This window comes from Ranitomeya variabilis, chromosome 5 (genome assembly GCF_051348905.1).
Source record: "Ranitomeya variabilis isolate aRanVar5 chromosome 5, aRanVar5.hap1, whole genome shotgun sequence".
Classification (NCBI taxonomy): Eukaryota; Metazoa; Chordata; class Amphibia; order Anura; family Dendrobatidae; genus Ranitomeya; species Ranitomeya variabilis.
In genome coordinates, this window is record NC_135236.1 from 489071233 (window position 1) to 489121853 (window position 50621).

At 45.2% G+C, this 50621-nt stretch overlaps 1 protein-coding gene across 1 annotated transcript; it reads right to left on the bottom strand.

Annotated features, from left to right (window-relative positions):
* Positions 1–7091: 7091 nt before the first annotated feature.
* Positions 7092–50202, bottom strand: TCP11L2 (t-complex 11 like 2). The gene is made up of 10 exons (XM_077265581.1): positions 50067–50202; positions 27812–27979; positions 25821–25953; positions 15824–15944; positions 14248–14468; positions 10674–10810; positions 9810–9991; positions 9544–9716; positions 9241–9413; positions 7092–8284 (listed from the first exon to the last, which is right to left on the bottom strand). The coding sequence occupies exons 2-10, from the start codon at positions 27969–27971 to the stop codon at positions 8052–8054; spliced, it is 1533 nt and encodes a 510-aa protein (XP_077121696.1). The 5' UTR covers positions 27972–27979; positions 50067–50202; the 3' UTR covers positions 7092–8051.
* Between the last annotated feature and the right edge of the window lie 419 nt (positions 50203–50621).

Sequence of the window (50621 nt, forward strand, 5' to 3'; positions counted from 1 at the left end):
TCTGATTTGTCCAAATTGGGAACTAAATTGTAAGCATACATGAGGTTTAGTGTTATAGTTTTTTTTCCCTAATTTTTTGGTTTCATTCGATATTAATAACTCATCTGTACATTTTTTGTCTACAATTTTTGTGGCTCTATTTAATGACCAATCAGGATATTTGCGGGCACTTAGTTTTTTTCTTATTTCCCCAAATTCTTTTATTCTTTCCTCCTCTTTACTACAATTTCGTTTTGATCTGATGAATTCGCCTACCGGTATTGATTTTATTGTATGAGCCGGGTGATTACTAGTGGCATGTAGGATAGTATTTCCACTGACCGGGTTAACATGCGTTTTACTGGCGATATATTCATTGTCAGTGCCATATAAATTCAAATCCAGAAATGATATGCTATGAGGATTATGAACATGAGTAAACTTAATGCCAAAGCTATTATCATTGATATATTCCACAAATCCTGGTATGGCAGACACACTACCCCCCCAAATAATGAGGGTGTCATCAATGTATCTGCCATACCAGGAGATGTCACTTTTTCCCACGCTCGACGTCATATGAGGACATCCAGCAGAGGGCGCATCACCACGACTGAAGGTAACTATAGGTCATTGACCTACATTACCTTCATTCCCCGGGGTTTACAGGCAGGAGCACAGCTGCATTATAGCAGAGCTCCTGCCTGTAAAATACTTTAACCCCTTCAGATGGATTTACATCGTGGGACGTTACAGATCTACGGAAGGTGTGTGTATTGTTGGTTTATTATTTTTAATTTGTTACAGAACGAGGGTCTTCAGGTGGATTGAGAGAGCAATAAAATATTACAACAACTTGTGTGTTTATTTCATTAAAATACTTTGCAATATTGTGTGTGTGTGTTTTTTTTTTAACCATTTCATACAATTGGATTAATAATGGATAGGTGTCATAATTGACGCCTCTCCATTATTAATCTGGCTTAATGTCACCTTACAATAGCAAGGTGACTGAACCCTTCATTACCCCATATCCCACCGCTACACGGGAGTGGGAAGAGAGTGGCCAAGTGCCAGAATAGGCTCATCTTACAGATGTGCATTTTCTGGGGTGGCTGGGGGCAGATGTTTTTAGCCGGGGGGACCAATAACCGTGGACCCTCTCTAGGCTATTAATATCTGCCCTCAGTCACTGGCTTTACCACTCTGGCGGAGAAAATTGCGCGGGAGCCCACGCAAATTTTTTCCGCAATTTAACCCTTAAATTTAATAGCTACAGCGCTGAAATTTTGCACCTACACACTACTAACATTAGTAGTGTGGAATATGCAAAAAAAAGGGGGGATATGACATGGTTTACTGTATGTAAACCATGTCTCATATCATGTCGGGTTTAGGCAGGAGAAATGAAAAGCCGGCAATCGGCTCTTCTGCTATATCGTGCTGAAGTATATATATATATATATATATATAACGCTGGGAGCGTCACTCTGTCCGAAGCCTTTATAGACTGCGCAAGCGCCGGCGCAGTCTGGACCCCACAGAGTAGTGACGCTCCCAGGAGATCGCGTTATGCGTAAGCACTGAACGCACACCGCGATCTCCAACGGAGAAGCAGGGACGAGCCAGGAGGGCGAGTATGCAATATTTACCTGTCCCCCCGATCCACCGATGCGCGCTGCTCTATCCTCCACATCCTCTGCCTGTGACGTTCAGTTCAGAGGGCACGATGACGCGCTTAATGCGCGCCACCCTCTGACTGAACAGTCACAGCCAGAGGATGGAGCAGCGCGCATCGATGGAACGGAGGACAGGTAAATATAGCAAGTGCCAGGGGCCTAAGCAAGCGGAGACTCCGGCACCTGACCACCACAGCGCGCTGGTGTCCCCGCCTGCTCAGGCCCCCAGCACCCAGCACAGCCGCCCGCACTCAGTACAGCCGCCCGCACTCAGGCAGTAGAGCCGGAGAGAGAAAGATGGGAGCAACATATGGCAGAATGGAAAAAGGAACAGGCAGAATGGGGGCGCGGGATGGGAGCAGCACATGACAGAATGATTGTGCACGATGGGAGCAGCACATGACAGAATGGGGGCGCACACATGACAGGATGGGGGTGCAGGATAGGAGCACATGACAGGATGGGGGCGCAGGATGGGAGCACATGACAGGATGGGGGCGCAGGATGGGAGCACATGACAGGATGGGGATGCAGGATGGAGCAGCACATGACAGGATGGGGATGCAGGATGGAGCAGCACATGACAGGATGGGGATGCAGGATGGAGCAGCACATGATAGAATAGGGGCACGGGATGGGAGCAGCACATGACAGAATGATTGCGCACGATGAGAGCAGCACATGACAGAATGGGGGCGCACACATGACAGGATGGGGGTTCAGGATGGGAGCACATGACAGGATGGGAGCAGCAAGATGGGAGCAGCACATACCAGGATGGAGACCATATACCAATATAAATGCTCGCCACCCGGGCGTAGAACGGGTTCAATAGCTAGTATATATATATATATATATATATATATATATATATATATATATATATATATATATATATATATATATATATATATATAAAACGAAACCCGACTTTGCCAAAAGTCAGCGACTTTTGAAATTGGCCGATCTGTTTCGCTCAACCCTAATTTTGATGATTGGCAGCTGTCACACACTTCTCAGCATGCGTTTCAAAAACGCAAACGCAGGAAAAAACGCATGTAAATGCGTCAAAACGCCGCGTTTTTTTTACCGCATGAGAAAACGCATGTGTCTAAAAAACGCAGCGTTTGCACGCGTTTACATGCGTTTTTTCACCACCTGCGTTTGCGTTTTAAACGCTGCGTTTTTAAACGCAAATGTGAAACTAGCCTTAGTTTTTCAAATCTTCTCCCAATTCTACAAATTTTATACTCTGTTATGCTAGAACTGCTCTGAAAATGAAAATGGTCCTCAGATGTTGGGATTTGAGTTTGGGGAATTGACACTGAGATAATTCGATAGTATAAAACCTTAAAACAAAGTAAGTAATTTATGTTATTTGAAAGATGGAAAATTTGTATTTTGAGTTTTTCAATAAAAATGATTTGATTTAAAAAAAAAAAATCATAAGGAAAAAAAAAAAATTAAAATTACGGTACATGTAACATAAAAGCTTGATCTAAACAATAGGTCATTTTTAGTGATAAGCGAGTATACTTGTTACTTGGGTTTTCCCGAGCACGCTCAGATGGTCTCCGAGTATTTGTAACTGCTCGGAGATTTCGTTTTCGTCGCGGCAGCTGCATGATTTACGTCTGCTAGCCAGCCTGAATACATGTGGGGGTTGCCTGTTTGTTAGGGAATCCCCACATGTACTCAGCCTGTTTAGCAGCCGCAAATCATGCAACTGCGGCAAGGAAAACTAAATCACTGAGCACTCACAAATACTCGGAGACCATCCAAGCGTGCTCGGGAAAACCCAAGTAACGAGTATACTCGCTCATCACTAATCATTTTCTGATTAAACATTCCTTTTGTGACGCTGTGTGAGACTGCTATTCTCAATTGAGGTCAGGGATTTAGAAGGATTGGAACAGTGCTGAAGAATTGGAGAAGACTGCAATCAGCAAGTATGGACACGTCTACACAACTCTATACACACACAAAATAGATTTTTTCCGCTGGAAGTGCTTCTCTAAGTGCCTCATTACTTTATTGCTCCACTGTCCACCTCCCACAACTTCAGCAATGATGTCTGCGTGTTGCACACGTGACGTGGCATCTAACATTACTGCTTGTATGCAAGAAGTATAGGCTGCTATACCAAAATTGTTTCTTTTTTGCATAGTTTTTTTTTTATTGGACATTCAGGAGGCACTGGGGCAGCCGCCGATTAATGTGGGTTTGAGGGTGTTTTTTTTTTTCAGAACTTTTCCCTTTGGCTAGTTGCATTTTTTTTTTTTTAAACTCTCAGACAACCCATTTAACCAACACACCTAGTTAGTGAGAAATACTGGACTAAAATTTTAAAATGATAGAATCACAAGGAGATTTAAAGCACCTCTAAAAGGCTCATTCACAAGACCATATTGTTGGTTTGTAGAAAAAAAAAAAAAAAAAATGGTTTACTCTAGGACCAATGTTATTCAATGGGGCAGTGCAGACTGGCGATTTGTTTTTCATCTACTAAATCAGTGTGAAAAAGGGGGGAGAGGGGGAAAAAGCCATATGTATAGCATTTTTATTTTATTTTATTTTTTTTTAGGGGTACATTGCAATTCTTTAACATAGGAAACTGTAAATGGTTTTTGTAAATTATTAAATCACTGCAACTATAAAAAAAACAAACAAACAAACCACATACTAAAGAGTAAGGCTACTTTCACACATCAGGTTTTCAGTGTCAGGCTAAATCCGGCGAATGGTGGAAAAACTGGATCCGGCGCAGATTGTGAAAAACTGATGCGACGGATCCGGTTTTTTGACGGATCCGGCTATCCTATCTAGATTTTTGGATAAAAAAAAAATTTGGAGCATGCTCAGTTTAAAAAAAAACCGGATCAGGCTGCTGGATCCACCTTTTTCCGGATCCGGCACCTTCCGGCTCCCATAGGCTTCCATTCTAGGAAGCGCCGGATCCGGCGCTTCAGGATTTTCGCCGGAGACAAAAAAACGTTGCAGTAGACTTTTTTCCAGACGCCGGAATCGGAATTTTAGCCGGATCCGGAAAAAAACCCAGGAACAAACGATGGGCCATGCAGCACTAATACAAGTCAATGGGGGAAAAACCGGTTCCGGTTTTTATTTTTTCCGGTTACGGTTTCTCTAAAGAGCTGGATTTAGCCTGAAACAAAAAAACCTGATGTGTGAAAGTAGCCTAAGGGTAAGTTCACACTAGGTGTTTTTTTTTTTTCCTGCAGCAAAACCTGATCTCTTGGCATGAAAGAAGCTGCAAAAAAAAGTGCTTGGTTTTTCGCTGCATTTTTGGCATGCTAGATTTGTGTCTTGCACGTGCTGATAAAGTTTAGTGCAAAAAAAAGTCCTATTCTACAGAATCAGGTATTGGCACAAAAAACAAACGGATACCTGTGCTTTATTTTCACCACATATTCATATCAATGTGTAAAAAAGCGCTGAAAAAAAAAACAAAAACAAAAAAAAAAAAAACATGAAAGTAGTGACACGCTCTATTGTGCAAAAAACCATGCAGAGCACAAAATCCTGATGACAAAACAAAAACAAGCTGTGTGCATGAGATTTCGGATATCCGGGACAGCTGGTACTGTGAAACGCAGCTGAAAATTTGCATTAAAAAAAAAACGCCTAGTGTGAACTTACCCTAAGAGTTTTCTGGATTATTATGTGTTTTTTTTCATACTCTCGTGTGAATCTGGCCAAATCCTGAGAAGAGCTCGCAGCTCCATGTCCTACTCTTGGCCTTGTCAGTAGTCCACACGTCACCCGGTGTATGGTCTGTTTTATACAACACAATAGAGGGCTGGGGGAGGGGGACCTAAAATCATGAGACACTGTTTATGATTACATATAGACAATTAATATGAACCTAAAAATGGTATTTGGTTATTTGTGCAAGATTACATTACTAAATTCTTGTTAGTGAGCAGTTAAGGGAATTTCACATAAACGGTTATAAGTTCTTAAAAATATCACACAAATGTTCCCGCAATAAAAATAGAAAATACTGCAAAAATTGGGCCAAATGATAAGGACACATGCATAAAATACATTTGTGCACAAGCGTTCATGCAGGCTACTCTAAGCTTTAATAGAACGAAGCAATATATAGTTGTGTAAATGCTGGAGGGTCTCTCCAAGATACCCGAGAAAAAGGAGCTGTAGGAGGGAGAACGTAGACGTGAATGCCTGCAGAACCACCACAAGACACTGCGGGCACAGCCAACATTACGTATCCTCTACACAACGAAAATAATGCGTGGTAGCTACACCAGCGAGGGTACAATGTATTGCACGAATGTAGTAATGCCGGTAGACCAAGCATAGCGGCAGTGCTCTACTTCTAGGGAACAGATCGGGACATATCTACTACAGGTCATCGTGAGATGTAATGGGCTGTCCACTACTCCGATAACACCTTCTCAATGCCTATAGTTCCCCATTGTAAGAGAAGAACACCTATACTCACCTCCGGTGCCATTCCAGCGGTAGACACTGGCTCTCCCGGGGATCGCGTGACATTGGTTGCAGGGATTGCCTGTCATAATCAGCGCTGACTTCACTCTCCTCTCCCACATACATCCGGAGAAGTAAGAGCTGCTGATTGGTCTGTAGGAGAGCAGAGTGAAGGCAAGGCTGCTTTGCCGCAAGGGTTAACGTAACATTATTTAAGTCACACGCTCCCGTAAACACTACTGGAATGGTGGCGGAGGAGGGTATAGATATTATTTTACAAGGGATTGAGAAGCGATGGTCTCAGCAGTGGACAACCCCCTTTAGTGAAATACACCATGAAGAAGAAAGTAAGACAAGTTCGGTATTCTTTGCATGAGTATAGTCAGATCCAAGCTAGATTGGAATCACACCGGTTGCTAGTCTGTGTGGACGGCCACCACTGCCATGAGGAGGTAACAGCATTAGATGGCTCCCACCGGTAATATATCTACTTTCCTGCATGCTAATGTATAAGCCTAAAGTGTCATTTATAGACCTCCACTGGGGTGAAGAAACACTACTATATAATTCAAATAAAAGCAAAGGGTCAAGAAGTGACAGTGACGAAGAGCGTGAACTCCGGCATTAATAATACGAACCTGAAGAAGGCGCCTGTAACGCATAGCAATGGTCCTAATAAACAGCATGCACGCAAATGTGAGCAGATATAGTTCATCCGCATGACTTCTTGACCAGGGTTTTATTCTTATTCAGCCATAGTGGCCCTGGTTGGCTTTTATTGGCCCATACATGCCTAGAACAGCATTGTGCCTGTCCCGTCATAGCCAGTCAGGATGAGCACTTCTCCTTATGGATGGAGGACACTTCCTGAACCAAGCCCACGAGTTGCTGGACTATGGAGCACCATTTTTACTTCTACTAGCTTGTCCTCAGAGGAACAGAGAAACCAGTCTCATGTAGTGTATGAAGCTGGAATCTAATGCTTGCAGGCAACTGGATATAAAAAGTCATGAACTACTCCTCTGTAAAGCTGCTCAGATTTCAGCTCGCGGCATATAAAATCCCAATTAGGACATTACTAGCCTATCAAGAAACAAACTAAAGACATAGCTCAAACACTATCATAGGACACATGCAAAACGCCCAAGTACAAGTGTGGGCAACGTTACAATGGCACCTATAGATTGACAAATGTTACAGTCATTAGAGCCTCGGTAATATACAGAAGTCTGTAAGAGATCGATCCTGGCAGTTATCCAGGTCTAAGTCTATAAAACCAGACTGGAGGGCTTTAGGATAACCGTTTCCTGCCCTTTGTCACCCATTATGTAACTCCCAGACACAAACTAGGGCCTTTTTATTCCCTTAAACGGTCTTCAACCAATAGCCTTTTACTTGCCTAAAAAAATACTGGCATCGCCTTCCTTAAAAACATAAAACTTTAAATATTCAGTAGTTTCTACTGAATAATGCATGTTAAAATTCTTTACAAAAGTATCCTTCATCTTCCATTAAGAAGCCACTATGTACATGAGGGGAGGCCTCTTATTTAAAGGGGTTGTCCGGTCAAAATTTAGTTTAAGTCTGCGACTTATGAATCCCCCAAGTGCACGCACTGAGTATTTCCCGGTGTGAGCCAGGACTGGAGGGCATGTATGCGTTATGCATACTCCTGGGCAGAACCAGTCTAGCAGGTGCAGCCTCGCACCATACACTTGTATGGAGTGAGGCCACGTCCACTAGACAGGCTCTGCCCGGGAGTATGTATAACTCATACATGCCCTCTGGTCCCAGCTCAGATCATCAAATCCTTGCATAATACACTGCGTGCGCTGGGGGGGATTCACAAGTCTGCAGTCACACAGTGTGACCGCAGACTTATCAATTCACACCGAACAACCCCTTTAATGGCCATCTTATCCACTACTGTGCCACTGCTTTGTCTCCTTGTGGTTGACTGAAAAGCAGCTTCCGGAAGATGTTGGCATAGAAAGGTCCATACACTTGCTTGTTGAAATTGACAATGTTTGCATACTGAAATCCGATGAACTCCATTTCTTTATGGACTGGTGTAAGACCTCCGGGAAGTACAGGAACTTGTTTGTATGGCTGAGGAAGGCAGAGGAATGTGGTCAAGTACTCTTGGATCCGTTTTTCTGAAAAAGAATTTTAAATAAGTTATAAGAGTGGACTGAACAAATCTTAAACCCCTTCTTATTGCTTTTAGGGGTACTTGACTATTGGTCAGTATTAGTCTTATCCGACCATGCTCGAGTGTTATCCGAGCATCTGGGCATGCTCATTTATTATGTTCGAGTCCCTGCGGCTGCATGATTTGCAGCTGTTAGGGAATCCCCACGTGTTGAGGCAGTCTAACAGCCGCAAATCAAGTAGCCGCAGGGACTCAAACATAATATACAACAAGCATGCCCAGATAGCGCCAGAGCGTGGTCGGGTAAGACGTTATCCGAGCACGTTCGCTCAACACTGGTCAGTATCAGTTGTTTAAGATTAGTGAAAATATGACTGCACTCTCCAAACACAGTGCCACATCTGCTAGCAGGTTGTGTGTGGTACTGCAGTTCAGCTACATCTACTTCAACAGAGCCAAGCAGCTATATAACACAGCTTGTTTAACTACTTTTCGAACTAGCAGTTTCCGTACAAAAGTTTACCAAATTTAATGGTTAAAACCTGCTCTTCCAACTTCTGATGTGTCACATTATTTGATAAGAAAAGGTAGAGATAGATACTATATCAATAGGGATAATGATGTGCCAAGAGATACCCCAAGTCTAAGGGATCGAGGAAAACTAAAGATGACAGGCAGAAGACTTCATTCTATACATACATAGCTCGGGCAGCGCAAATCATCTGCAATAAGCTCAGAATCGCCCTCTTAGGAGGGAGAATTACAAAAACTAACAATATATTAAAGGGGGTTTTCTGCTCCTTTTATTCAGACCAATTTATCTTCCACGAAACCTTAACTTTAGCAACACCACCGTTGAGCCCTGTAAAGGAGAGTTAGATACACAATGAAACAACGCAAGAACATTCAGCTGAAGAGTGCTGCCTTCCTGCCTGCCTGTAGGCATTGTGTTATACCTACCAATTAGGTTGTAGATCGGGTGATTTTTCTCCATCAGGCTGCAGATCTGTCCTTCCAGGATACTGTTCGCCTCAATGCCAAGTGCAGGTAACCCTCTGTCTGTCAGCGATTTGTTCATCTCGTACGATATTTTGGTACTCAGTGCAGTAAGAGCCTCCTTTAAGTTAAAATTTCTAAAAAACATTGAGAAGGTTGGGGGGGATGAAGGATGGAATTTTTTATTTTTAACACAATTTTACATTAATGAAATGGATAAAAAAAGATTACCATTAGTATGATGGAAGGTTATAATATGACACTTACTTGTTCAGACCTTGAAGGAGAATGGCTGCGATTTCTTTGACTTGTTCAATAAATCCAGTAGTGCTTACAGGACCCAGGGCATTCTGGCTAATAAGACACACACAAGCTACAAGCTTCACTTCATGCAGCTTGTTCTTTAGGTCCACAATACGCAGGTCATCTGTAATGACGGTCTGGAAAGGAGGAGAAAGCCAATATGCTGACCCCAGTCTGTAGACTTGTAGAAATGGTAGGCCTTAATAGTGGACTCCGTAATTACCACCTACCTCTGGCACAACACTGTCGTAGTCCATATGCAGAAGTTTAACAAAACCACTGTTTAGCACCAAGGTTGGGCTCAGGTTGTCCACAGATGCGCCATTTCCACCAGATGTGCTCTCCTTAGCTTTTGCCTCTACTGCATCTTTAAGAGCCTGCTCTATCCATTTGGTGGTCTGATTCAGTGAATCTACAATTAAGATATATTCAGATTAAGTTCTATGGTCCCTATACCGTAGCACCCAACTATATAGCTGCTCTCTACCAAGTAGTAGTACCTCCAGCAGCAAACTGATCTAGGATGCAATACAGAACTGCTACTGCACAATCTGACATTGAAGACAAAAGGAAATGTCATAATACAATATTCTGCAGTAAACTGACTAATAAATATTGATTTTCATATTCATTCATTTTTATGGACCTCTAATAGATTAAGTGAGTCCACAAGTCTAAAAAAGTGGCTTTTAAAAGCAGATGACTCTTAAAAAGGGGTTGGCCACGTGATCTTTATTTTTACAAATGTGCTGCGGACAGCGTTTTGTGGCATTTTGTAATATATGAAGATTGCAGGCTCTCCTCATACTTCGAAATGCAGCCTCTCACGGAGTTCTTCTTTTCTATAAAATGGCTGCTGGTGGAGGAGCAGGTGACGAGATCTTGCCAGCAGTCCCTCCAATGGAAAAATAGGTTCCCCATGCATGGCGTTTTTAACGGGAGGAGGCTGATGGACTGATCTGGTCATGGTCACACGCTCCTCCACCAGCAGCCAAGTGGCCCAAAATCATGGCCCCAACACATCTGTTCAATAAAGTGGCTAACACCTTTTCGGATCAATAATACAAGCAAACCAGCATTAGGCTCATACAAACCAGGTGATTTTTCAAGTATTTCCTGGAACTTTACTCGCTCGTATTCTGCCAACTGCCGTTGAAGCTGTGGTCTAATGTTGTGGATAGTATAATTCACCATATCCATTTTCATGAGGTCCAGTACATGGAAGACATCCCTGGAAAAGTGAAAGAAGGGAAGAAATAAAATGGGCAAATGGAACAGGACAAATACAATCTTCTGACACCAAGAACGAGTCCTGGTCTTGATTGCGCCGGATTTGATGACTCTTGGAAAGCCAGGTACACTGCTCTGGCACCAGCTCATCTCCTGGAGAATAGAAGGGTAGGACATTAGAAATCCACCTGGTCAGATCCTCCTTGTCCCTCACTACATCTGTCACCTCCCATACACACTAGACTGCCGGCTGATCACCGCAGATATCTACAGGTGGGGACAACTTTAGTCTAATGTGTATGGGAGCCCGAATCCTTTAGAGAGGCCTATGTAAATTAGCCTTTCTCCAAGAATAAGAAAGCTGGCTGTTTAAAGCTACCTAAAGGAGTTAGCCACCCTAAGGCTGCAGTCAGATGGGCATGAATTCCCTCTCGTAAGAGAAAATCGGGCAGATTATTCTAATGACATTCGGCAGAGTCGAGTGTCATCGTAGTGTGATCAGATGCTCTCGCAAGTGAGAATCTAGCGATAGACAATGTATAATTGATCAGGAAAGATCCATGAAGTTAAACCTGTCTTTTTAACTTATGACGTAGCCACCTTCAGACAGCGGCTTCAGGGTTGTTGCCACTCGGCACTCCACAGGAAGATACTCGTTTGCTGGATGAATGGTCTGACGTAGGTCTATGGGAGGTACAGATTTCCTCTTTGGAGAGAGTCAGGCTGGCGTAGGGAGACTTAGGCCAAGCAATTTATACACCCTGCTCCCAGGCAGCACTGGCGAACCCATAAGTCAGTATGCTAGCTTGGCCCTCACCTCAAGGAGGAAAGAATACCACCTAGACCTTTACAAATCACTACAACTAGCCTGTCTTGTAGAAATGGTATCTGTGCCTTCAGTTCAGAGGGAGGACAATGTGTAGAGTATCTACCGCTAGGTTTTTACCTTTCTTCATGTCTGTAAATGGATGATGAAAGAAGTCAAGGCCCAAGATATACTTTTAGAACCTCTCAAAAGAATTACAGGCCTCGCTAGTATTAACATGAATATATCTAATGTTATAATGGCGCCATGTCAGGCCTGAACAACAACAGGATTACGTTTGGGTGATCTGATCCCCCTCCGCCATGCTGTATTATAGGATCAGCCATAACAGATTTGTGAAAGAAGAAAAGTGGTTGTCCTATTTCAAGAACCTTTTGTCTATCGGCTCAGTTATGTACACGAGTGCGCGATTATCCACCCGGGGTCCAGTGCTATGTCTCCACCACGGTCCCAGTCTTTGTTGTGTGGCTGTAGCTTGTGCCAGATGTTGATTCTGCTGCAACCAATCACTGAGCTCAGCGGCTCTGCCAGTGTAGATGTCACAAACCGCTGAGCTCAGTGATTGCCTGCAGTGGTGCCGATGAGATATCACTGCTGTAGCCAAAGACATAGCGTCGGACCCAAAGTAGGACTCTTGTTTTTTTATTACAAACAATTGAGAATATGGCCATAAATTTCTTGAAAGGACAATCCCTTTAATTCTAGCAGTAAATAATTCCAATTTCTGTCCCTTTAAAACTGTGAACGTTGTAAAGATAAATGTTACAAAATACTCGTCAATTATAGAGAGAGAGAAACAGCCAGAGAACTTGCACCTCACAGACAGGAATACCATACAAGCCCTTCTGGCACTCTTTTTATAAAGTGACGAGTGCAGCACTATTAATAACTGCACTTAAGCTTCCAGATCTGACCTTCAGGCAGCTGGAAAGTTCCGCCTGTAGATGCATGGAGTCACTGACCAGAAGCTATCCCACTTTCCCTGGATCAGCATTGCAACTGGAAGCACTGGAGGGAACTCGAGTTATTTGGTAAATGCACTGATCGTTCTTTATCTTTTTGTACTTAGATCCTACCAGAACATTACACACATCAAAATACACTAAATTTAAAAAGCAGTAGAGGTGAAGTCAGGGTTTTCTTTGTTTTATTTATTAATTTTGAACACCAGGCAATTGTGTATTTGCGTGCACAATGCAGCCTTTACTTTTACGCAAGACTTTTGTTCTAATTTTAATTAATAAAAAGGGACTATCCTGTATCAGAAAAACATCGCTTGTTTCTTCCAAAAACCGCACCGCACAAGTCCATAAGGAGTGCCTTGTATTGAGCTCAGCTTTTATTCGAGAAAATCCGTCAGCAGAAAATGACTGTTCAAACAAAGTACAGGCGCTCAGTGCACCCTTGGTGTGACCGATCGTTTTAATGCACCTTTCCACCTATTTGTTTTCCATCTATAAAGCCAGAACGGTCAAAGAAAAGGGGGGAGGGGGGAGGTAGAGGGAAAACAAGCAGGTGGGAAGGTGCACATAAATGTTTGGTCACACCAGGGGTGCACCGAGTGCCTGTACTTGGTTTAAACCAGTATTTCCCAAACTCCAGTCCTCACGGCTCCCAACAGGTCATGTTTTCAGGATTTCCATAGTGCTGCACAAGTGGGAGAACTACTAATACTTCCATCACCTGTGCAATACTAAGGAAATCCTGAAAACATGACCTGTTGGGGTCCGGGAGGACAGGAGTTTGGGAAACACTGGTTTAGACAGTCGTTCTGAACTGACAGACCCCCTTTTAGGTGAATCAAGCAGCACTGCAATACCATACATAGCTTGTAGAAATGGTTTCTGAACACAAACTGTGGGCAGGTGTGAAACAGGTAAAAGAAAGAAGCCATGTTTTTCTAATCCTGGACAATCTTTAGCATCAAGACTGCAACTACATAGAGCACAGAGCTAGGGCTCATTCAGACGTCAGTGATTTCTCCTCAGTATTAGTATGCCAAAGCCAGGAGCGTCTCCAAAACACAGAACAGGCGTCAAGCTTTCAATTAGAGTTTCCCTGTATGTTCAACTAATGGTTTTGACATACAAACACTGATGAAAAATCAGGGACATCTGAACGAGCCCTTATGAGTACCTGCCGGACTGCAGCCGCCCAAAAGGGGTCCGTCTTATCTAGACAACCCTTTCAGTTATAGAAGGCCAGTTTGCAGTGTGCAGCTAATTCATGCTTCTATCAATCAACATCGAAGGAAACTGCAGGCAGATATGGAATGCTACATCGTGTGAATTCATATGATGGCCATACATACTAATGGAACCATCCCTTGATATGATAAATCTACCAAGTCATATCTGTAGGAACACCAGGGATGACAACTTCCAACTAAATTCTAATCAGGGTCATGTCTAGATTCTCCACAGAACGGGTAAAATGGATACCAACTAGTACAGGGGACAAGTAAAGCTACCAGAATGGCACCTTCTGCGGAATCAAACCAGTGGGGCGACTGTCTTAATGTCAAAAATGGTGTTCTCCAAAGTCAGTGGTGGTTCTTGGGACGTAAAAACACAATATTTGCAGTTGTTGGAAATCTAAGAATATACACTAACCTAAGCATTTGTACAATGTCTCCACTGGCCTTGAGCTTCTTCACATCATCATCCCTCACGGGGGCACATAACTTGGACATTATGGTGATGATATAACTGCCAAGCTCCGGGATATCAACAGCGTGGTGTTCTGCCTGTTGCCTTATTAGATCCACGTCTAGAACCTCACAGATTTGAGTCCGAAGTCTGTTTGTACCAGGAGTTAAGAAGGAAAGTAGAATCTGCAATACAGACATTACTACATTTGTGCACACAGATCTCCATATACACCCATAACCCCTTCAGGATGCAGGCATTGTTCAATGGGTTTTTTTATTTCGTGACAGATAATTTTACTATATAAATGCAGTAAGGGAATGTGTTTTTTTACCCAAATGTAATGACATGTTGAGAAAAAAAATAAATAAACACATTATTTACGGCTTTCTTTGTGTGGTAAAAATTACTTGGCAATATGGTTCTTCAGGACAGCATGATTACAGTGATACCAACGCTGTACACATTTCATTATTTAACTGGTCGGAAAAAAAAAGAAAAAAAAAAGTAGCACCCAAAATGGAAAAAAAAAAAAAAAATGTTTATTTTCCAGATCAATTTTTATTGAATGCATATACCATATCGGATAAGTGTTATAGCTTTTATAGGTCTGACTTTAATGAATGCAGCAAGATTGTATGAACTTTTTTTTTTTAACAATGAAGTAAAAAAATTATGAGGGAAAAGGGGTGTGATTTGTTTTGTTTTTCTCTTTAGCTGTATTTTTCTGCACCTATAGGAAACGTGGACTTGGGATTATATTGCAGTACTTAAGAGATCAAACAAAAAACAAGCAAGAAGAAAAAAAAACAACCAGCCTGTGGCTGGGTTTCGAAGGTGTACCAAGATGGTAGCCTTCAGCAGGCCACCCCCTCCTCCAACTGCCATGCCAAGCCATTGACATCCCACAATCACGCAGCTGGAGGGCCAATAGGTGTCTGAATGGACCCTCACCATGCTTGCAGCACCACGATTGTTACTGTCATAGATGGACGGACAATTAAGGGGCTAAAACAGCAATCAGTGCTAGCTCCGGTTCCTGCTGTTAGGCTATGTGCACACATTGCGGATTTGCTGCGGATCCGCAGCGTTTTTTTGCAGTGCAGAAACGCTGCAGATCTGCAATTGATTTACAGTACAATGTAAACCAATGAAAAAAAAAATGCTATGCAGACGGTGCGGAAAAATCAGTGCGGAAACGCTGCGGATTAAAATAAGTAGCATGTCACTTCTTTTTTGCGGATCTGCAGCGTTTTTGTACCCTTCCATTATAGAAATCCGCAGGGGTAAAAAAAACGCTGAAAATCTGCAAAAAACGCGACAAATCCCCAGCTGCGTTTTCTGCCAAGAGATGCAGAATCCGCACCAGAAATTCCTAACGCTAATCCACAACGTGGGCACATAGCCTTAGAGGTATGTGCTGGCTGTATAACAACTGGCACCTGCTGTGTGCGCACAGGGATCAGTTCCTAAGCCCACAGCATACTCCCGCTCCATGATATAGTACATCATGGCACGGGAAGGAGTTAAACCTATTTACCTCTCTTATTTCATCAAACAGCTTGATGGCATGGTCATACTTGGGAGGATCCTCCTTAAGTTCTGATTCTAGGCAATCCCAGAAAGCTTTGTGGACAATCTGCTTTACTCTTTCTTCCAAGCTGAAAGATAAGCATAATTGTAAAGGGTCATATATGCATTTTGCATAAATGGTTTCAATTGAAAAGCTTTGTTTCATTTCTGCAGCTTGCATGTATTACATGAGAAGCAGATGCCAGACGTACTGAATGGCGTATGGCAGCTTGCAATGTATTGTAATAGAAGCAAGTGCGACATTTCCCCAGTGGCTGGAAAGCAGTTGTATATCCCCAAATTGGTTTTCAAACCACCCAGTAAGCTTACAAAAAAAGGAAAAAATAAAAAATAAGGGGGGCATTTTGGGACAGGTGTGTTGGTTGTATCAATCATGGATGGATAAATCATTTGCTGCTTTTTTTTTTTTTTAATTATAAACTTAGAAAAACAATATGGTTACTTACCGGTAGCCATTTTTTCCAGAACCCATGACAGTACACCTGAGAGATGGATCAGCCCAGCCAGGGCAGTAAACCTATTGAAATAAAAAGGGCGGTACCTCTCCCCCGCCTCAGGTGGGTTACAGAAAAGAGGACCTCCTGTTGAATTTACACACAACACCATATTAAAAAACAAAAAAAAAACCCCAAAACAAAAACACCCAAACTGCAGTGCACACTCAAAAGGTTAGAAGGAGGGGGGGATATACGGGGGCTGTCATGGGTTCCGGAAAAACTGGCTACTAGTAAGTAACCTTGGTGTTTTCCCTTCACCCATGACAGCATACCTGAGAGATTTTTGGAGAAATTAAACACCTTATGGAGGGACCACCGCTTGCAGCACCCTTCTACCAAAGGTCAAGTCAGCAGAGGAGGACCGATTCAGTCTGTAGTGCTTCAAAAAAGTAGATGGTGAGGACCAGGTAGTGGCCTTATTGATCTGATCAATTTATACCTCCGTCTTTACTGCCTAGGATGTAGCCACAGCTCTGGTGGAGTGAGCCTCCTGCCTTCAGGAACCGGAGCAGCACTTGTAGTGTAAGATAAACTAATGGCCTCCCTGACCCATCTGGCAATGGTACTCTTAGACACCAAATACCTTTCTGCTACCCTGAAAGGCTACAAATAGGAACTGGTCCTTTCTCCACTGACTGGTCATGGACATACTGTATACTCTAACAAGGTATGGAATTTTTCTTCCCCTGGATTTTTAGGGTTATTACAAAAGGAGGGCAAGGTAATCGCTTAGCTCCTATGGAATTTAAGAACCACCTTGGGGAGATATGCCGGGTCCAGCCTTAGAACAACTCTGTTGTTGTACGTGCGTGTGTGTGTGCGCGTGGGGGGGGGGGACGACATATGGACAGGGCCTGTATATTACTCACCCCGCGGGCTGATGTTAGGGTCACTAATTACATCTTAAGTGTAACTTCGCAGATAAATCCTTTAAGAGCTCAAATGGGTCACTAGTTAGTTAGCGCCTCTAAAACTAGGTTCAGGCCCCAAGAAGGAGTTTTTGGGACTATAACAGTCTGGATCTACTACAGGATTTTATAAACAGACATCCATTTATTTGTTGCTAGGTTGCAATTATACAAGGCACCCAGTGCTGATACCTGCACCATGAGAGAGAGTGTTAGTTGCCAACCCTAGTTTCAATCCCGACTGCAGAAACTCTAGAATAGACCCAACCGGGGACTCTCCTCTAAGGACTGCTCTAAAAAAAAAAAAATCCAGGAACCTCTTCCATGTTCTACCATAGATCCTTGATGTAAGGCCACGGTCACACTTGCGAATTGAATGCGAGAAACTCACGCGAGTCTCTTGCATCAAGTCCCGAGTGCGGGACTTGAACCGAGTTTCTCGCATTGAACTCACAAGTGTGACCCCGGCCTAATAGGTTTCCTACATTTCAAAAGGGTGGAGACTAGCCCTAGTGAGAACCCCTGCCAACTCAGTAATGCCCTCTCAAATCCCATGCTGCTAGATGGAAGTCCTTCACTTGAGAGTGGCAAACTGGCCCCTGGGTAAGAAAGTCCAAGATCTCTGGTAGAATCCTTGGATCGGACACGGACATTAGCCTTAGGGCTCATTTCCACTTGCAAGAGAAAAAACGGTCCGTAATCTGGACCGAAAAAACAGATGTAGAGTATGTGATTGTCATGCGAGTGTTATGCGAGTGCAATGCGATTTTTAAATTGCACCATCCGTTTTACATCCGTATGACATCCGTATGCAATCCGTTTTTTTTCTCTGCAACTATTTTTATACAGTCATTTACAGGACCATTTACAGTGTTATATGCCACAGAATGGTAATGTATCCATAAAAAACGGACGGAATACGGATGGTCCGTATTCCATGCGTTTTTTTTCACGCACCCATTGACTTGCATTGGCGAGTCTCGTCCGAGACTCGCAGCAAATCGCAGCATGCTGTGATTTTTTTCTCAGTCAGATTTCGGCTGAGAAAAAAAAAAAAAAAATCGCAAATGAAAAGACACCTATTGAATAACATTGGTCCGAGTGCAATCCGATTTTTTATCGGATTGCACTCGTCCGTTTTCCTCGCAAGTGGAAATGAGCCCTTAGAAGGGAAAACCATGGTCTTTTCGGCCAGAAGGGAGCAACGAGAATCACCCTCGCCTGATCCTCCTGAAGTAGTCTGCTGCCATCAATAGAGTATGGGACCTAGTTTCCCCCTGGTGGTTGATATAAGCCACGACTTCTCGATTTTCCAACATGACTCGGACATAGCGACCCTGGAGGAAGGGGAGAAAGTGTCTCAAGACTCTTTCCACAGCCCACAGGTCTTTCAAGTTCAAATCCTGACCCCTCTCTAGAGGAGACCAGATCCCCTAAGGTCTTAGTTCAGATGTGAGCCCCATCCAGTATTGCTCGCATCTGTCTTGATAACGTTCTCCACTGGTCTTATCCACTGGACCCCTGATGACAAATGTATTTTTACTGTCCACCAAGACAGGGATTCCCTTATTGCAGAAGAAAGATGTAACTTTCCCTCTAAATGCCCTTCTGATGACTTCTGCAGACAGGACCTCCAACTGTAGCTGCCTTAGGTGAAATTGGGCCCATTTTCCAGCCGGGATACAAGATGTTAGGGATCCTAGCAAGGACATTGCTTCTCTTCGTGTCATTCTTGACTGATCTATCGCTGACATCGCCAGGGCCATTATTTTGTCCTCTGGTAGGAGACAGATCTGGTGCTCGGAGTCCAAGACCAACCCCATGAAGGACTGTATCCTCTCTGGTTTTAGTCTCAATTTGAGAGTATTTACCATTCAGCCCAGCTCTTCTAGGACCACTGTTGCCTCCCTCAGCTGTTCTGCACGATGATCTTCTGACTTTATTATCATCCTGTACCTGGATGACTTCCTTAGTGTATCGAGAACAAAAGGTAGGCCATCACCTTCGATATTACCTTGGTAAATACTCTCGGAGCTATTGACAGTCCGAATGGAAGGGCTGTATACTGGTAATGCCTGACCCATCCCTGGACATATTTAGCCACCTCTGGAATTTTTGATGGTCCCAATGGATTGGGATGTGATAATAGGCATCCTTCAAAATCGATGACCGCCATGAAACAATTCTGAAAAAAAAAACAGCCTAATAGCTGTCCTTACTCACTCCATCTTGAAGGAACAATTCACAATCCATCGGATGAGCTTCCTCAGGTTGATAATAGTTCTTAGAGAACCATCCGGCATCTTTATCAAAAAAGGGGGGGGGGAATAAAATCCCCTTCCCATCTCTTCCACCGAGACTTTGCAAAGAACGCGAACGCGCTTTTGTAAGAGTCCCAAGATTTCTGCCTCCAGGGCCAGCTGTTCTCCTGGTGATTTCCTGCGGTGTGTTAAAACAAAGGTCTGGCGAGGTGGATGGACAAAGTCTATTTTCAGACTGTCCTTGATACCTAAGATCCAGTGACTGGGGGAAGATGTTCACCCAGGCAGGGAGAAAGAGAGAGAACTTTCCACCTACCGCTGATCAGACGTCATTGGGAGGGCTTCTTGGAAGACGTAGAGGGTCCCCTGAACATATATCCCCAGCTCCTTTCTATCCTTGAACTCCCACCTCTTTCTTTCTCCTGGAGAACGTCCCCTATTAAACTTCCTCCTCCGAAAGGAAGGCTTCCTAGCTTCAGCAGGGAAACAAGGTAATCCCTTATTTTTGTAGCCTGTCTTCTCCAAAACGTCTTCTAGTTTCTGTCCAACGAGAAACCGGCCATCACATGGGATGGAGCAGAGTATTTTTTTATTTTTATTTATTTTATTTTTTTTAAGGCAGGTCTCCTGGACACCCCTTCAGCTATTAGGCCTGTCTGGCCACATTGGATAGGCTCGCCGACCTAGCTGCTAACCTCAGTCTGCTGAGGTGTCTGTTGCAAGGAGCAGCAGCCTTTCTAGCAGAGTCACATTGGCGAAGATCTCATCTCTCGTGACCCTGCTCTAAAGCGGCTCCTCCATTTGTTGCAGCCAGATCATAAGGGAGTAGGCAGTACAAGTCCCAGCTATTGCTGGCTTCAGACTCCCTGCGGCTGCCTCCCAGGTGTGCCACAGGAACCCATTAGTTTTTTTTATCTAATGGGTCTCTAAGTGCACCGGAATCCTCAAAAAGGGAAGGGCCCACCTCTTAGAGGATTTTGCAATAGCACCGCTGATTTTAGGGATTTCAGCCCAACTCTCCAAGTCTCTCCTCAAAAGGGGTATCTTCTCTTTGAAGATTAGAGCAGGTTAACAGATCTTTTCGGCTTCTTCCACTCTATGGGCGCTAGTATCCTGGAATTAACAGGAAAGGTACTCATCCTCCTTTCCTCTAGACCCCCAAACATTGTATCCTCTAGGGATCTAGGTGCTTTCTCCTCCTTTAGGCCCATTGTTAAACTTGATTGCCCTAACTAACCTATCCGCATCATCAGCCAGAAAGCAAGGTAGGCCACCTATATCACTGTCCGAGGAGGAGCAGGACAACAGGGATTCACTATGGTATTCTCCAACAGACTGGGAGAGGTCTCGGATTCCATAATGACCCCCTAAGCTCCTCTGTTCCCCTTTAACAGGGTTTTTAGGGAACCCTGCACCTCAGCCCTGATCATGGACCTAAGGATTGTGGCAAAGTCAGGGGTCTCATCCAGTATAGTTTTTTGGATGCAGTCAGAGCAGAGAATTTTCTGCCAATGAACTGCCAACGGGGTCCTTCAAAGGGTACATTCTTTGTTCTTTTTGGTGTTAGCCTTCCGAGGACCCTAGTTATTTAAGCAAGACATGGCCCTTATTAACAAAAGGTGACATTCTCGTAGATCACTCACCACTTGCTGTCATATCAAGGGTACCGGATTCGGAGGCTGATCAGGGGGTACGTATGACGTCCTTCCTGGATATCAAGTAGTCCTGCGACCTCTGACAGGGACAGCTGCCACTTGAGCGGCTGCTCCTCTTAGTGCGTCCTAGCTGGTGACCAGGCACTGATAGTGGGGACTGCTGCTGCAGTTGTCCTCCCAGATCCTCCATGATGGCTAGCTTTGAACATAAGCACCTCTTCTGTGGTCACTCATGTTATAAGGAATCCACAGCGCTTCCTGCCTCCTCCGGTCCGGAAACGATGCTTCTCCCCCCTCCATCGCCCCCACCAGGACACGCCAAGTCTCCACATGCCCCATCCGGCTTATTCGCCCAGCACACCCCCTCCCACGTAACTCGGGCACGCCCATTCCCAGCGTGCCTTGCCCGTGACACCAGCAGAGCACCCCCCGGAAGCCAGGCTCACTACGGAGCTGTGGCCGGAAGACAAAGGAGGGAGAGCAGAGCGGCGGATCCAGAAGTGCTGACACGACCCACATCTGTGCCGGCCCACGCCCGCCAAGGCCCCCTGGATGGCGCCTCCAGCACCTGAAGGCCGGCATACAGTCATGTGTCTGTTCTTCCAGTGCTGGGACAGGAATGGGTTAGTAGGAATAAAAATAACAATCCTCAACCCGCCCGGTCTCAGCATGAGGGTTCCCGTCAAGACAGGAAACCCAACTGAAGCGGGGTAGATGTACCACCCTCTTATTTCAGTAGGTTTCCTGTCCTGGCTGGGCGGATCACTCTCTCAGTTGTGCTGTCATGGGTGAAGGGAACAAGTAGCCAACACAAGTAGTTGCCTTATCACTAAAAATAATATCCCACAGTGGGGGAAACAGTTTTCACCATCCACTTTTTGGGAGCTATTCCGCAGCAGATAATTGCATAACCATTGTTGCCCAAAGAGAGCAGAAGAGTTAGGCTAAGATATTATTTAAATATTCTAGAAAGCTCTGTCAAACTTCAGATGGTTGATCACACATTTACATTTTCAAATGGTCTTTTACTGCATTTGAGCATACAGATCTATCCATGCACATCATCTGTGTGGCATAGCATAGAAGCCATTAAAATTAATATGAAGAACAGCATTGGATCTTTTATCTGAAGAGAAGAAGAACCATTCGCCAATCATGAGCAGAACTGAAAATTCTATCTAGAGCTGTATGTGTGAAAAAGAAAAAAAAAAAAATACTAATAGATCAGATCCTACATTGAACTTATGTATTGCATAGGAAACTATTTGATAATCTACACTATAGAATATTGATGTATTAAAACAGAAGTAACACGGATGTAAAATACGGACACATGGATGACAATAGTGTTACATTTTCTGAATGAAGAGCCTATTGGGCTCTAAATAGTAACACAGAGGACCGTGAAAGACTGCGAACCGATAAAGAAAAAAAAAAAAAAAAAGAGGGGATCCTCCAAACCCAAAATAGTGTCTAAAAAGTATTGATTTTTATTTAACAATTATTTAAAAAAAAAAAAAAAAGACAATTAAAAAAAAAAAGGAGATAGCAACACATACAAACATACACTGTGCAGAGGTTATATTAAGAATCACTCCATTTATAGGGGTTTATACACAGAGCCTGTAAACTAGTAACTACCTGTTATTGATGGTGGAAAAATATGCTGCATTCTAATCACACTAGGTCTCAAGCATAATGTACAGTACAGACCAAAAGTTTGGACACACCTCATTTAAAGATTTTTCTGTATTTTCATGACTATGAAAATTGTACATTCACACTGAAGGTATCAAAACTATGAATTAACACATGTGGAATGATATACTTAACAAAAAAGTGTGAAACAACTGAAATTTTGTCTTACATAGTCACCGGGAATGGTCTTCCAACAATCTTGAAGGAGTTCCCAGTGATGCTTAGCAGTAGCACTTGTTGGCCCTTTTGCCTTCACTCTGCGGTCCAGCTCACCCCAAACCATCTCGATTGGGTTCAGGTCTGGAGACTGGAGGCCAGGTCATCTGGCGTAGCATCCCATCACTCTCCTTCTTGGTCAAATAGCCCTTACACAGCCTGGAGGTGTGTTTGGGGTCATTGTCCTGTTGAAAAATAAATGATGGTCCAACTAAACGCAAGCCGGAAGGAATAGCATGCCGCTGCAAGATGCTGTGGTAGCCATGCTAGTTCAGTATGGCTTCAATTTTGAATAAATCCCCAACAGTGTCACCAGCAAAGCACCCCCACACCATCACACCTCCTCCATGCTTCACGGTGGGAACCAGGCATGTAGAGTCCATCCGTTCACCTTTTCTGCGTCGCACAAAGACACGGTGATTGAGCTCAAATTTGGACTCAGACCAAAGCACAGGTTTCCACTGGTCTAATGTCCATTCCTTGTGTTCTTTAGCCCAAACAAGTCTCTTCTGCTTGTTGCCTGTCCTTAGCAGTGGTTTCCTAGGAGCTATTTTACCATGAAGGCCTGCTGCACAAAGTCTCCTCTTAACAGTTGTTGTAGAGATGTGTCTGCTGCTAGAACTCTGTGTGGCATTGACCTGGTCTCTAATCTGAGCTGCTGTTAACCTGCGATTTCTGAGGCTGGTGACTAGGATAAACATATCCTCAGAAGCAGAGGTGACTCGTGGTCTTCCTTTCCTGGGGCGGTCCTCATGTGAGCCAGTTTCTTTGTAGCGCTTGATGGTTTTTGCCACTGCACTTGGGGACAATTTCAAAGTTTTCCCAATTTTTTGGACTGACTGACGTTCATTTCTTAAAGTAATGATGGCCACTCGTTTTTCTTTATTTAGAATTTGTATTATGGTAAGAAAAAAAGCAGTTAACAGTCTATTCAGTAGGACTATCAGCTGTGTATCCACCAGACTTCTGCACAACACAACTGATGATCCCAACCCCATTTATAAGGCAAGAAATCCCACTTATTAAACCTGACAGGGCACACCTGTGAATTGAAAACCGTTCCCGGTGACTACCTCTTGAAGCTCATCAAGAGAATGCCAAGAGTGTGCAAAGCAGTCATCAAAGCAAAAGGAGGCTACTTTGAAGAACCTAGAATATAAGACATAACAAAAAAGTGTGAAATTAAGTATATAATTCCACATGTGGTAATTCATAGTTTTGATGCCTTCAGTGTGAATGTACAATTTTCATAGTCACGAAAATACAGAAAAATCTTTAAATGAGAAGGTGTATCCAAACTTTTGGTCTGTACTGTATATGTATTAAGCCCTAAGCACTTTGTTTCTTGCATATTAACCCTTACTGTCTTGAATGTTCATTATGATGTATATTGCATTGTTAGTGTGATTAGGACTGCAGCATATATTTCCATCATCAATATCAGGTACTTACTAGTTTACAGGTTCTATATGTATAAACCCCTATAAATGGAGTGATTCTAAATATAGCCTCTGCACAGTGTATTTTTCATTTTCTGTTTGCATGTGTTGCCATCTCCTTTTTTAATTATGTCCTGTTTTATGAATGAAGATTGTATTATTTTTCATATGCTGGTTTGACCCCGACTTTACACATACAAAACTTGTTTGACTTGTCAGGTATAGGAAATACTGATCCCATCACAAACAGATTTACTTCTTAATAACTAGCTCAACAGTTGTCAGATTATGGTACATGTCCCAAATCCACAGTTGCCGGGACAGTATACTATGCCTCACATCCAGCGAAAACAGATTGGAGAAGAGTGCTTACTGAAAGTTGATTAGCATAACTAGGAGAGTTGTTAGCAGATGAAAAAAGACCTCTTAAAAAAAAATTCCTTTGTAAGCTGCATACCAGGCACTGGGTACAGCCTCAGTCATCCAAACTCTGGAAGCTCTATAGGGGCACTTCGCCCCCAATATGTTAACCGGTTATGGAAATACAATCCATTAAAGGGCTTTTCTAAATTTCTTCAGCATGACAATTAGGGCTAGCAGCATGGTCGCAGTGCATGAACGTCACACTCGGCAATGTTGCCTACAGAAGTAACTTTGCTTCTGCAACATCGGAGGAGCACAGTGAAGTTAGCGATCTTAGAACAGTGCTTACAAGCTCTATTGGAAAGCGATTGTAAGCACTGCCTAGGACACCCACCAACTCAGACTACTGCTCGTTGGCTAGCCACAGTTGCAAACAATTAATAATCCTTCCATTCTTGAGAGCAGAAAGGATTTGTAACAACATGTGAAGTTTCTTGTTATAACAAACACTTTGCAATTTTACCCATTTATGATGATGAAAATAACCATTTATTTTGGATAGTGCACATCAGCTCTCAGGAGTGGTCTGTAGTGTACGAGAGGCCTTTTTTTTTCTTTTTTTTTTTTTTTTTTAAATGATGTACTACACTAAATTTACTTTGGACTTGGCAGTGGCATTGTGGGTGGTTGTCCCAACACTTATCTGGTCTTAGCTAATAACACACGCCAAAACACAGTTCATAGCCACCTCTTCTCATACCAAGGAAGCAGTGAGGATGTAGATCATTTTAATTTTTACTCCAGGGCATGAAAAACATGAAAGATTTAAGTAGCTATGACTAGCCATACCAAGTGACATCTATAGGCACTACAAGAAAAATGAACACACAAAGCCAAAAAGAAATACCTGTTTTTCGGAGGCTCAATAGTATCAAGATGGAAGTTTTCATTTGCAACGATTTCATGGGCTAATAGTAAGTTGGATAAGTTCCTTGTGGTTGACATAATGTCATCAAAGGTTGATGTTCTTGGTGGACTTGCTAATAAACAAAAAGCAGAACAAATATGGATAAAGGGCAATCTAAGATAGATATCAAAGACAGAAAAATATCCAATTTTGATGTCTGAATTGGGAAAAAAAAAAAAAAAAAAAAGTGTACACACTTTTTTCCTCCAAAAAATGTGGAGGAAAATAGGGGGTGCGCATTATAGTCTGGATGTACCGGCTCTGGCAGTGCAGCGGGTCCCAGGAGGCTGGAGCCAGCGGCTGCGGCTAACCTCTGTGCCCGCTTCTAAAGAGAAATGGATATTCACTGCATTTCACGCCCATGGGTGTTTAGCATCCTGGTCCGATTGGTCCCACCTCAGTCCTGGTATGCATGGCCCCATCCTTATGATTGGCCCCCACCCACCCCTATCCTGGTGTGCCTGGCCCCATCATTAAAAAAAACAAAAACAAAAAAAAAAAAAAACACCACGACAAGACAAGCATTACACTTACCTACACGGCACTCCCTCGCAGCATCCTGCTCCATTGCCGGCAGCTGCTTTATGCTTATAAGTAGTGCATGGCAGGGACGTCATGCACTGCTCACAAGCAGCGCACAGCTGCCGGAATACTCATCATTGCTATGCACACTGGAACTGTGCATGCAGAAAGTGAGTATTCATTGCTCTTCAGTAGAGGGCATCATGTCAGCTGGGGCCTTCCTGCAGCTGCTGGGCGGTCACGTGTGCTGCTACTTAAGAGAAATGAATATTCGCCTCCCTGGGTGTGGAGAGAGGTGAATTCATTTCTCTTAAGTAGCGGCACACGTGACCGCCCAGCAGCTGCAGGAAGGCCCCAGCTGATATGGTGCCCTCTACTGAAGAGCAATGAATACTCACTGCTTTCTGCATGCACAGTCCCGGCGTGCAGAGCAGTAAGTAATCCGATAGCTGTGCTCTGCTTGTGAGCAGTGCATGACGTCCCTGCCATGCGCAGCTTACAAGCAAAAAGCAGCTGCTGGCAACAGAGCAGGAGGCTGCGAGGGAGCACAGGGAAGGTAAGTGTAGTGTTCTGTTTGGTTTTTTTTTATGTTTTCTTATGGGGCCATGCATACCAGGATAGGATGAGGGATCTAAGCACACCAGAGTAGAAAAGGGGGGGCCATGATACCAGGGTAGGGAATGAAGGGGCCATATGTATCAGGATGGGGATGAGGGGGACCATATATACCAGAATAGAGGATATTAAGTATAGAATTAACCACATTTTTTGCTTTAATTTTTTTCCTAATTTCTTCCTCTAATACCTAGGTGTGTCTTATGGTCCAGTGCATCTTATAGTCCGAATACAGTATTTGTTGCGGTTGGCAGCTTAATTACCATCGTCAAACATTACTAAACAATTTCTAATACACACAAATTGAATTTGAAAGGTTTGTCCAGGTCTGACCTATCCATTGGATAAGGGAGTATCAACTCAGTGTGGATCAGACCCCACCCCCCCATCAATCAGCTGTAAATACTAACAGAGCGGCACAGCACCATTCCAGTAAGTAGAGGTTGCTGTAGAACAGCTCCTGTTAGGGCTGTGGCTAAATCAACATATAAGTCTGGGGTAACTGGTTAGGTCTTCCTGTCTGCTTCCTAAGATTTACCTGGTTTATTCTAGACTGTGAACATCATTTCATTGCTTACTGGCTGTAGATAATCACACTATCCTGGACACAGCCTGTCATCCAGACAATTATATAATGGTGTGCCTCATGTTAAACCCTACCAGAACACATGCACATGCCTTCCAGGTAGATACACAGGAAGCCGCTCTGCTCATCAATGGCTGGTTACAAAGACAAGATCACCACCAGTTTACAAATGTAATCATGCGTCATGGTAAAGCCTCAGCCGACTTACACACAGGGGAAGCATGCTTGCTGGACGAATCGCTGGTAAAACTTTCCCGGGGAGAATCATTGTCACTGGATGAGCAAGCCATGCTTTCCGACAGCCGGGAGCCATCAGAATCGCTGTGCCGGTCCTCATTGCCAAAGGGTTTATCATCGCTGAGAGGCATTGTAGTATCTACATAAAAAGATAGTATACGTTACCAATATAACCACAAAAAAAAATAAAATAAAATAAATTATATATATATATATATATATATATATATATATATATATATATATATATATATATATATATATATATATATATATATATATATATATATATATATATATATATATATATATATATACACACATACACACACGTCTGTCTGATAGATATATCTCAACCTAAAAGAACAAAGACTGCTGGCCTTAGAAAATAGATGAGCTTTCCTTCATCATCAATTTCCATGAATTTTTACATGAAACAACACTATCTGACATGCAGATTCATCAAAGCTTCTACGCCAGAATATAAAAGGTTTTGAAAAGTCTTAAAATCCTGACACAGCCTCGCATTGTGCAAAACTTTTAAGACTTTGGGATTTTTCACACAGCTCCAACAAAGCAACCCTTTGTCAAATTCATGATGAGCGGCAGCATGCCTTATGCCACAAATCTTACTCCAGTCCCTGACTGGAGTATGATCTATGATATAAAGTTGTTTGGCATTAGTAGTAGCAGTAGTAGAAGTGATGGTCAAACTGGGTGATCCCAAAATATAATTGAATGGAAAGCAACTTCACTCACGAAATATGGAGTTTAAACCATGAAATTTATTCATACAAATAGGCACAGAACACGTCATGAGACGCAAAACCAATTGCAATAAAGCAGGAACGTGCCGACCCTTCCAGGTCTTTTTCACATAGTCGGTAGAAAGAACAGTGAAAACACAAATAAAATTGCTGTACAATATCAGACTTAAGACTCATTATGGACTACTAGAAGAGACCTCCACGAATAGGAGCCTTCCCTCGGAGGGTACATCTATTCCTGGACTGTCTAGATCCCATTTGGGCTCAAGTAATCCCAGCACATTTAGCCCTCCACATTCACATCATGCCACAGAAGCATACATAGACCTTAGGGATCGGGATATAGAGAGAATCCTATCCGAATATCATCTGGGTCATTTGCCAACACACCAGAATCTGCAAATAAAATTTTTAGAGTTTACAGTATACAATGTGATTTTCTGGATTTTATTTTTGATATTCTAACTCTCAATGTTCAAAATCAACCTACCCTTAAAATTATAGACTGTTCATGTCTTTGTCAGGTTGCAAACTTACAAAATCAATAAGGGATCAAATACTTATTTCCTTCACTGTAACAATCTACCCAAAATATATATATATATATATACACATATACATACATACATACACACACATATACATAAACACACACACATACATATATAATTTTTTTTTTTTATTATTTTTTTTTAGATTATTGTGAAATCTGGAGCTGAGCACAATTGATCAGAGAACTGCTACTTTTTTAAATTAACCAACATCCAGTGATCCCGCTTCTGTACATCTTCACAAAAATCCACAAATCATTAGGAAACCCTCCAGGACGCCCCATCGTTGATCCACTAATTTTCTTTTATCACCGCTGTCTATTTTTTTTGTTTTAGAAAAAAAAATCCCCCCCCAAAAAAAATTCTCAAACCACTGGTCTGCAATACACAGTAATTCATTCTTGACACTGGACATTTTCTATACTTGAAACAATTATCTCCTCCTCCCCCCTTAGAGATTATTGCTTACTTATTATTGTAGGAATGAAATTTCACTTGATAGTTTAAACTCAAGATTTAGGCTGGTTTCACACTTGCGTTTTTGTCTGCAGCGTTTTTTGCACAAAAAACGCATGCGTTTTTTCCCCTATACTTAACATTGAAAACGCATGCTTTTTTTTGTACGCGTTTGGTCGCGTTTTCAAACGCATGCGTTTTTTTTCTGCATGCGTTCTTTTTCAAAAATGCAACCTGTAGTATTTTTTTGCGCGTTTTTTTTTGCCGCGAAAAAACGCATGCGTTTTTTCGCGGCAAAAAAAATGCATTGCTGTCTATGTAAACGCATGCGTTTTTAAGCACATGCGTTTGTTTGCGTTAAAAACGCATGTGTTTTTATAGAAAAAACCCAGAAAACAGACTGAAAAGCCACCCACCACCATCAAGGTGATAAAGGGATCCAAACCCTAACCCTAACTCTACCCCTAACCTCACCCCTAACCGTTTAATGAACCTTTTTGTGACAGTCATAGTGCCACGTATTTAAGTGCCACGTATCACTTATTTTAGTGCCACGTATTTCAATGCCACGTATTTCAGTGCCACGTATCACGTATTTCAGTACCACGTATTCAGTGCCACGTATTTCAGTGCCACGTACCACGTATTCAGTGCCACGTACCACATATTTCAGTGCCACGTATTTCAGTGCCACGTATCACGTATTTCAGTACCACGTATTCAGTGCCACGTATTTCAGTGCCACGTATCACGTATTTCAGTACCACGTATTCAGTGCCACGTATTTCAGTGCCACGTACCACGTATTTCAGTGCCACGTATTTCAGTGCCACGTATCACGTATTTCAGTGCCACGTATTTCAGTGCCACGTATTTCAGTTACGTTTAGGGGTTAGGGGTAGGGTTAGGGTGACCAGGACATTCTTCTAATAAAAAGCTACCCCTAACCCTAACTAATTCTACTATTAGTGGATTTTCTAGTTGATTTTTTCATGGGGAAAAAAAAAAAACGCATGCGTCTAAAAAACGCTGCGTTTTGCCGCGATTACATGCGTTTTTTCACCACATGCGTTTTTTCAAAAACGCATGCAGATCAAAACGCAAGTGTGAAACCAGCCTTAGTGAGTGTGCGTGCTTTACCTTCTACTAGGGAAAGAATGTGGCACATTGCAGACCGCTTTTCAGACGTGCCGAGTTCATTTAGAGCAGGGGTGTGCAATTCATTTTCCCAAGGGGCCACATGAGACCGTGACTGTTGTGGAGGGCTGAACCAATAAACTGAAATATTTCTGTTCAATATATTAGTATTAATATATTATAATTATTTTATATTAGAATCACAGAATGTTAAGAGTTGGAGAGGGCCTCCAGGATCATCGTGTCCAACCCCCTGCTCAATGAAGGATTCACTAAATCATCCCAGATGTCTGTCCAGCCTCTGTTTGAAGACTTCCATTGAAGCAGTACTCACCACCACTCATGGCAGCCTGTTCCACTCAGTAGCGCAGCTACTGGGGGGGGCAGTGGGGGTGGGCACCCCGGGCCCGGTGCTCAGAGGGGGCCCACCCGGAGCTACACTACTGTAACTGTATCGACGTGCACAGCACGCCGATACAGTTAGAATCGATCTCCCTGCTATGGAGCCCCTGACCAGATGGGGGGGCCCGGTGCCAGCAGTGGGCCCCCATCCATCATCGCAGGGTCAGCTGTATCGGCATTTAGCCGATACAGCTGATCACATGGATGAGGGAAGGAGCGCATAGCGCTCCTTCTCCCACCACTCCCCTGTCAGCGTAAGGAGAAATTAGACCCCCAAAGTTGTTGTGCAATTTTTCCTGAGTACGCTTATGCCCCATATGTTTGGGTAAACCACTGTTTGGGCACACGTCGGGGCTCGGTAGGTAGGGAGCACCATTTGACTTTTTGAACGCAAGATTGGCTGGAATCAATGGTGGCGCCATGCCACATTTGGAGACCCCCTGATGTGCCTAAAAAGTGGAAACCCCTCGATTCTAACTCCAACACACCCCTAACCTTAATCCCAACTCTAACCATAACCCTAATAACAACCCTAACCCCAACACACCCCTACCTCCAACACACCCCTAACCCCAACCCTAATGTAATAATTATAGGGGATAACTCAGGAGACTCTTTGCATGGAACAAGACAACTACAGGACACAGTTTTATAAGTGGTAAAGTCTATATTATCACACGGTGATTCAAACAGGTGCAGAGAGAAACTCAAGTCCACAACACTTGGTGCAAATAATAAACGCAGCTTAGCAGTCTATAGGAAACTTCAGAGGAAAATGCAATGAAGCAGAAAGTCTATGAAGCACAGTTATTCTTGAGGATACTTGACACGAATAAATCCTTGTCTTAGTCCAAACACAGATAAGCTTATAAGGCAGTTCAAATAATATCTTAGCTCAACCAGGGAGGCCTGGTTAATAGTCTCAGGTTTTTGCAGAGCAGCAAACGCTTACATGTCCAGCAAATGCAGATGGAAGTAAACACGAGCAGCAGATGAAGGAGGATTACTGGAACTGGTGTATGCAGCAGGAACTCAGAGCAGAGTAGCAGGATCACTACACAGGTTCACAGGAGCAGGTATATAGCCAGGGAGTCACCAGAGGTCAGGAGCTGGATGCAAGGCAGAATACTCTAGCACAGACTGAAGGCTGGGGTGGAGTTTTATAGCAGGTAGACAGTGCACATGAGACCAAAGACGCCATCTTGGAAAAGGGCAATAATGCACAAAAGGTAAAAAATGCTCAGAGTATATACGTTGCGGATTCGTGTGCGTATTTTTCCGCACAATTTTTGAAAAATCCACAGGTAAAACGCAGTGCGGATTTCCAGTGTTTTTTGTGCAGATTTCACCTGCGGATTCCTATTGAGGAACAGATGTAAAACATTGCAGAATCCGCTCAAAGAATTGACATGCAGCGGAAAATACAACGCAGCGTTTCCGCGCTGTATTTTCCGCACCATGGGCACAGCGGATTTGGTTTTCCATAGGTTTACATGGTACTGTAAACGTGAAGGAAAACTGCTACGAATCCGCAGCTACCAATCCACTGCGGATCTGCAGTCAAATCCGCACCGTGTGCACATAGCCTAATTGCAACCCTAACCCTAATTGCAACCCTAACCCTAATTGCAACCCTAATGCTAAACCTAACCCTAATTGCAACCCTAATTCTAAACCTAACCCTAATTGCAACCCTAATTCTAAACCTAACCCTAATTGCATCCCTAACCCTAATTGCATCCCTAACCCTAATTGCATCCCTAACCCTAATTGCATCCCTAACCCTAATTGCATCCCTAACCCTAATTGCATCCCTAACGGAAAAATAAAAATAAGTATATTTTCTTTTTTTCATTATTTTCCCTACCTATGGGGGTGATAAGGGGGGGGGGGGTACTTTTTTATTTACTTTTTTATTTTGATAGAACCTATCACAGTGATCAAAATGTACCTGGAATGAATCTGCTGGACGGCAGATTTGGCGGGCGCACTGAGCATGCGCCGCCATTTTAGAACACGGCAGCACCCATGAAGAAGACGGACGGACACCAGGACTCAGTGGTTACGGGGGGGGGGGGGGGGTGAGATCAGACTGTGGGGGGGAGCGGAGGACAGGACGGAGGGGAGGAAAGACTGACGGTGGCGGATCGCCGCCGTCAGTCGGTGGCGGGGGCAGATTGTGGTCTCCAGCCATGGCCGATGATATTGCATCGGCCATAGCTGGATTGTAATATTTCACCAATTTTCATTGGTGAAATATTACAATTGCTCTGATTGACTGTTAAAAGTGAAACAGTCAATCAGAGCGATCATAGCCACTTTGGCAAAGCCAACCCCCCCGGGCTCAAGTACAACTCCTCCTGTAGCTGCAGGGTGGGTAACATTTCAATTAACCCTTTCACCCGACCTGCAGGAGCGCGATCTGACCATGACGCATATGCTGAGTCACAGGTCAGATTGGCACAGGTTTTCATGGCGCATACGCTGCGTCACAGGTCGGGAAGGGGTTAAATGTGATGCCCCGAACTGGACACAGTATTCCAGATGAGGTCTGACCAAGGAGAAGAAGAGGAGATAGTCTTAGTTACTCACTGGTTAACGGTGTTTTTCGGAGTCCATGACAGCACTACGGAGAGAGGGGATCCGCCCTTCAGGAACAGGAAACCTACAGATACATAAGGGCGGCACCTCTCCCACACATCAGTTGGTTTACAGAGCACAAGAGGACCACCAAGGTTAATAGCATACATAATAAACAATGACACAAATAACTAACTATTCACTACCCGTGAAATATATAAATAAAGGAAGAGGTGTACACCCAGAACTTAAGAAGACGGGAGGGTATGTACAGGTGCTGTCATGGACTCCGAAAAACACCGTTAACCGGTGAGTAACTAAGACTTTATCGGTCGTCCATGACAGCACTACGGAGAGAATTACAGAGAGTAACTAACTAGGGAGGGACTACAGCTTGCAGCACCCTTACACCAAAAGAGAGGTCAGAAGAGGCACCCAAGTTCAATCTATAGTGGTTATAGAATATGTTTGGGGAAGACCAAGTAGCAGCCTTACAAATTTGGTCGATCGACACCTCCAATCTTTCCGCCCACGAAGTCGCCATAGCTCTAGTGGAATGCGCTTTCAGACCTTCAGGCGCCGGCTTGCCCTTTGAGATGTATGCCAGCGAGATAGCCTCCCTGATCCATCTAGCTAAAGTAGATTTTGATGCCCTGTGACCCTTCCTACTACCCTGATAGGACACGAATAGGGCGTTATCCATCTTCCAGGGATCAGTTACTGCCAGATATTCCAGGATACATCTTTTTACATCTAAAGTGTGTAGCTTCCTTTCCTTATCGTTAGTAGGATTGGGGAGAAAAGATGGAAGAACTATTTCCTGTGTTCTGTGGAACCTGGACACTACTTTAGGAAGATATGCTGGATAAGGGGAGAGAATCACTCTATCATCCCTAAGCTGCATGTAAGGGGGAACCCTGGATAATGCTTGGATGCCGCCTATCCTACGCGCCGATGTTAGGGCCACCAGGAAGGCTACTTTAAGAGATAAATTTTTAATAGAGGCTGATGCAATTGGCTCAAATGGAGCCTCTGTCATGGCTGAGAGGACTAGGTTCAGGTCCCATGGCATGACCCTATTCTTCACCATTGGCCTAGACCGTTTTGTCGCTCTGATGAATCTGCTGACCCAGTGATTCTCAGCAATGTTGCAGCCAAAGAGGGCCCCTAAGGCTGATACCTGCACTTTAAGTGTATTTGGGGATAACCCCATATCCAACCCCTTCTGTAAGAATTCTAAAATCTGGTCTATTGGTATTGACTGACCAGCTATTACACCCGAGTTTTGAAGGAACTTCTTCCAGATCCTAACATAAATCTTTGTGGTGATTATTTTTCTGCTCTTCAGCAGAGTGTTAATGAGGCCCGGAGAGAACCCCCTATCCTTTAACAGCGCCCACTCAAAACCCACGCCATCAGATGAAGGCCAACCGCCCGAGGATGGTAGACTGGGCCCTGGGATAGGAGATCCGGGATGTCTGGCAAGACCCATGGGTCAGATATCGACATAGCCCTCAGGCATGGAAACCACGTTCTTCTGGGCCAGAAGGGGGCAATTATTATCACTGCGGCTTTGTCCTTCCTGATTTTCCTCACTACCAGAGGAAGTAGAGACAGGGGAGGAAAGGCGTAGGCTAGCCTGAAGTTCCAGTCTATGAGGAGGGCGTCTACTGACAGAGGATTTTCTCTGGGGTTGAGAGAGCAGAATTGTGCCACTTTCCTGTTTTCTTTTGTGGCAAACAGGTCTACCTCTGGTTGACCCCATCTTTCCACGATGAGGTTGAAGATGGAGTCGTTCAGGGACCACTCTCCCTGCCTCAATGTGTTGCGGCTTAAGAAATCCGCCGTAGTGTTTTCTGCCCCTCTTATGTGAAGAGCCGTCAATGAGAGAAGATGTTGCTCTGCTAGACGGAATAGACGATCTGCTACGCACATTAGGGATTTGGAATGAGTCCCGCCTTGGTGATTTATGTATGCCACGGCGACCAGATTGTCCGAGAATACCCGCACGTGGTGGCCCTGTAGATAGACAAGGAGTGATTTAACTGCCTGTTCCACAGCCGTTAACTCCTTTAGGTTGGAAGACATTTCTATCTGATCCCGATCCCAAAGCCCCTGGACCAACGTATCCCCCATGTGAGCCCCCCACCCAGAAGGGCTAGCGTCCGAGGTGAGTATACGAGTTACATTATATTCCCAGGGGACCCCTGTGGACAGGTTCTCTTGGTCTAGCCACCATCCGAGGGACATAATAGCGTCTTGGGATAGGGTCATCAGGCTCTCCAGACATCCCCCCAACCTTTTTTGTTGTAACAGCACCTCGCCCTGAAGTATCCTCGTATGATACTGGGCCCGTCGGACCGCTGGAATACAGGACGAGAGAGAGCCCAACAGAGACATGGCTCTTCTAAGGGACATGGTGGGGTTTTTAGAGGCATTCAGCACCTGAAGGTGCAGGCGATCAATTTTCTCTTGAGGCAAACGGCATTCCTGAACCTGGGAATCCAGGGTCAGGCCTAAAAATCGCTGCACAGTCATGGGCTGTAAGGCTACTTTCACACTAGCGTTAACTGCAATACGTCGCAAATGCGTCGTTTTTGCGAAACGCCGCATCCAGCAAAAGTTTTTGCTGGATACGTTGTTTCGTCATAGAGTAACATTAGCGACGCATTCGCGACGCATTTGCGACGCATTTCCAAACGGTGAATGCGTTTGGCGGCGTTTGGGCGTATGGTAGCGGTCCGTCGGGAAAACAAAACGCTACATGTAACGTTTTTTGCTCCCGACGGTCCGCTTTTTCCGACCGCGCATGCGCAGTCGGAACTCCGCCCCCACCTCCCCGCACTTCCCCGCACATCACAATGGGGCAGCGGATGCGTGGGAAATATGCATCCGCTGCCCCCGTTGTGCGGCGGAGACCACACTAGCGTCGGGAACGTCGGCCCGACGCGCAGCGACGGGTTGTTCCCGACGCTAGTGTGAAAGTAGCCTAAGCGTGATTTTTTAACATTTAGCATCCACCCCAGACGCTCCAGAGCAGACATCACTTTATGTAAAGTGTTCCAGACAGTGATCCGCCGTTTTACCTACGATAAGGAGATCGTCCAGGTAGGGGATTACTAGAATGTTGGACTCATGCAGGTGTGCCATAACTTCCGCCATAACTTTGGTAAACACTCGAGGGGCGACCGATATACCAAAGGGGAGGGCCCTATACTGGAAGTGTCTGATTACCCCATCCAACCTTACCGCCACCCTCAGGTATCGTTGGTGACCTGCATAAATAGGGATATGGTAATAGGCGTCCTTCAAATCCAATACTACCATAAAGCAGTTTTTAAACAGCAGCTTTATTGCGGTGTTAATAGTTTCCATCTTAAATGATTGGACGGTCAGGAAATTATTAAGAGCCCTAAGGTTAATAATTGTCCTGAAGGAGCCATCAGGTTTACTTGTTAGGAATAGAGGAGAGTAGAATCCTCTACCCTGTTCTCCTTCCGGAACCTCTGACAGGACATTCTTATTGAGCAGGTCGTGAACTTCTGCTTCCAGGGCCGCCTGTTCTGCTGGAGAGGACCTGAGTGGGGTAACTCTGAAGAAGGTCTGAGGGATGGAAGAGAACTCTAGCCGCAGACCCGCAGCTATTAACCCCAAAATCCAATCACTACTGGAGATTTTGGACCAAGCCGGGTAGAAGGCAGATAGTCTACCTCCCACCGGGGCGACTAGTCATTGGGGTGGTTTTTTGACCTCACGGGATGGCTCCTGACGTCCTCCACCTCCAAACATAAATCCAGTACCTTTCTTCTTTTTCTCATCCCATCTGCTCTGGTCTCTGGCTGGTCTCCTCCGAAAGAATCTCTTCCCTGCGAAGGGACGCCTGTAAGAGGTATTTGGTAGATTGGGAAACTTTTTCTTCTCGTCTCCAGCTTTCTCCAGCAGTTCGTCTAGGACTGGACCAAACAGGTATTCCCCTTCGCATGGGATAGAGCACAGACGGGATCTGGATTGAAGGTCACCCGGCCAACATTTCAGCCATAGGGCCCTGCGTGCTGCGTTTGATAGTCCGGCCGCCCTAGCCGCCATTCTTGCCGAATCCACAGATGCGTCTGCGAGAAAGGCAGCGGCATTCTGAATTGTTGGCAGGAATTTCAACATAGAATCTCTGGAAACACCGCCTTCCAACTTAGACCCTAGCTGATCCAGCCAGACCATCATCGATCTGGCTGCACATGTCGCAGCTACAGCAGGTCTCAGGGCACCCGCTGACATCTCCCATGTCCCTTTAAGGAATGAGTCAGCCTTCTTATCGAGAGGATCCTTTAGGGAAGCCATGTCGTCGAAGGGGATAGATGATTTTTTAGACGCCTTAGACACCACTGCGTCCAATTTCGGCGCCTTATCCCATGTATTCACCATGGGGTCCTCAAAGGGATATCTGCGTTTAAAGGCAGGTGGAAAAGAGCCTTTCTTCTCTGTTTTTTTCCATTCCCTTTTGATGAGGTTCTGGACCTTGTCATTGAGCGGAAAAGACCTACGTTTTTTAGGGTCTAGACCGCCAAACATTAGGTCCTGTGCTGAGAGTTCTGGCCTTTCATCAGCCACACCCATGGTGGATCTAACTGATTTAATTAGTTTGTCCATTTGGTCCAATGGGAAACAGAACCGGTTAGACTCCTCTTCCGAAGAGGACGCTGAGGAGACAGAGGCATCTGACTCATTCTCCCTACTAGGGCCAGCGGACGAATCCGACTCTGAGGCACTAGGTTCCCTTCTTCTTTTGGAAGGCTCCCGGGACAGGGATTTCAGGGAATCTTTCACCTCCTTCCTGATAATCTCCCTAAGGTTTGATGTGAAATCAGGAGACTCTTCCGCCACCTATGGGAGCGGAGAAAAAGGCTATGTAATTTATCTGAAGCTACCGCTATCAGAGTTCCCATCAATTTATTTCCTACCGTCTGCCGTACACACGACTGACAAAGTCTCTTAGGGTAGGCGTCTGGCAAAGGGCAAGCGCATAGCGCGCACTCCTTGTTTTTTGTTTTACAAGCGCTTTTTTTCCCCCTACGGAAATAAACATAGGAAAAGACTGCATCAGGGTACATTCACGAAGATCTCTTACCCAGGCAGTAGCGGTAGGTACCGGATTACTGTGGGGTCGGTCCAGATCCTTCTGTTTATATCTGCGACCGGGCTGGTTACTGCGTCCGCAGGCCTTCGGCTGGGGGTTCGCATGGGACTTCTCCGAGGATCTGTCCTGCTCCTGCTCCAGCAGACAGACGGCAGCTTCCGGCTCATCCATAGCTGTAGATGGGCTCACAAGCAGCCCTGCAGCGTTATGCTCGGCTATATATAGCCCACCCCCGAATCCGGAACATGTGCAGGTGTGTGGCCAGAATCTTTTCCTCCACCTGCAAATCCGTGCCCCAACCCCAAAGCCCCCCCCCGCCCCCGCCGCATGCAGGACAGTGGTGATTTTTGCAAAAAAACGGCCGGCGTCCAACTTCCGGTTTTAGCCCCGCCCCCTGCGCGTCACTTCCGGTTTCGACCTGAGGGCTCAGAAACGCACCCGGAAGCCGGGAACAGCGTCGCCGGACCCCCTAGCCGCCTGCCGCTACACCACCGCCACCCGTGGCTGCAGCACAGCGGCGAAAGCGGCAGAAGCCAGCGCCCGACCCCCGGCCTCCCGACCAAAAGGGAGCGCACAGGGCGCCGCACCACACCGCACCGACGGGGACTAGAGGCGGGGAAGACCGAGGCCCAGGAGGGTGAGCGGACCCCGGGGGGGCATACTCACCTCGCTGACCACTGGGGATGGACCTCCTCCGGACGTCGCTCCACCCTGCACCGCTCACTGTCGTGGAGTCCTACCCGGACCCACCGTGGCGCTTCCAGGGACCCGCACTGCCCGAGGTAGGAGACCCCCTCGCTACCTGGGTCGGACAGCCGGCCTGGGTATTGATAGGAGAAACGAAGTCGTATCTGCAGGGAATCCTGTCCTCCAGGAACAGGAAACCAACTGACGCGTGGGAGAGGTGCCGCCCTTATGTATCTGTAGGTTTCCTGTTCCTGAAGGGCGGATCCCCTCTCTCCGTAGTGCTGTCATGGACGACCGATAAAATTACTTCACGTGATTTAGACTCTATGCTACTCTTAATACATCCTAGAACGGTGTTTGCCTTTTTTGCTGCTGCATCATACTGTTGACTCATTCATTCTGTGATTAGTATACCCAAGTCTTTTTCACACGTGCTATTGCTTAGTTCTATTCCTCCCATTCTGTAGCTGTAATTTTTCTTCCTCAGATGTACAATCTTGCATTTCTCCCTGTTAAATACCATTCTATTAGTAGCTGCCCATTGTTCAAATCCTTCTGAATCCTTACTCTGTCTTCTCTAGTGTTAGCTATCTCTCCTAGCTTTGCATCGTCTGCAAATTTGATTAGTTTACCTTCAGTTCCCTTATCTAGATAATTTAATAAAATTACTGTACAACTCTGTGGCCAGGACAGAGCTTTGTGGTGCCCCACTTGAAACACTTTTCCAATTGGATAACCATTTATCAGCACTCTGAGTACGATCACTGAGCCAGTTATGAATCCACTTAACCGTAGGCTTGTCAAACCCATGCTTGGTCATTTTTTCAATGCTTTGTTGAAGTAGAGATATACTATGTCTACCACATTTCCCTGATCCACCCAGTCAGTGATTCCATCACAGAAGGAAATTAGATTATTCTGACATGCCTTGTTTGCTACAAACCCATGCTGGCTCTGGATAATTACTGTATTCTTATCCAAGTACTTACATACATGCTGCTTAATAATTTGTTCAAAAGATCTTTCTGGTATAGAAGTAAGGCTCACTGGCCTGTAATTTCCTGGCTCCATCTGCTTTCCTTTTTTGACGATAAGCAAGTAATATTGCATCACTTAATATTGAGCAGAATTAAAAGGGTATTCCCATGTCAGATCATATTCCCAATAGGTAGTAGGTGTAATATTATTAAATAGCAAATACCTCCAGTAAGAAATGTAGCATATTTCTTCTAATAAGGCATGTTGCTTACCCCATATGCAGGGCATTGCATTAATAGTAGATATTTGATAATATTACACCTACTACATACTGGGATAGAATCTATGAGATGGGAATACCCCTTTAAGTAAGCAACATCCCCCTATATAACGCATGATCCCACACACAGCTACCACATACAACATGAGACCCCACGCAGCCTCCTATATACAGAATGAGCCCCACATGTACATGCCTTCTATGTACATACAAACATCGCACACACACAAAACCCCCCCACATACTCACCTCGCTAGCCTGGCGCTCAGCTCCTGTCTCTAGTGCACTGACTAGCTGCACTGCACAGCTGACTATATGAAATGATGTAATTGTGTCAGCTATCTCACACACCGATTGTTGGAAGAGGGGGTGCCCCATCCTCCAATGTATTCACCGCTGTCTGCACCACAGGAGGTGGATAGCAGTGACAGCGGCCGACAGATGGACACTGGGCCGAAGAGGGTATGGTGCAGCCCATGGGCTACTTTTTCAGCCCTTCGGAACAGCCAGAGGGACAAATGTGGCCGGCGATCCACATTTTGCCAAGTCTGATTTAGAGGCATGTGAAAATGAAAAACACCAGTCTTGATGAATCAGGGCCATAAGGTTCAGAACCTAATCAATAAGCTATACGCAATCCAAGAGTGGTAACTAGAAAATTAAGTTTACAGATTGTACAGAAATCTCTTTGCCGAGTGTAAGAGTAAGTGCACACAACGGCATACCCAGGGAATGGAATGCTGTAGATAAGCCCCGGATGTATCCTGAAAAATGAGAAAAACAGGTTAGGTTATACTCACCTGGGTGGGCGGTCCGGTATGTGTCGCGGTCCGGTCCTGGGCCTCCTATCTTCATGGGATGAGGTCCTCTTCACGCTGCGGTCTTCATGTGATGCTCTGCTTAGGTAATCATCAGTATGGCTTCTGACAGGTCACGATCCCTCACTGACCTGCCGTTCTGGTCTCTCTCTCTCTTGGAACCAGGAAGTCAAAAGTAAAAAAGATCCATGCGCATTAAAGAACACCGGATCCAGCTAAAAAACGGATCCGGCGCATCAGTTTTTCGCAATTTAGGTCGAATCCGTTTTTTTTTTTTTTTTTTAAAAAAACATTAGCCGGATTTAGCCTGACAACAAAAACCTGATTTGTGAAAGTAGCCTAAACAACATCCACAAGACAGATTTCATCACCCAGGTATCATTTTATTCAGTATAATGGCACTGACCTGACACTGTGTATAGGTTACTGGGCACAATCCTGCTGACGGGTTCCCTTTAACTGCTTGGCATTTTTTTTAAAAAACCTGATGCCAATAAAAGACGTTCAAAAGTCTGAACATAAACAGCCAGTCATTTTCACATAGAAGTGCTCATGATCATTCTTTTGAACAGTTTCTACAAGGTTTCAGAATCAGCCTGAGAAAGACATTGGGTGCAGACACTCTTATGGTCAGTTGTAAATTGAGTGCATGAAGTCAGAAAAGGTCCCAGAGGATTCAATAGTAATCAAAATAAACTGCAGGCTTAATATAGCTACAGATCATAGCACTCAGAAGGAAGAAGCCTCCCCGCTGTGGTAACTTTACAGGATCTGTCTGCACTCAGGAAGGGTGGTGTCAGAAAAGCACATGAACAATACCATTTCCATCAAAAAGAGCACCCTTCAGTCAGTCTGTCTGCACCAAGTACAGGGCCATGTCAGTGCATGATGGACCGAAGCGGAGACCTATAGCTGGATGTAGCGTGCGGCAATGAGAAGAATGATCACCGACACTGATCAACCAGGTTTCCACCAAGGAGGACCATCAATATCAGATAGCTGCCACCCCAATAAATGGATGTAAACAGGGCACAAAGCAGAACATCACTGCACGGTCACACAGTTTAGGGGTCTGTGCTCTAGGCCAGGGCAGGCAATTAATTTCCCCAAGGGGCCACATGAGGCCGTAACAATTGTGGAGGGCCAAACCAATAGGCTGAAAGTAATTCTGCTCAATATTAATATATTATAGTTATATCACTTAATATTGTGCAGATTTAACCCCTTAATGATGGAGCTTTTTTCGGTTTTGCGTTTTCGTTTTTCGCTCCCCTCCGTCCCAGAGCCATAACTTTTTATTTTTTCCGTTAATATGACCATTTGAGGGCCACCAAAAAAAACGTAATTCTGGTTTTCATTTTTTTCCTCGCTACGCCATTTAGCGATCAGGTTAACCCTTTTTTTAATTGATCGGGCGTTTCTGAACACAGCGATACCAAATATGTGTAGGTTTGATTATTTTTTTTTTAAGGGGGCGAAAGAGGGGTGATTTGAACCCTTTAATATTTTTTTATTTACTTCATATTTTTAATCACTTTTTTTTTTTTTTTTTTTTTTTTTTTTAACTTTTGCCATGCTTCAATAGCCTCCATGGAAGGCTAGAAGTTGGCATAGCCTGATCGGCTCTGCTACATAGGAGCGATGTTCAGATCGCCCCTATGTAGTAAAATTACTGCATTGCTATGAGCGCCACCGTGATAGGGGTCAGCGGTGCACGCATTTGCGGCCCGATAGCCGGAAGCGCTTGTTAAATGCCACTGTCAGAGTATGACAGCGGCATTTAACTAGTTAATAGGTGCGAGCAGATCGCGATTCCGCCCGCACCTTTTGCTGGCACATGTCAGCTGACATGTCCCGGCTTTGATGCGGGCTCACCGCCGGAGCCCACATCAAAGCGGGGGTTCTGCCATCGGATGTACTATTCCGTCTGATGGGAGAAAGGGGTTAAAGGAAATCTGTCAGCAGGATTGTGCACAGTAACATACAGACAGTGTCAGGTTGGCGCCATTATACTGATTTAAAGGGAACCTGTCACTCCCAAAAATCGATGGTGAGGTAAGCCCACCGGCATCAGGGGCTTTTCTACAGCATTCTGTAATGCTGTAGATAAGCCCCCGATGTAACCTGAAAGATGAGAAAAAGAGGTTAGATTATACTCACCCAGGGGCGGTCCCGCTCTGGTCCACGTCTGGTGCTGGGCCTCTCTGACCTTTCCGGCACCAGTGACCTGTGCACTGCAGTACTTTACTCTGCCCTCAACAGGGTAGACAAAGTACGCCTGCGCCGGAGCCGCAGCGTGAAAACCCGAAGAGGATGTCATGGAATGAAGATGGAAGGCGCCGGAGCGGACCTGAGACACCCATCGGACGTGGACCAGAGCGGGACCGCCCCTGGGTGAGTATAATCTAACCTCTTTTTCTCCTCTTTCAGGTAACATCGGGGGCTTCGGGTACTTTCACACTTCCGTCGGTACGGGGCCGTTGCAAACAGTCGGCCCGACGGACGTTGTTCTAAATTTAGCACAACGTGGGCAGCGGATGCAGTTTTACAACGCATCCGCTGCCCATTGTGATGAGCAGGGAGGAGGGGGCGGAGTTCTGGCCACGCATGCGCGGTCGGAAATGGCAGACACATTGCACAAAAAAAAAGTTACATTGAACTTTTTTGTGCGTTGCGTCCGCCAAAACACAACGCATCCGTCGCACGACGGATGCGACGTGTGCCCATCCGTCACGATCCGTCGCTTATTCGAGTCTATGGGCAAAAAACGCATCCTGCAAGCACTTTTGCAGGATCCGTTTTTTGCCCATAACGACGGATTACGACGGAGCAAAAAAGACGGAAGTGTGAGAGTACCCTTATCTACAGCATTACAGAATGTTGTAGATAAGCCCCTGATAACGGTGGGCTTACCTCACCATTGATTTTGGGGGTGACAAGTTCCCTTTAAATGATACCTTGATTGATTAAATCCTTCTTATGGTTGTTTAAGTATGCCAACAGCCCCTACACTGCCTCATGATATCCAGAGTGAGAACCCCCCACTCCACACACATCCAGCGTGAGAGCGCAGTCACCTCGCTCACGTTCCCCCAGCGCTCTGCTTCCGCTCTCTCCGATGCACTGTCTCTCTGCAGTGCACAGGTGACACAATAAAATGATGTCTCCACGTCAGCTGTCTCACTGATTGCAACCCGAGGGTGCAGATAGTGGCAACAGTGGGCAGCAGACAGACAGGCTGGAGGTGGAATAGTGCGGTCCATGAGCCACTGTTTTCAGCCCCATGGCTGTCTCAGTCTGCGGGCCGGACAGGGGCAGCCAGAGGGCCGGATGTGGCCCGTGGGCCACACTTTTCCCAGGTCTGCCCTAGGCAGATGAAGCCGATGGCGCCCTCCTCTACCCAATGAACCCTCAGCTTCCAAGTAGAGGAATGGGTCAGAGACTAAACCCGAATATACCACCCTCCTCCTCCAATGGGTTAACAAGCTCTGATGACCACTTCTACTAGAATTCGTACCTTTATAACCAAATAATACCAGCAACAATATAAAAAAAATAAAAAATAAAAAAAGTGATGTACTTTAGGGGTGAGGCTTAACAGAGACTGCACTTTCAAAGTTAGATATAGAATCATTCTTTGTTTGTGGACCATTTACACAATAGCAGAGAAATTTTAATATTCATCCCTGACATCCTATATTTTATATGTCAGACACATGGAAACCAAGATAACTATAATGGGGGCCAATTGGTTTCAATTAAGGTGTCCAGCATTTAGTGGCTACCCTAATGGAAATAGATAAAGGGATACTTATGATGGTTTATATGTCCATCATGTGACAAATACAGTTTACTACACAACTGATGGTGGTTGTGATGCCATATTCCTGTTCTAATAGTGGTTCTGGTGCTGTATTTGCAGCGCCCCAGAGTCCTGGTCGTTGCAGTAATGTTGTTCTTCCACCGGGGGAGTGATGTTACGTCTGATACCAATAAAGGAGATCTTCTTACCAGGTATCACAAACCATACACCACACTTCACACTCCAGACCACCAGGGGGAGCTACGCTCCTATCTACTAGGGCACTCCTCACAATTAGGTAAAACTGGTGGGCTGGATAGAAAGTTAGACAGAAGCTGACTGGGCTTCACCCAAGTAACATCGAGACAGAAGCTGACTGGGCTTCACCCAGGCAGCACCCTGTCAGGCAGACAGAGGGGAAGGAGGAACATCACAGAGCTGCAGACAGAGGTCCCTGACAGGGGTGGGATCCTGTCAGAGGCCTAGATAGAAGGGCACGGAGCTGCGCCTGACCCACGTCAAACCGAAGGACCCGGTACCTAGTACCCCATTGCCCTTACGTGGGGGCGCTGCATATTCATCACTAGAATCATCAGCAGTACATTAATACAAAACAAAACAAAACAAAAAATAATTCTATTACCAGCTTCCGGCGCCTTTCCCGCTCCTCACGACGCTCCGGTCCCAAGAATGCATTTCGGCAATGATGTAGCGGTCTCCCAAGATGATAACTTAGTGGTCTCGCCAGACCGCTACATCACGTGTTATTGCCGCAATGCATTCTTGGGACCGAGGCGTTGCGAGGAGCATCGCTAAACGCCTGGGCTGGATCCGGGGGCTGCTGGAAGGTGAGTATATAACTATAAAATTCTTTTTTTAACAGGGATATGGTGCCCACATTGCTATATACTGCGTGGGCTGTGTTATATACTACTATACATATTCTAGAATACCCGATGCGTTAGAATCGGGCCGCCATCTAGTACTATATAAATACAGAACCAGAACTATAATCAGTTAATAAATAGGTCACTAGAACTACCATCAGTACATGAATACATCACGAGAGGAACTCTGCCTCTAGCTTGACCTATCTACCTGGCGACTGCTACGGATAAGATTCTACGTGGATAGGAGGAGCTAGAGGTAGAGTTCCACATTCCTCCCCCTCCCATCTAGATAGAATCTTATCAGCACCAAATTATAATTTCCTATCTCAGTAATGGGAAAGTCTGTCTACATTGAATACAGATTTTAACTCAATTGACATCTTTGATAATAATTAGTCAATTTTAGCAGTGAAAGCATCTATTTTATAATATATTATAAAGTTGCTTATTTTCACATGTACCATTAATTTATTAAATAAAAATTAAAAAGTCAGTGTGTACACTTACACTATATAGTCTATACAGAGCTCCTGTGTGGAATGCCACCAGTGATCACTGTATTACCTGTACACGGACACTATATACAGAGCTCCTGTGTATGTCACCGGTGATCACTGTATTAGGCTACGTTCACATTTGCGTTGTGCGCCGCAGCGTCGGCGACGCAACGCACAACGCTAATGTGAACGCATGCACAACGCTGCTTTTTGCGCCACATGCGTCCTTTTTTTCATTGATTTTGGACGCAGCAAAAATGCAACTTGCTGCGTCCTCTGCGCCCGGACGCGGGCGCCGCAGTGACGCATGCGGCGCAAAACGCAAGTGCGACGCATGTCCATGCGCCCCCATGTTAAATATAGGGGCGCATGATGCATGCGGCGACGCTGCGGCGCCCGACGCTGCGGCGCAAAACGCAAATGTGAACGTAGCCTTACATGTACACTGACACTATATACAAAGCTTCTGTGTATAATGTCACCGGTGATCCCTGTATTACCTGTACACTGACTATATACAGAGCTCCTGTGTATAATGTCACCAGTGATCACTGTATTACCTGTACACTGACTATATACAGAGCTCCTGTGTATAATGTCACCAGTGATCACTGTATTACCTGTACACTGACTATATACAGAGCTCCTGTGTACAATGTCACCGATGATCACTATATTACCTGTACACTGACTATATACAGAGCTCCTGTGTATAATGCCACCAGTGATCACTTTATTACCTGTACACTATATACAGAGCTCCTGTGTATAATGCCACCAGTGATCACTTTATTACCTGTACACTATATACAGAGCTCCTGTGTATAATGCCACCAGTGATCACTTTATTACCTGTACACTATATACAGAGCTCCTGTGTATAATGCCACCAGTGATCACTGTATTACCTGTACACTGACACCATATACAGAGCTCCTGTGTATAATGTCACCAGTGATCACTGTATTACCTGTACACTGACACTATATATAGAGCTCCTGTGTATAATTGAACTTCTTGTAATACTAGTATTGTTTTTTTATTAATAGTGACCAAATTCTCCAGTACTGACTATGTGGTGGTAATATCTGGTCTGGCAATGATGGTATTTGTCCCTTTTATGTGGTATTATTGGTCATGTAAAAAAAAAATGTATTATACATTTCCATAAGAAAAATAAATATATACCTAAAAAGAGTATTCGATATTTTAAGAAATGTTTAATAGGTTAGAGTAGAATAGGGCTCTACCAAAAGAGTCTACCTTGTCGTGGTGGCGGGCAAAAAAACCCCATCTTTATCAGAAGTTAATTTTTTTTTTCCAAGAGTGGGCGGTAGGACTGTGAAAGGTTTGCGGAATTGAGGTGGAGCCTGGGCAGAGTCTCAAGGGGGCCCGGATATTTTGCCACTATGGTACAGTAAAATTCCTGGTGGCAACCCAGATCATAACTACTGTGCATATGGTACAAAGCATTTACACAAGAGTCAGGGATCCTGCTCGGCACTGCCCCCATATGCACTGTTACAGACACTACTACTATAAACATTGTCACGTGTGTTGCTCACAAGGGACTTATTACTAATTACCAAGATGAATTTTGAGTCATAATGACAGATCATCATGAGGCATGAGTAAAATACTGACTTGTGAGACTTACGGACTGTCAGCCTGGGCTCTCATGGGCGCACCGGTGACACTCTCAGTTACATGCTATATTATCTGACCCTTGCTCACAAGTGTACCTAGGCCTCTATACAATAATAAGCTAGCTTGTTAAATGAATGATGAGATGCTGCACTGAGCCAAACACTGCCCATGTAGGCGGGTGGGGGCCGCTCGTGCCCCAGGCGGTTCCCTTTGGGTCAGTCCAATTTGTATTTGTACCATAAGGAGCACCACTTCACAGACCAAAATGGAGCAGTAGTTGCTCTTATTATAATCCCAGTAATCCCATGTATTTTCCATAAAAAATAAACATCTGCCATACAGAGATGAACCTTTTTATGTATGGTCTATCTTTATGGTCTTTTCCAAGGGGGAATGTCTTCAGGTTGTTTTGTATTATTACTATGTGAACCACAGCCCATCGCAAACACCATAAAAATACTAAATAAAAAAGACCTTTATCACTAGAACCATATGGCAGATTTACAGACGACCCAAAAACTCAGGGGGGCAGCGGGAATAAAATAAAGCAAAAAAAAAAAGAAGAAGAGAGAAATGGTCGCTACTGACCAGTTAATAGGTTGTTGTTATTCCTGTTGATCTGATTTAAGCCTGGTCTTATTAGGGGGCTGCAAAGACTACGTGGATATGTCTTCTGTAGGATGGGGGCAGATCTGATAGGCTGGAGTTATGTTCCTCTTATCGCACAACCCCAACATTGAGGCTCCGCTAGCCAACGTCTCTGATCACAATGCACTACAGAGTCAGAGAAAAGCCCAAAGGCTGCAGGGATCGTGGTCATTCTCCCTGGATGGACAAGGATAGGTGGCAGCTGGCAAGCAGGAGTCCTACACTGCAGAGAGGAGAGGGATCGGGGGGCAGCCGGCCGGCAGGAGAGGGATCGGGGGGGGCGGCCGGCAGGAGAGGGATCGGGGGGGCGGGGCAGCCGGCCGGCAGGAGGGGGATCGGGGGGGCGGCCGGCAGGAGAGGGATCGGGGGGGGGGGGGGGCCAGCCGGCCGGCAGGAGAGGGATCGGGGGGGGGGGCGGCCGGCAGGAGAGGGATCGGGGGGGGGGCGGCCGGCAGGAGAGGGATCGGGGGGGGGGGCGGCCGGCAGGAGAGGGATCGGGGGGGGGGCGGCCGGCAGGAGAGGGATCGGGGGGCAGCCGGCCGGCAGGAGAGGGATCGGGGGGCAGCCGGCCGGCAGGAGAGGGATCGGGGGGCAGCCGGCCGGCAGGAGAGGGATCGGGGGGCAGCCGGCCGGCAGGAGAGGGATCGGGGGGCAGCCGGCCGGCAGGAGAGGGATCGGGGGGCAGCCGGCCGGCAGGAGGGGGATCGGGGGGGGGGGGGGGGGCAGCCGGCCGGCAGGAGGGGGATCGGGGGGGGGGGGGGGGGCAGCCGGCCGGCAGGAGAGGGATCGGGGGGGCGGCCGGCAGGAGAGGGATCGGGGGGGGGCAGCCGGCAGGTAGGATCCCTGCTCATCACTACAAGCTGGGAGCTCCTGACATCTTCAGACTGGAGCAGTAATGCAGTGTGGAAGGAGTAGTGCTGGGACTTGTGTTCCTCCGGCCAATGCTAGCACCCACCTGTCACTCCGAGGTCACCGAGCACTGGCCGCTATAGAGCTCGCTGTACGCTGAGGGCTCAGTGGCTCGCTGACATGGTGCAGCCTCCGGATCCGCGCACAGCCTCCAGGACACCTTGGCTTGCTGCCGTCTGATGTTTTTGTTCAGCTCCAGCTCACAGCTGATTGTTGGGGGAGGGGTGGAACGTACCAAACAAAGCACATGGGCCACGGCGATCATGTACCGGTATCATTTTTGCTCTCGCTGACGAGTGGCCTACGGGAAGGTGTCCGCTTCTATTACAGACAGTCTTTGGTGCAATTGGTAATGTCTCTACACTTTCGCCAAATGAAAATGAATATAAAAATGGAAGTAGATAGAATGGTACGATCCTGCTCGTGACGTCACGTATTTACGGAAGTAATCTGCCACTGACGTTACGCGCCTCCCCCTCTGAGTTTGGTTGCTAGGGCAATGTTTTGCTGATCTTTAAATATAGACACGCCCCTTTGCGAGGTAACACTATCCGCGCTTGCGCAGTTCGCTGTACTGTGGGACAGTTGGATTAGCGCTGGA

What these genes read in the sequence shown, in the direction of transcription:
- TCP11L2 (XM_077265581.1), bottom strand. Translation starts at nt 27,971, where the DNA reads ATGCCTCTCAGCGATGATAAACCCTTTGGCAATGAGGACCGGCACAGC. An exon ending in CAAGCATGCTTCCCCTGTGT is followed by an intron (nt 25,954 to 27,811) that starts GTAAGTCGGCTG and finishes TTTGTTTATTAG; the next exon opens with CAAGTCCACCAAGAACATCA. An exon ending in CTCCTTCAAGGTCTGAACAA is followed by an intron (nt 9,414 to 9,543) that starts GTAAGTGTCATA and finishes AATGTTTTTTAG; the next exon opens with AAATTTTAACTTAAAGGAGG.